Source organism: Panthera onca, chromosome E2 (genome assembly GCF_046562875.1).
Source record: "Panthera onca isolate mPanOnc1 chromosome E2, mPanOnc1 haplotype 2, whole genome shotgun sequence".
Classification (NCBI taxonomy): Eukaryota; Metazoa; Chordata; class Mammalia; order Carnivora; family Felidae; genus Panthera; species Panthera onca.
In genome coordinates, this window is record NC_138353.1 from 4900661 (window position 1) to 4972749 (window position 72089).

General features: G+C 40.2%; 1 protein-coding gene and 1 pseudogene across 1 annotated transcript; one reads left to right on the forward strand and one right to left on the reverse strand.

Annotated features, from left to right (window-relative positions):
• Positions 1-31783: 31783 nt before the first annotated feature.
• LOC132691104 (uncharacterized) lies at positions 31784-55474 on the reverse strand. The gene is made up of 5 exons (XM_060652434.3): positions 55363-55474; positions 48945-49082; positions 45653-45779; positions 45039-45131; positions 31784-35361 (listed from the first exon to the last, which is right to left on the reverse strand). Exons 2-5 carry the CDS (start codon positions 48957-48959, stop codon positions 33635-33637), a joined length of 1962 nt encoding a protein of 653 aa, XP_060508417.3. The 5' UTR covers positions 48960-49082; positions 55363-55474; the 3' UTR covers positions 31784-33634.
• Positions 53876-54650, forward strand: LOC132691228 (large ribosomal subunit protein eL42-like; annotated as a pseudogene).
• Positions 55475-72089: the final 16615 nt, after the last annotated feature.

Below are 72089 nucleotides of genomic sequence, written 5' to 3' on the forward strand. Positions count from 1 at the left end.
AATGAATAAGGAACCTCCTGAAATAGTGACAGAAACTGAACTCAAAAATAACAACTCCTCTAGAAGGACTTCGTACTGCTCCAGAATCTTTTTATTCTTGAAATGGGATGCCAGGAAATAAGGTATTAAAGTCAAATTCTCTGTCAGAGAACAAGAATTCTTGTTGCCTTAAAAGTCCTTCTAACTGGACTAGGAATCAAATTGACATAAGACAGATTGACAGGAGAAAATAAAATTTCATAGGTGTATGTACAAGAAATCCACACAAACATGGAAATTCCAAAGACTGTCTAGCAAGATAAGGTCCAAATATCATGGTGAACTAAGGAAAAAGGGGTAGGGCCTGGGGCTTCAGAAGAAAGCAATGCACTTCACAGGGCAATAAGAAGACAACATACTTGGTAATTAGATGTTTGTTCTACCTTATAGGTGAGTCAGTAGATAACTTTGGCTCTGTTAATAACTCTTTTTCTGGGAAGACTCTCCACCCCCAATTTAGACTCTTCTGTGTGGTGAAGGAAGGGGGGAAACGTGCTATTGAACCTGCAGGTTCTCAAATACCGTCATCTCAAATCATGTATAGGACAAAGTGGCCATTCTGGGTGTGAGGGAGCTGGAAAGGTTGTCCTTAACCCCTTCCTTTCCACCATATGAGACTTCCTTGGGAGCTTCACATATTAAATGTTGACTTGATAGACTTTTTCATGTCATTGACCCAGCATTTTAGTACTGATGATAGATCAGTTTAGTCAAACTCATTTTAGGAGGCCATGATGCAGGTATATTTTCAAAGTTAGCCCTGTGGTTCAAGTAATATTATTAAATGAGGCCTTTGTATGAAAACAAAAGAAGACAACTATGCTTAATGATTAAATCAACTGTTAAGCCAGTTTCTGACTTCTTAGGGCAGCCAGTGGCACAGACGTCTAGATGTCAGACCTGAATCATCTTTAGATGCAGTGAGGGCAGGTAGGGGCAACCTGACAGACCATCCTGGCTTATACTTCAAATGCCCCTGGTAATGTTTTTAGTGGCCTACACAGGCACAGCATTAAGATTGTCTATACATGAGCTATTATGATGATTTATTTACATCAAATCACTTACATTAAGTTTTTAGAGCTTCAGGGGGAAAAAAAGGCAGTTTTAGTTCTTACATGACACCAAATCAGAAAGGTAGGAGAAAAGTCAGATTGTTACTTTAGGGGCAGGGGCGCATGGGTGACAGTCCGTTAAGTGTGGGACTCTTGGTTTTGGCTTAGGTCATCATCCCACAGTTCTTAGGATTGAGCCCAGCTTTGGGCTTTCCCCTAACAGTGGGGATCTTGCTTGGGATTCTCCCTTGCCCTCTGTTTCTCCCCCTCCCTCACTTGTGCTCTCTCTCTCTCTCTCTCTCTAAAAATCAATGAACATTTAATAAAAATGTTACTCTCCAGAGTTCTAGCCAGGCATTAGAGAAACCAGGATCTGGTCCAGTTTATGATGATTAGTATTAAAATCCAGTATCTACAAATCTGTTATTGAAACATTTTTCTCTATAAACACTCACATTTTTACCAAGCAGAGCCAAATTAACACTAATTTAATTGCAAAGTGTGTTTTGAGAACAAAAACAAAAAAAAAAACAAAACAAAACAAAAAAAACAACCTGACTTGCTTATTTTCATGAGTGCAAAAAGAATACAGTTTTGATCAATAGACTCTTTAAAACCAAAAATTCCAGGGGCGCCTGGGTGGCTTGGTCAGTTAAGCGTCCGACTTTGGCTCAGGTCATGATCTCACGGTTCGTGAGTTCGAGCCCCGCGTCGGGCTCTGTGCTGACAGCTCAGAGCCTGGAGCCTGTTTCAGATTCTGTGTCTCCCTCTCTCTCTGCCCCTCCCCTGTTCATGCTCTGTCTCTCTCTGTCTCAAAAATAAATAAACGTTAAAAAAATTTTTTTTAAACCAAAAATTCCAGCTTTCCTGGAATTTTTCATAAGGAATCACTAGATTGAACTTTTAATAACCTCTCAAGGGCAGAAGCCAAGCCAAATGCTTGCCACAAGACTTTGTCTGCAATACCTATAGATTTGGGTGAATTCTTCTATATTTGAGGTCCCCAAAATGTCCCAGGGTTATTGCAGCTAGTGTGAAATGAAATTCTTGATTCACCTGGTAAGGCTTCTGGGAACTCTGTAAGCAAAGTATCATGGTCATACTTTCAAGGGGGCTTTATTGGCTCCATAACATCCATCTCAGATTCTTATAGCTGTCTCCTCATATCTGAGTCTATTCAGGTCTTTCTCAGCTGTTACATTCTAGCCAAAGCCTTGGTTATAGAACAGTGTTCCCAATTGTGTCTTGTCATAACAAGAACAGATTCTTATTGAAATTATGCAAATGCATATATTGGCATGTTTGAATACCCATTGGCTTTACATCTCTCTCATCTCAACTAAGCAGCTAGCGAGGACACTCTCATCACAACACAGGCTCAGAAGAATTTTTGTGATGCTTATGTAGCTGGAAAAAAATGAAGGAAAATAGAACTGGAGATATGGAGATAACTAGGAAATAAAACAAGTAGAAGTTATTTTTCCTTATTATTTTTTTAATGTTTATTTATTTTTGAGAGAGACAGAGAGTGAGTGGGGGTGGGACAGAGAAACAGAGGGGGACACAGAATCTGAAGCAGGTTACAGGCTCTGAGCTGTCAGCATAGAGCCTGACGTGGGACTTAAATCCACAAACTGTGAAATCATGACCCGAGCTGAAGTCGGATGCTTAACCGACTGAGCCACTCAGGCACCTCAGAAGTTATTTTTTTATATACATTCTCAGTTGTGCAACCTGAGACAGGTGTCTTCCTCCACATGTAGAATTAATTATGCTAATTCTTTACCTTGCATATTTTCTATGTCTTACCTGGGGCTACAATATCACTCTTACTGGAGTTTGTTTCTCCTACTTATGAGGTATCTATTACACACCCAGCACTAGAATATGTGCATGTTCACTTCATACAAACATCAAATGAAGCCTCCCCCTTATGACTGGGGGCACATAACCTGTATTACCTGCCATGGTGGAATGCTTTAGAGTCCCTGGCTAAGTCAAGATTGGGCAATTCAAACTAAAACAGGTTTAGGTAAGCTCTGTGCCTTCTTTAAGGGACACATGGGAGAAAGCATTTGGAGAAAGGAGACCTTGTTGCTCACAAGAGAGGATTGAAGATGTCTTTTCAGAAGTTACATTATCTTGTGATTCTGCAGGGGGTTGTCTAGGGAATACACTAGTGGGAGGGGTTGGTGTCATTCAAGGTTCTGCAAAACTCCTGGCTAGGAGCCACCTGGGTGGCTCAGTAGGTTAAGCATCTGACTCTTGATCTCATAGTTCATGGGTTCGAGCTCTGTGTTGGGCTGTATGCTGATAGCAGAAGCTGCTTAGGATTCTCTCCCACCTATTTCACCCCTCCCTCACTTGTGCTCTCTCTCTCTCTCAAAATAAATTAATAAACTTAAAAAAAGAGAAAAACTACTGGTTATGCAAAACGAATGCCAAATAGCAGTATCACTGAATACTTTAGCTAAAAGTTCAACAGTACCCCTGTAAGAATCTGTAATGTATCCACAATAATATCACAGTATTCACAAAGAAGAGAAAATGGTACAATGGATAAGCAAAGGGAAAAATAATGACACATTATGTAAATCCTAAGGCCACCGAGAAAATGGATTACTAGGCATGTGCTAGCATTGCATTACCAAGTAAGGGATAGATTCCATCAGTTACCTACAACCTTAGAGAAAAGCAGATAGGTTAACATTGCTGGTGGGATAACACTTCATTCATTACACATCCATGTTAACACATTAAAAATCATTATGTTGTATTACTTAAAATGTATTAGCACATAAATGAATTATGCATTTCAAATCCAATCTACTCAACAAGTCCCTGTTCACAATACAGAATATAAGTGTTAAAAAAAAGCATTCATGTGTTGACTTAATGATGTGGGAGTAGTGATTTCCATAAATTTCAGGCCTGAGGTAATTCGTGAGAGATGTGGATGTATAATTGTATGCCATTTGGGGGAAGAGTTAGCTAGGCTCTGGCTGCCATCTGTGAAGATGTCTTCATTGCAGCCACATCAACTCATGTACTCTATTGCTGTTATAAAGATCTATCAGTTCACTGGACTGCCACCTCTTTTGCCTTTAAGACCATTGAATAAAACATTTTATTTCTAATATTCAGGCAGTTATTTAGTATTAATACATGGAGAAGAATGGTGTTCTGAACACCTATTTCATGATAACTTATATCAATGTTAAAACCACAAGAGCATCTCCATTTAGATTTTCTTCATAGATTGTATATCACATTGTCCTTTATCTTCTGTGGAAAATTAGACATGCCTGAGTCCTGCCTAATGAAGGAGGGCATCTCATATTTTGTTTACAGCAAAAATCAGCCACATGGTTTCACACACCCACCGGGAATAAATGAATATTCTGAAGTGATCTGAGAGTAGAAACACATTAATATTTGTTAGTCACAAATCCCAAATAGGGTCAATGTAAAAAAAAAAAACACAAAAAACACATATTGAAATTAAATATACCTACGCAAAAATCCATCCACTAAATCTTTTGAAACATAATAGCATATCTGTTTTCTAAATGTTTAACTTTGTATGGTTCCTTATAAGTATTTTGATAAAATGTCTGAAAAGAGTGACTGGTGTACTGCTTTCTACCTTATTTCTGTAACATTTATTGACATTTGGTGTTCAATTAAATGCTTCTATAAGTATGTCTTTCCAGTTTGTTTCTTTTATGCACTGTCTGGTGTTTGCTAAATTGTATATTTAAAATTAAATTAAGGTTTTTCCTCATTCATTACATTTCTAGGGTTTGCATCTAGTGTGTATTTTGTTAGATTGAGCAACGACTAAACTCCAGGTAAAGGCGTGGCCACTTTACATTTCACACTTTGGCTCCTGTGTGATAATTAGAATGTTGAGTAAGTTTGTGACTTGCAGGAAGGGCTTGCACATTCTTTACATTTGTATGGTTACTGTCCAATAGGAATTTTCTGACTCGGAGTAAGGGTTGTTTAGTCCCTAAACATTTTCCCACATTCTTTAAATTGGTAAGGTTTGCTCCAGCATGAATTCTGTGATAATGAGTACAGGTTGAACCGTGATTAAAGGTCTGGTCACATTCCTTGCATTTGTAAGGTTTCTCTCCACTGTGCATTCTGTGATGGTAAGTGTTGAGAGGTGGCTAAAGGCCTCGCCACATTCCTTACATTGGTAAGGTTTTTCTCCAGTATGGATGCTGTGATGTCTAGGAAGGTAAGAGTGCCTGCTAAAGGCCTTGCCACATTGTTGACATTTGTCAAGTCTCTCTCTAATATGGATTTACCCATGTCTATTTAGTGATAAGCAGTCCTTAAAGCTTTTACCACATTCTTCACATTTGTATGATTTCTCTCCAGCATGCATTTGCTGATGTTGAGATAGTGCCGAGTGCCAATGAAAGACTATGCCACATTCCTTATAAGTGTACCTTTTCTCTCCAGTACCAATTGTCTCGTGTGTATTTAGTCTTGGTGACTGACTGAACACGCTTCCAGATTTATAACATGTGTATGGGTTTTTCCTCTCACAAATCGTCTGATGATCACCAACACTGGAGGACTCCTTCAGATCTTTCCCACATGCATTATATTTATAAGGATTCTCTCCCATATTTGTACTCTTTAGTATAACAAGTTTTGAGCTTTGATAGAAGATTTCCCTACAATCATTACATTCATAATGTTTCTCTGGAAAATGTGTTCATACGTTTGTTAACATTTGAGCCCTGGTTAAATTTTATCTCTGATTCACTGCAATGAGCAATTCTATTTCCATTAAACATACTCTGGTAATTTTGTTGGGTCAACTTCTTTGTGATGTATTCCTCAAACTGATACCCCTTTGGGTCAACTTCTTTGAGATGTATTCTTCAAACTGATACCACTTAACACTTTCTTCTTCATTTCTAAATCTCTGATTTTTCAGAAATATTTGACTGAAAGGTCAATGCAATCTTATTTTCAAATTGGTTCAAATGCTTATTTTCAACATGGATGAGTAACATTCCAGGTTTTCCAAATTTTCTTTAGACAAATATTTATGTTTGAATATTTGATTTGAGTTTTTGGTTACTGAAACACACTGCTTTACAGAAGTAGCTGACTTAAAAGGGGAGGTTTTGCAAAAACCTTTATATCCTTTACCATTTTGGGCAGTGAGACTCTTCTTATGGACAGTTGTCTCTGTTTGGATAGGTTCATCAGGATATGTTTGATGCCCTTCACTCTCCCCAATATTGGCCCAGTCTACCATTAAGTGCAAATTCTCAAAGGTACTATATGTATATGTATCCACTGACACTTATTAGATAAAAGGTTCTAAGCAAGGTTTTACAGGAAGCTCTGGGTGCCATGTGAAGATACAGCTGAAAGATATCAAATAACAGGAAAGTAAAATCATTCCACTTACTACTCTCAGATGAATATAATGACAACTTCTATTATACAACCTTAAAATCAATCAGGAAATGTCAGCAAGGAGGCACCTGGGTTACTCAGTCGGTTAAGTGTCTGACTTCGGCTCAGATCATAATCTCAGGGTTTGTGAGTTCGAGCCTCACATCTGGCTCTGTGCTGACAGCTCAGAGCCTGGAGCTTGCTTCAGATTCTGTGTCTCCCTCTCCTCCATGGACACATAAACTTGCACGCAATGAACTGATCATATACCCTAACAGATAATTCTGTAGTATTGCCATCCTAAAGCACAAATCATTTTCCTCTACCTCGAATAATCAGGAAAAGTACCATACGAGCCCAAAATTAACACAGAAGGAAACTTAAAGCCAAAATCAACAAAATAGGATACAGTAAAAATAAGACCATAACAACCATTGGAAGATTTGGCTTTCAAAAAAGATCAACGAAATTGATAGACCTTTAATCATGTCAGAATGAAAGAAAAAAGAGCAACTAAAATCCCAAGTGAAGTGAAAGTAAACACAGTATAACTGATACCATTGAAATAAAAATAATTATAAGAAGTGACAATGGATAATTACATGCCCACAAATTGATACCAATAGGTAAGTATAAATTCCAAAGAAAGGTATAACCTACCTGAACTATATCACGAAGAAATTTTTTTAAAAATCACTACTGCTGAACACTGTGTAAATTGACAGAATAATGAAAGAAAACTGAACAAGGAAAAGTCCTAAGTCTGATGAATTCACTGGATAATTCGAACAAACATTTCATGAGAAAGTACTTCAAAAGTCCTCAAGCATTTCCAAGGAATGATGATAAAGGAAAATATCAAAACAGTCTCTGTGGTATCAGCATTACCAGGTTACCAAAGCCAAAGGAATACACTACAAATAATGAAGGCTACAAACTACTAAAAAAATTATCTTTGTTCACAGATGACATGATATATAGAAAACCCTAAAGAATCCTTATTTTTCTTTTTTATTTTATTATTTTTGTCATCACTTGTATTGTTTATTTCTGTTAAGTTGACTACTAGACTTTTGATTTTCAAATTTTCTTATACTACAAATGTTTCATTTAAGAAAAACTTTGAAATAAACAACAGTATACCATAAGGAACTAGAAAAGGAAGACATTTAGCTGAAATTTAGTAGAGGAAGGAAATACCAAACAATATCTGAAATTATTTTACTTAGAAAGAAAAATTAGAAGTAAATTAAATAGAGATCAAACTAAAAAATATCATAACATTGAAAGTAATGCCCAGGTTACTAGAAAAATAACAAAATTGGCAATGCTTTAACTACATATACAATTATATATTTACAAATCAAATAACTTAGAAAAGAAATCCAGTTAATTCCCAAAAATGCACAAGTTACTGAGATTGAATTATGAACCTTAAACCCAAGAATTAAGAAATCTTTTTACACCCATAAGAAGAATGAAAGTTGAACTCAAAATAAAAAAGATCTCTCAGCACAGAAAAGCCCAAGATCACATGCCTTCGTTGGTCAATTCTGACTGACATTTAATAAAAATAATTAAAGACAATCTTTCTCAAAATCCTCCAAATAGCAGAATAGAGGGAACACATTCAAAAATATTCTATGAGGCCAGCATCACCCTGACACCAAAGCAGGATAAACACAATACAAGAACAAAAAAGTATGGTTTGTCTGATGTAAGTATTGCTACTCTGGCTTTGTTTTGACATCCAGTTGCATGACAAATGTTCCTCCATCACTGTCAATCTGTAGATGATTGTATTGTCTAAACTGAGTCTCTTGTAGTCAGCATATAGATTTTTTTTTCAAATCCATTCTGATACTCCTGGATCTGGATGTCTGTTTCCTTCCAGGATTACAGAAGATTTTTACTATCATATCTTGAAATAAATACTCTGTCCCCTTTTCTCTCTTCTTCTTCTTCTGGGACTTCTATGATATGAATATTATTACATTTGATAGAGTCTTTGAGTTCCCAAAGTCAATTATTTTGCATAATTCTTCTGTCTTTTGCTTAGATTCATTATTTTTCTTTAGTTTTTCTTTTAGCTTATAAAGTCATTCCTGTTTCTTACAACCTGCTGTTCACTGCATCAAGCCGATTTCCAATCTTTTTTTTTTCTTTACTTAAAAAACATAGTTTTTATTTTGAGAGACAGAGAGAGGGAGAAAATCCTCATCAGGCTCCATGAAGTCACTACAAGGCCCAAGTCAGTGCTCTGTCACACAAACTGTGACATCATGACCTGAGCCAAAATCAAAAATTGGGTGCTTGGGAATGCAAGCTTGTGCAGCCACTCTGGAGAACAGTATGGAGGTTCCTCAAAAACTAAAAATAGAACTACCCTACGACCCAGCAATTGCACTACTAGGCATTTATCCACGGGATACAGGTGTGCTGTTTCGAAGGGACACATGCACCCCCATGTTTATAGCAGCACTATCAACAATAGCCAAAGTATGGAAAGAGCCCAAATGTCCATTGATGGATGAATAGATAAAGAAGATGTGGTATATATACACAATGGAATATTACTTGGCAGTCAAAAAGGATGAAATCTTTCCATTTGCAACTACGTGGATGGAACTGGAGGGTATTATGCTAAGTGAAATTAGTCAGAGAAAGAAAAATCATATGACTTCACTCATATGAGGGCTTTAAGAGACAAAACAGATGAACATAAGGGAAGAGAAACAAAAATAATATAAAAACAGTGAGGGGGACAAAACAGAAGAGACTCATAAATATGGAGAACAAACTGAGGGTCACTGGAGGGATTGTGGGAGGGGGGATGGGCTAAATGGGTAAGGGGCACTGAGGAATCTACTCCCCAAATCATTGTTGCACTATATGTTAATTCTGATGTAAATTTAAAACAATAAAAATAAAATTTAAAAATGAAAAATAAATTAAAAAATGAGAAAATCTTCAATAAACTATCACTTTGGAGAGAAAAAAAAAAGTTAGGTGCTTAACTGAGTGACCCAGCCAGGTGTCCCTCAACCTTCTTCATTGCACTATTCATCTCTCTTGGATTTTTTTTTTTTTTTAACTGTGTCAGCTCTCTGGTAAGGTTCTCACTATTCTTTTCTCAACCCAGTGACTATCCTTATGAATATTGCCTTAAGTTCTCCATCAAGCATGTTTCTCATAACTGTTTCCCATATTTCTCTGGCCATGGCCATATCTTGTTCTTTTATTTTGGATAAATTCTCCCATCTTGGCATTTTGTCTAAGGCTCTACCCTCCTCTGTATATTAGAAAAGACAGTTATGTCTCCTGCTCTGTCTTTTAGGACAGTGGCCTGAAGATGCTCTCCTTGACTGGTACAGACAGTATAGGATCCCTGGCCTGAACATGGTAAGTCATAGCTGGGTGATCTGTTGTCTGCTTGTGAATATAGACCTGACATCAACTCCAACAAAATTGAGGCACAACAGAACTGTGTGGTCAGATGTAGTATAGGCAGCAGCTTGTGTAGGTCTCCTGGGACAGGGGCAGACCTTGCTGGGACTGAGGCAAGCTTGACAGAAAAGGGCAGTCCCACCAGAGCATGGAGGGGTATGGCTTGGTGTAAGCAAGGCAGACATCCAAAGTCCCTACTGAGCTACTTCCCTCAGGTGTCTCTGTGTTTATGCTGAGGGGCAGGGGAAAGTATTTCCAGCTAGGTCTTTAGTTCCAAAATATGCATCTCAATGAATGGTGCCTGTCAGTGAAGTGTCCCTACAGTAGTAAATAATTTCCCACCTTGTGTTCCCCAGGCATTCTTCAGATGGCTTTGTCCATGTTGATTGCCCCCAGGTGGTTTGTCTGCCTTCTTTCCAGAAGCAGCACAGTGCCCTTTTGGCTGTATCCCAGCCAAGTCTGCTGATCTTTAAAAGTCCAGGCTTTAAGATAGGCTAGCTTCAAGAGCTCACAAAATTCGGTCCTTCTCATTTTCCAAGTCAATGGTTTTGGGGAAATGTTCTCCTTACGCATTCCTGTGTGTGCTTCTGTCTCACGTGACCTTCACCTTGACCCAGGCTCCCTGCCCTCTGCAGCTCTGCAATCCTTTTCTCCTTAAATCAGGTCTCTGAACTTTCTACTATCTTCAATGTGGCCTTTTCTCTCCCTTAAGTTGGGGAGTTTGTTCTGTCAGTCTTAGGCCCATTTTTGAGTATTTAGAATGATTTGTCAGTTATCAAGTCATGTTTGTCAGCTGCAAGGAGTCTAGGGTCCTATTGCACTACCATTTTTCTCTCTTCTGAAGAATACCTATATATAAACTTATTAAAACTCACACAAATTTTACATAGTTGGAGAATACAAACTCAACACATAAAAATTAGTTGTGTTTCTACACAACAAAGAACAATTCCCAAAATAAAGATGTAATACATTTACAGTAGCACGTCCAAATATAAAATGCTTACAATTTAACATATAGAGGTCAAACCTGGTTTGATTAACACTATAAAATATTGTGCAGGAATGGAAAGAAGAAACAAATGAAAGCACATCCATATTATTGGATTCGAATACTTAATATTATTGAGCTGTCAGTAGTACTCAAAGGGCTTACTGATGTAATGCAATCTCTATCAAAATTCCCATGCCATTTTTGGCAGAAATATCAAAATCCATCCAAACTTTCACACGGATGTCACAGGGTAACATATATCCAGAATAATCCTGAAAATGAAGGACACCTTGGTGGCAATGCACTTCCTAATTTAAAGTATACTACAAAGCCATAGTTATCAACATAACATCCTACAGACATAAAGACAGGCATAGAATAATGGACAAGTGATGATGAGCTAGACGTATACTTCACCAATGTGAATGCATATGACAAAGAGCTGAAGATCATGTTAAATTCATATTCTGACTTGGATTTCAGGTTGGGGTCTGAGTTTCCACATTTCTCACAAGCTTGCATGTGATGCTAACATACTCAACAGATACACTTAAATTCCAAGAAAGAAGAAGAGGAAGAGGAAGAATTAGGAGAAGGAAAAGAATAAGAAGAAACAATAATAATCATGGATGACTTTGAACTTAAAGATAATTGTAGAAATTATAAGAACAGAAACAATTGTTCTTGAACATTTACTACACACTACTTAAAATTCTAACACATAAATTCACCCATGATCCACAGTAACTGATGAGAACATTAGCATTGTTTTTAATCTTTTAAAAGAATGTCCTGGCAAAACTTCACTAATAGCAGAGTCCTAGTTTTAGCCCAGATTGTCTGACTTTGAATTTGTCTAAGAGGAACACACAGACCACTATACAGAGGAAACGCTAAAAGAAGATTCAGGTTTCAAAATAACAATGATAATGCAAGCATGATTAAACCATAGAAATGATCAACCAAAAGAGGGGAGTAAGGATACAACACAAAATGTAAAAAGTACAAAACGAATAAAAATAATAAATGTGATAGAATGAAAATTTTTTGGTCATTAAAACTAAGAAAAGTTTTCAGGGACTTAAAACGTATAAATCTATTTGTGATGGAAGGTTTTTGTGTCCTGCAAACACACCACAGAGAAAAAAGACTCACATTGATATAACCAATGTAGCTATTGTTTGTGAATCCCCTAGGACATTGAAAGTTTTTTGTCTCATTTATCTTTTCAGCTGAGTTATATTTTACCATTTTAAGACAGTTGAGTATATATGAGGCATGTTTATTTCTACTAGAACAACAGAGAAGTGATAAGGAACAGTATATCTGTGACATGAGTATAAAATCAAATGGAAACTTTCAGAAGCAAGGTCTGATTTACAATTTCCTCTTCAAACACTAGTATCTCCAGCAAACGTAGGAGACAGCGTTCATGTTCTAAAGGAGACTAAAAGCAACGTGAAACAAAGAAGCGAATTTCCAGATTAAATGAGGTGAGGTAGGCACATCGTTCAGGAAATCCTCCCAAGGTATTTTGATATATGCAGAAAATATTAACCTTAATGTGGAGGGATACTACATAGAGTACAGAGAAGATAAAGCACACGGACCTGTAATGTTTCTCAGCAGTGTCAGGTGCCTAACATTCTTGAGAGGACACATAATAACTGCTGTGAAATAAATGTCCAGAGCAGTAGGTAAGTACATTGCAATCTAAAAGTAAACATGAAAACATCTATGTTATTCAAATATCAAGCCAAATAAAGTGCCCATACTCTGAAATGTGTAATAGTGCATTTCAGCTTTGTCTTTCATGTGTGATCAGAGGCTTCACAGGCTCATCTTTGTGTTCTCATCAGCTCAATCACAAAGTCTTGGTCCAGAGACTCTGACATGGGAGGTTAACTGATGTAGAGGAATTGTGGAACTCCAATCTCCCATATGTGTCCTTCCCTCACTTAATAATGTCCTCCGGGGTTCCTGAAACTCTGTGGGATTTCTCCAGTGCAACACAGATGGACTGGGAATATTAACAGAAGCCCTAGTGCTCATGCTAACTAAGGTTCCTGTCCAATTTTTTCTGTCTCCAGGATAATGTTCTTCTTTTATGACTGAGAGTGCCCAGAGCAAGGTATCTCTCCATGAAAACATTATTTATCCAGTAAGGTAGAAGAGGAACAGGCAGAATTCACTTAATGCCAGGGCTGAACCTATGGCTCCCTTACCTCATTTATCTCTCAGGTTTAATCAAAGAATGATAAAAATTGATTCCTTACTAGGTGGTAGAAAAATAGAAGGAAGAGGCAGGCACACCTTGAATGGGAAGCAAGAGATTTAATCGAGTCTGCATGGAATCCAGCTTGAGTTCAGTCTAAGGCACTAACTGTATTTAAAACATGAAACTAGGAAGACCTGGGAAGATGACTGTGTAGGAGGACACTGGGCTTACCTCGTCCTGCTGATGGCTTAGATTCCACCAACATCTGCCTAAATAACTCAGAAAACCACCAGAAGACTAGCAGAACAGACTCTCCAGAGCCAAACATAGACAAGAGGCCCACAGAAGAAGGGAGGAAGGGCAGATAGGTGGTGTGTATACACAGACTTGCAGGAGGGAGCCGGGGCGGTGGAGGGACAGCCTGCTGGGCAAGGCAGGGGCCCCGAAGTCTGGCTTGCAAAAGCAGAGGGGCCGGACTCTGTGAGTTCTGACAGCCAGCGGGACTTAACATCTGGAATGTTAAAAGTCAACAGCTCTACTCTTGGAGAGCAGGGAGGATGAAAGGACACCGGGAGGGAGAGTTGTTCAGCCCTGGAAGATAGACCTCAGCTCAGCGGGGGAACAAAGGCGTTAGCAAGCACCATTTCCCTCTCCCATCCCTGAGCCGAAATTCCAAAGGGAACCAGTTCCCATCACTGAACTTCCATGCACTGTGCAAACACCCAACGCTGTGCTTGTGTGGATCCATTCATCCTAGGGGCCTGCCTCCCTCCCGGTGCTGCAGGTCCCCTCTCGCAGGGGGCCACCCAAGGCAAAGCAAGCTAAGCCTACCTCTTCCACCCCTGTGAACCTTGTAGATCTACCCCAGTTAATATGCCCTTGGCCAGATCCCATTGAAGCAGCACCATAAGCCTGGCAGTGTGCAAGTAGCCCAGACAGGGGCCACACCACTCCACAGTGAGCCCTGCCCCTAGGAGAGGAGAAGACAAGGTACACACCAGTCTGACTGTGGCCCCAGTGATGGGGTGGTAGCAGACCTTGAGTCTGACTGTGGCCCCGCCCACCAACACAAATTACTCTGGACAGCACAGGGGAAGTGCCCTGCAGTTTGGAGCTACCACAGGGACTACCCAAAATGATGACATGGAAGAATTCTCTTCAAAACAAACTCCAGGAAGTAGCAACAGCTAATGAATTGATCAAAACCGATTTAAGCAATATAACAGAAGAAGAATTTAGAATAGGAGTCATAAAATTAATCACTGGGCTTGAAAAAAGCATAGAGGACAGCAGAGAATCTATTGCTACGGAGATCAAGGGACTAAGAAATAGTCATGAGGAATTTAAAAATGCTATAAATGTAGTGCAAAATACATGGAGGTGGCCATAGCACAGATTGAAGAGGCAGAGGAGAGAATAGGTGAATTAGAAGATAAAATTATGGAAAAAGAGGAAGCTGAGAAAAAGAGAGAGAAAAAAATCCGGGAGTATGAGGGGAGAATTAGAGAACAAAGTGATGCAGTCAAAGGGAACAATATCTGCATCATAGGAATTCCAGAAGAAGAAGAGAGAGAAAGGGGCTGAAGGTGTACTTGAAGAAATCATAGCTGAGAACTTCCCTGATCTGGGGAAGGAAAAAGGCATTGAAATCCAAGAGGCACAGAGAACTCCCTTCAGATGTAACTTGAATCGATCTTTTGCACGACATATCATAGTGAAACTGGCAAAATACAAGGATAAAGAGAAAATTCTGAAAGCAGCTAGAGATAAACATGCTCTAACTTATAAAGGGAGACCCATAAGACTAGTGGCAGACCTATCTACTGAAACTTGGCAGGTCAGAAAGGAATGGCAGGAAATCTTTAAAGTGATGAACAGGAAAAATTTGCAGCCTAGAATCCTTTACCCAGCAAGTCTGTCATTCCGAATAGAAGGAAAAATAAAGGTTTTCCCAAACAAAAGCTGAAGGAATTCATCACCACTAAACCAGCCCTACAAGAGATCCTAAGGGGGACTCTGTGAGTGAAATGTTGCAAGGACCACAAAGGACCAGAGATATCACTACAAGCATGAAACCTACAGACATCACAGTGACTCTAACCCATATCTTTCAATAATAACACTGAATTGTAAAGGGACGAAATGCTCCAACCAAAAGACATAAGGTATCAGAATGCATAAAAAACCCAAGACCCATCTAATTGCTGTTTACAAGAGACTCATTTTAGACCCAAGGACACCTTCAGATTGAAAATGAGGGGATGGAGAACTATCTATCATACTACTGGAAGTCAAAAGAAAGCCGGATACCCATACTTATATCAGACAAACTAGACTTTAAATGAAATGCTGTAACAAGAGATGAAGAAGGGCATTATATAATAATTACAGGGTCTACCCATCAGGAAGAGCTAACAATTATAAATGTCTATGAGCTGAATACAGGAGCCCCCAAATATATAAAACAAGTAATCACAAACATAAGCAACCTTATTGATAAGAATGTGGTAATTGCAGGGGACTTTAGTACTCCACTTACAACAATGGATAGGTCATCTAGACACAGGATCAATAAAGAAACAAGGGCTCTGAATGATATATTGGATCAGATGCACTTGACAGATATATTTAGAACTCTGCATCCCAAAGCAACAGAATATACTTTCTTCTCGAGTGTGCATGGAACATTCTGCAAAATAGATCACATACTGGGTCACAAAACAGTCCTTCATAAGTATAAAAGAGTTGAGATCATACCATGCACACTTTCAGACCACAATGCTATGAAACTTGAAATCAACCACAGGAAAAAGTCTGGAAAACCTCCAAAAGCATGGAGGTTAAAAAACACCCTACTCAAGAATGAATGGGTCAACCAGCCAATTAGAGAAGAAATTAAAAAATATATGGAAACAAATGAAAATGAAAATACAACAATCCAAATGCTTTGGGATGCAGCAAAGGGAGTCCTGAGAAGAAAATACATGGCAATCCAGCCCTATCTCAAGAAACAAGAAAAATCCCAAATATAAAATCTAACAGCACACCTAAAGGAACTAGAAGCAGGACAGCAAAGACACCCCAAACCCAGAAGAAGAAGACAAATAATAAAGATCAGAGAAGAAATAAACAATATAGAATCCAAAAAATAGTAGAACACATCAATGAAACCAAGAGGTTTTTTTTTTGTTTTGTTTTTTTTTTTTTGAAAAAATAGACAAAATTGATAAACGTCTAGCCAGGCTTCTCAAAAAGAAAAGGGAGATGACCCAAATAGATAAAATCATGAATGAAAATGGATTTATTACAACCAATCCCTCAGAAATACAAGCAATTATCAGGGAATACTATGAAAAATTATATGCCAACAAACTGGACAACCTGGAAGAAATGGACAAATTCCTAAGCACCCACACACTTCCAAAACTCAAACAGGAAGAAATAGAAAGCTTGAACAGACCCATAACCAGCAAAGAAATTGAATCAGTTATCAAAAATCTACCAACAAATATGAGTCCAGGACTAGATGGCTCCTCTGGGGAACTCAACCAGACATTGAAAGCAGAGATAATACCTATCCTTCTCAAGCTATTCCAAAAAATATAAAGGGAAAGAAAACTTCCATACTTATTCTATGAAGCCAGCATTACTTTGATTCCTAAACCAGACAGAGACCTAGCAAAAAAAGAGAACTCCAGGCCAATATCCCTGATGAATATGGATGCAAAAATTCTCAATAAGATACTAGCAAATCGAATTCAACACCATATAAAAAGAATTATTCACCATGATCAAGTGGGATTCATTCCTGGGCTACAGGCCTGGTTCAACATTTGCAAATCAATCAATGTGATACATCACATTAATAAAAGAAAAGATAAGAACCATATGATCCTGTCAATCGATGCAGAAAAAGCATTTGACAAAATTCAGCATCATTTTTTTAATAAAAGCCCTCGAAAAAGTCGGGATAGAAGGAACATACTTAAACATCATAAAAGCCATTTATGAAAAGCTTACAGCTAACATCATCCTCAATGGGGAAAAACTGAGAGCTTTTTCCCTGAGATCAGGAACACGACAGGGATGCCCACTCTTACCGCTGCTGTTTAACATAGTGTTGGAAGTGCTAACATCAGCAGACAACAAAAGGAAATCAAAGGCATCAAAAGTGGCAAAGATGAAGTCAAGCTTTCACTTTTTTCATATAATATGATATTATACATGGAAAACCCGACAGACTCCACCAAAAGTCTGCTAGAACTGATACATGAATTCAGCAAAGTCGCAGTATACAAAATTAATGTATAGAAATCAGTTGCGTTCTTATACACTAACAATGAAGCAAAAGAAAGACAAATAAAGAAACTGATCCCACTCAAAATTGCACCAAGAATCATAAAATACCTAGGAATAAACCTAACCAAAGATGTAAAAGACCCGTATGCTGAAAACTATAGAACTTATATTTGCTTGTGACTGGAGGGGCTGTTATCTAGTGAGTTTGCTATTGGGTGGAGCTAGAGTCACTTCAGAACCCCGCAGCCAGCCTGGTTATACAAAATGGATTCCAAGTCAGCAGTATCAAGAAATTATTCATCTACACTCTCAATAATCCTTCTTTGTCATCCTTCTTTTTTTTTTTTTTTTTTTTTTAATTTTTTTTTTCAATGTTTTTTATTTATTTTTGGGACAGAGAGAGACAGAGCATGAACGGGGGAGGGGCAGAGAGAGAGGGAGACACAGAATCGGAAACAGGCTCCAGGCTCCGAGCCATCAGCCCAGAACCTGACGCGGGGCTTGAACTCACGGACCGCGAGATCGTGACCTGGCTGAAGTCGGACGCCCAACCGACTGCGCCACCCAGGCGCCCCTGTCATCCTTCTTAATAACACCATAATGTCCCAGCAGTTACAAAAAGGAAGAAAAGATGTAATATATAAACTTTGGGAAAATTAAACTCAAATAATTTGTAGCTTAAGGCCACTGGGAAAAGAGATTATTAGTGATATCATCCCTTCGTTTTAACAAGTACAAGTGATCGTTGAATATTCTAAGAGTTCAGTGTATGCGCCACCCATGCAGTTGAAAATCTGTACAAATTTGACTTCCCAATACTTCATTTAAAAATTTTTTTTTAACGTTTATTTATTTTTGAGACAGAGAGAGACAGAGCATGAACAGGGGAGGGGCAGAGAGAGAGGGAGACACAGAATCTGAAACAGGCTCCAGGCTCTGAGCTGTCAGCACAGAGCCCGACACGGGGCTCGAACTCACGGACCGTGAGATCATGACCTGAGCCGAAGTCGGACGCTTTACCGACCAAGCCACCCAGGCGCCCCTCCAATACTTCATTTTAATAGTCTACTGTTGACAAGAAAACTTATCAAAAGTAGTCAATTAATATATATTTGATATATATAGGTGTTCAATACGTATTCTTATCAGAAAGGGCACTCAAGAATAGAAACTATTAAGAAAATCAAAAGGAAGAGAAAATACATTTACAGTACTGTACTAAAAATAAATCTGACTAGAAGTTGGACCTACACCACAGTTCAAACCCATGTTATACAAGGGTCAAGTGTACTTTGGGTTACTGTCTGTTTACCTGCAACCTTGATGAAGATGGGGCAGGCTAAGGTTGGTGTAGGATAACACTTCTTTCATTAAAAGTCAGTGTTAAGACATTAAAATCCATTCAGGGTTATTAATGAAAATATATGAATTTAAAATACACACTAAACAAACCACTGCAAAATCACTGTATGATCTTTGATCAAAATACCCATCACAATCTTTCAAGAACCATTCTTATTCCTCTGATATATAAGGATCTGTGAGTTATGCTTTCCGTGCTACTCAAACCGAGACTAATTACTGAGTAAAAGTAGATTTCCAAATTTTTACATACTTTTACAAAACAGTTATCTATACTTTCCTCAAATATCTTTGAAAATATCTTTATTTCAACAGTATAACTAATATTCTTGACTTGTAACAATTGCTATTATGAAGATACACTCAGATTTTTATGAACGGCCACCATATTCTTTCTATAGAGGAACTGCCAAAACTATTTAAATTCAGAATGTTTCTCTCTCTTACTTTAATGGAAAGAATAGTGGCCTAAACACTTACTTCTTGGTGACTGATATCACTCTCATATGTCAATTACAAATAACATCTCCATGTAGACTTTCTTCATACATTATACATGGCAGTGTCCTTAATCTTCCATGGAAAAGTAGGGAAGCATGAATTCCCCATCATCTAATAGCCCCTTATGTCTGTGAAACAGCAACAATCAAATCATTCTGCATGCACAGAAGCTATAAAACCATAGCACGAGCTAATTTAAGAGTAAAATGAGTAATATATGTCATGCAAAAATAAAAAAAAACTTGAATGTGGTCAAAAGAAAAAGAGAGACACACTGAGAATAATTATACCTCTCTAGACATCCATTCCCCCCTTGATCTTTTCAGACATATTAAAAAAACAGTTGACCATTTAATAACATGTGTCTAAACAGGACTGGTCACTTTATACACATTATTTTTTTATGAATATGATATACTACTGGAAATGTGTTTTCATCATAGTTTAGTTAATGTTTTCTTTTTTCAAGTTTACTAAATTATAACAGTACTATATATAACACAGACAACATACTAAGAATGGAATGATTGACTGTTAATGTTTAATGTAAGGCTTCAGGCCAAGAATAGGCTATTTCCATGGAAAAGTAGGTATGGTTTTAAGTTCTGGGGACTCAAAAGATACACAGATTTTCAATTGTGGAGGGGTTAGTGCCCCAATGTTTATAGCAGCACTATCAACAATAGCCAAATTATGGAAAGAGCTCAAATGTCTATCAACCGGTGAATGGATTATATATAGATGTGGTATATATACACAATGGAACACTAACTACTAGGAGATGAAAAAGAATGAAATATTGCCATTTGCAACAACATGGTTGGAACTGTAGGGTATTATGCTAAGCAAAATAAGTTAGTCAGAGAAGATATTACATGATTTCACTCGTGTGGTATTTGAGAAACTTAACACATGATCGTAGAGGGAGGATAAGAACAATAAGATAAAAACAGAGAGGGAGGCAAACTATAAGAGACTCTTAAATAAAGAGAAGAAACTGAGGGTTGATGGGGATGGAGGTGATGGTGGTGGGGGGGAATGGGTGATGGGAATTAAGACGGGCATTTGTTCAATGAGCACTGGGTGTTATATGTAAGTGATGAATCACTGGATTTTACTCCTGAAACCAAGACTACACTATATGTTAACTAAGTTGAGAAAAATAAAATAAAATAAAATAAAATAAAATAAAATAAAATAAAATAAAATAAAATAAAATAAAATAAAATAATAAATAAAATATAAAATAAAATAACCAGCTAAAGAATTGAGAATGGGAGAAGAAAAAAGTTTTCCTCTCCTACACATCCATTCTCTTGCTGAAAACGAACCTCAGTGCTTCAGAGCAATACAAGGAGAAGACAGAGTTTGGGGATAAACAACAGTAGGAGGGGAGGTTTCCTAAAAGAGAAAAAAAGGTTACTTGGTTTAATATCAAGCCTCACTGATGTTTTAATGTCACCCTTTTGATTTTTGTTCAACTTTGTGCTTTTAAGCAATTAAAAAAATTTACATTTATTTATTTTTAAGAGACAGAGTGAGACAGAGCACAAGTCAGGGAGGGGCAGAGGGAGAAGGAGACACAGAATCCGAAGCAGGCTCCAGGCTCTGAGCTGTCAGCACAGAGCCCTATGGGGGGCTCAAACCCACAAACCACGAGATCATGACCTGAGCTGAAGTCGGATGCTTAACTGACTGACTTACCCAGGCGCCCCTGCTTTTAAGCAATTTTAATTTGAGTCGCCAGGAAAACTGTAGTAAGACCACTTCATATTTACAGTAAGAAAACAGTATTTTCTGGAATAACTGAAATAAAAAAAGACAAGTACACCAAATATTGATGAAAATGTTGAAGGATTAGAATTTTTAAACATTTATTTATTTTTGTGTGTATGTGTGGAGGAGAGGCAGAGAGAAAATCTCAAGCAGCCTATAATTAAGTCTTAATTTTTTTTTGCTTTTTTATTATTATTATTTAATTTTTAATTAAATTATAGTTCATTAACATACAGCGAAGTGTTGGTTTCAGTAGAATTCAGTGACTCATCACTTATTTGCAACATCTAGAGCTCATCATAATAACTGCCCTTCTTAATAGCCATCACCCATCTAGACTATGCCCCTCCCACATCCCTCCATCACCCATAAGTTTATTCTCTATTGCTAAGAGTCTCTTATGGTTTGTTTCCCATCTCTCTTTCCCCTCCCCCATATGTTCATCTGTTATGTTTCTTAATTTCCACATATAAGTGAAATCATATGGTATCTGTCTTTCTCTGACTGACTTATTTCACTTAACATTGTACACTCTAGCTCCATCCACATCATTGCAAATGACAAGATTTAGTTCTTATGGTGACTGAGTACTATTTCATTGTACACACACACACCCCACGTCTTCCTTATCCATTCATCAGTCGGTGAACATTTGGGCTCTTTTCTAGTTTGGCTATTGTTGATAATGCTGCTATAAACATCATGGTGCATGTACCCCTTGAATCTGTAATTTTGTATCCTTTGGGTAAATACCTAGAAGTGCAATTGCTGGATAGTTGGGTAGTTCTATACTTAGCTTTTTGAAGAACCTCCATACTGTTTTCCAGAGTGGCTGCACCAGTTTGCATTCCCAACAGCAGTATGAGGGTTCCTTTTTCTCCAGATCCTTATCAACACATGTTGTTTCTTATGTTTTTTATTTTGATAGGTGTCACATGATATTTCAACATAGTTTTGATATGGATTTCTTCATTGGTAAGTGATGTTGAGCATCTTTGTTGTTTTCGTTACTACTTCCTGTTACTATGGAGTTTGGGCATTAACCTTTAGATAATATTTTTTTTTCAAAGTCTATAGTTATTTATTGTGCCTATTTGTTCAGTTGTGATATCCTTTTCTTCAGGCTTTGTACTTCTGTATATATGCTAAGAATGACGGCTTTGTCTCCTCTCTCACTCTACTTCTATTTCTATCTCTTCACACATACAGTTTTCTTAAACTATAAAAAATAAAACATTTTTTTTAACGTTTATTTATTTTTGAGACAGAGAGAGACAGAGCATGAACGGGGGAGGGTCACAGAGAGGGAGACACAGAATCCGAAACAGGCTTCAGGCTCTGAGCTGTCAGCACAGAGCCTGACGCGGGGCTTGAACTCACGGACCGTGAGATCATGACCTGAGCCGAAGTCGGCGCTCAACCGACTGAGCCACCCAGGCGCCCCAATAAAACATTTTTTTAAAAGACTAGTCTAGTCTACTCTCCGACCATGAAGGCTATTCCACGTGAAGGATTCTGAATGAAGCATTGATGGCCAAACAGAGGAGAGAATCCAAGAACAGTAGTTTTTCTGGAAGGGCATGTGAATTCCTGCTGTTGCTGTCAGTACCCAGGTTCAAATGTTGATTCTACCAGTAATTAGGTGATCACTAAACATTTTTTTAAACTAAATTGTTTTGGTCAGTTGTAAAGAAAAAAAAAACCCTATTGTTTCTATCCTATGAAGGAAAAAGGCCAGTTCTTCTCTACTGTGTTTCTCTCCTGCATGTCACTCTTACTATACACACAAAGCACTTATGACACTTCTAGTCACAAATATGAGGAATGTGCTTTCCATTCAACAACTAGCAAGTCTCCAACACCACCTGTACGTCTTGCAATTAAACTCAATTTGAACACTATTTACCTAGATATATTGTTAGGTATCACACATAAGGGTTCAATCTCACAAGACTGCCCCCTCCCCAACAATACACATACTTTCAGACACTATTCACAAGGTCAGGCTATTACTCATACTTGTGAATGACTGGGTATAGATTTTAGGTTCCAATAATCTCCTATTTGGGTTCAATTAATTTGCTAGTGTGGCTCGCAAACCTCAGGGAGACATTTATGTTTACCAGCTTATCAAAGGATATGATAAAGGGTACAGATGAGCAGCCAGATGAAGAGATACATAGTGTGAGGTCTGGAAGGGTCCTACACACAGGACCTTTTGTCCCTATGGAGTTAGGACGTGTCACCCTCCCTGTGTGGATGTGTTCACCAGCCTGGAAGCTGTCCAACTCCATACTATTGGGCTCTTATAGACCCCTTTTCATGCAGGCATGACCAGTCATTAACTCCATTTCCAGCCCTTTTTTCTTTTCTAGAGTAAGGGGATTGGGGAGATGAAGCTGAATGTCCCAAGTTTCTGATCATGGCTTGGTCTTTCTGGTGGTCAGCTCCCATCCAGAAGCCCACCCAGAGTCACTTCATTAGAACATGAAATGCTCCAAGTACTATCTATTATCACTTTGAAATTATTAGAGTTTTACGAGACTTGTGCCAAAACCAGGAAGAGAGAAAAATATGTATGTATTATATCATTTGACATCAGTGGGAAAAAAAAAAATTAGTCCAGAAGCATAAAGTCATCAATATTAAAATGATTGGAAGATAGCATTAGTAACAGTGGGCCATATACTATATAATTACTTTAGATGTTAATGAATATTGTAGATTTCATTTTTCATGGAAAAGGTGGTCCACAAATTATGTTTCCATGCTGGTTTCTCTGTTTGTGAACATAAATTTTGAACCCTGAAAAATGGCAACTGAGAATCTGACACTGGGAATGAACGTTCTGTTCAGATTTTCCATGGAAACCTGCAGGATTTCTACCTTTTATGTCATTATTTTCCTTTACTGAAGTGGAACCAGCACAAATCTGACAGATTTTTCACAGTCATCTGAATGTAGCCAAGTGTTGCTCATTCCTTCTAGGGCATCCTAGATATCTTGGCAGCTTTTGGTTTGAAACGTTTTCTCCATGATTTTGGACACAGACTTATATTCTAGTTTCAGACAGTGTTCAGAGGTGAGTCCATTGGCAACTCTGGTCCTTGAGTGTTTTCCAGGCCATCACCATCAGTCCCAGGAATTCCAGGTGGGCAAAGCATTAAGTAATTAAGTAACAGCCCCAGACTCAATAGGCCCCTCCAATATCATCTACAGGATCCTATCTGAACTGGTAAATATCACAGTTGCTATGGATGTGTGTGCCAAGAACAACAAATACATCACAAACACTGTAAGTATTGGAACCTGCTCTGCTATACTTTGTGGCAATCACGTAGACTTACTCAATGCAGCGTTCAGATGTACCCCCAGATACTGTGTGTTTAGGACTCATTATGGTTTTCATTCTGTGTATGCACAAGCAGAGGAGCCAATATATTCACAGGAACAAGCACACCTGGATCCTCCCATGAGATAACAGCTACACCAAGGATTCTTGTCCCGAGGAGCACTTTTGTAACTTTTCATACCATCTCTTCCACCATTGTAATTTTTTCTTCTTTTTCATTAGACTATGTGGAGGGAAGTGAACATCCAGGCCTTTATCAATGCATGTTTCTCAACTGCCAGTCCCTTTATTCTCTTAAGTGATGACCTCCCAGACAAACAAAAACTAAAGAAGTTTGTGACCACTAAACCAGCCCTGCAAAAAATTTTAAGGGGGATTCTTTGAGTAGAGAAAAGACAAAACAAAACAAAAAAGGCCAACAAAGACTAGAAAGGACCAGAGAATATCACCAGAAACACCAACTCTTTAGGCAACACAATGACACTAAATTCATAGCTTTCAGTACTCACTCTAAATGTCAATGGACTAAGTGCTCCAATCAAAAGTCATAGGGTATCAAAATGGATGAGAAAACAAGACCATATATTCTGCCTAAAAGAGACTCATTTTAGACCTAAAGACACCTGCAGATTGAAAGTAAGGGAGTGGAGAACCATCTATAATGCTAATGGTCATCAAAAGAAAGCTGGAGTAGCCAAACTTATATCAGACCAATTAGATGTTAAAATAAAGACTGTAACAAGAGATGAAGAAGGGAATTATATCATAATTATGGGGTCTATCCACCAAGAAGGTCTAACAATTATAAATATTTACACCCCCAAATGTGAAACACCCAAATATATAAATCAATTAATCACAAGTAATACCATAATAGTAGGGGACTTCAACACCCCACTTACATCAGTGGGCAGATCATCTAAGCAGAAAATCAGCAAGGTAACAATGGCTTTGAATGACACACTGGACTGGATGTGCTTAACAGATAAATTTAGAACATTTCATCCTAAAGCAGCAGAATACACATTCTTCTTGAGTGCACATGGAACATTCTCCAGAAGAGATCACATACTGGGTTGCAAATCAACCCTCAACAAGTACAAAAATATCAAGATCATACCATGCATATTTTCAGACCACAACCCTATGAAACTCAAAATCAACATAAGAAAAAAATGTGGAAGAACCATGAATACTTGGAGATTAAAGAACATCCTACTAAAGAATGAATGGGTTAACCAAGAAATTAAAGAGGAAATTTAAAAGTACATAGAAGCCAATGAAAATGAAAACACAACAGTCCATTCCCAAAACTCTGGGATTCAGCACAGGTGATCATAAGAGGGAAGTACATAGCAATCCAGGACTTACTAAAGAAGGAAGAAAGGTTTCAAGTACACAATATAACTTTACACCTCAAGGAGCTAAAAAAAGAAAAAAAAAAAGCACATAAAGCCCAAAAACAGCAGAAGAAGTGAAATACTAAAGATTAGAGAAGAAACCAATGATATCAAAATTTTAAAAAAATAGTAAAATGGATCAATGAAACCGGGAGCTGGTTCTTTGAACAAATTAACAAAATCGATAACCCCTAGCCAGATTGATCAGTAAGAAAAAGGAAAGGGTCCACGTAAATAAAATAATGAGTGAAAGAGGAGAGATCACAACCAACACCACAGAGATACAAATAATAATAAGAGAATATTATAATCAATTATATGCCAACAAATTGGGCAATCTGGAAGAAATAGACAAATTCCTAGAAACATATAAACTACCAAAACTGAAACAGGAAGAAATAGAAAATTTGAACAGACCCATAACCAGTAGAAAAAATTGAATCAGTGATCAAAACTTTCCCAATAATCAAGAGTCCTGGACCAGATGGATTTCCAGGGGATATACCAAATATTTAAAGAAGAGTTAACACTTATTATTTTGAAGTTGTTAAAAAAAAAAAAAAAAAAAAAAAAAAAAGGAAGGAAGGGAGGAAGGAAAGCTTCCAAACTCATTGTACAAGGCCAGCATTACCTTGATTCCAAAACCGGACTAAAATCTCACTAAAAAGGAGAAACACAGACCAATTTCTCTTGAATGATGACCACTGTGTGTATCTAGGTTCTTCTCTATATACTGGAGGAATTATAAAACTTCCTCATCTTATGAAAAAAACTTAATGTCGGTTTTTCTCCATGTCAGTCACTTATATATTCATGTCTCAGAGTGTATGTAGAATTATAAGGCATTCACATTGTAGGTAAAATTGTGACTAACATAGAGAATCTATTCTAGCAATAACTAATGAATTATAGCCATACAATGAATTATTTTATAATTATTCATAAAATTATGTTGTATTAATTTCCCAGTAGATAAGGTCAAAGTTCAATCAGGAATGAAATAGTTTTTCCTGAAAAAATGCAGGGATATTCAAATTATCTTTGAATGTGTATCTTTCACTATAAGATATTATATTTGCTTAAAATTTACCTGGGTGTGAGGTTTCGAAGACAGTTCCACAAAGATGGTTACCATGTTTGATGGTCATTCAAGTAACTGGCACTCCTAACGGTCACTACAGAATCTCTAAGTGGCATCAAGCATAGGCATTAAAACCTGTCACAAGGTCTGACCTTAATGCAACCTGAGAAGAAGAGATCTTTAACACTGCAAGGTTAAGACCACAAAATATCTAGAATTATGACCACAACTACAGCTATCTGTAACCTGTGTTAACTGAAGTAGAAGCTTCTTACTCCAGAGAGTCCTTTTCAGGGACAGGAAACATCACACCTGCATCAGGGATACTGCTCCATCAGGACAGGTTTCTGTTCTACCTGATGGCCCAGACTCAGCCTAAGGTTCTGGACCTGGATCCCTAAGGGGTCATCAGGTTAGTCTCACTAGGGACACTATCTTCAGAACCAGGGACTCTTTGGAATATTTGGGAATGTCCTACATAGACTGCAGTTAGACTGACAACAGAATATGAATCTGCTTTCATCTCAGAGAAAAAGGAGTCATCTAGGGTCTTCTTTCTCCATAGGAGGAAAATCCTTTGTGGTACCCATGTGGGACTCATTCCAATTCCTTTTGCATGTTAAAGGACACTAAGCAAGTATAGAGATGCAAATAGATAGAAACTGATTGTTTCATGGATTCTGGCCATTAGAAAAACAGATGAAGAGTCGTGATCCCCACCACACAGGAATTTTTAGACTACAGCAAATGCATAAATTGTTGAATTCAGGATTGTGGAGAGAATGAGAGGAAGAGGTTACATAAAGGGGACTCCAAACAGCATTTGGAGAAATAATTTTCTATATCCTTCTGTAATGTCATCTCTTCTCTACTTACCATAGTGCTGGATTTGAAATAGAAGATTCTCCAGCAAGAGTCTCTTTCTTTTGCTTATAAACAGGTCTTGCTGTCTCTAGACTTGATCTAGTCACCTTCTTTGGGGAAGTTAAGAGCCCTGGCACATGAAAAGAAAGAAGACAGTACCACACACCCAGGTAGGTGGGAATGAATGAAGCAGGTGGCACAGGTGAGGGCCAAAAGTCAAAGGAGAAAACCCAACCTTAAAATGTACTTTGGGAAGCTCTGCTTGAATGGACTGATATTGGAAGCCTAGGTTTATTTCTCTGGTGGTCACAGAAGGACATCTCCCTGTCTCACTCTTCCCATGCTCCTACATCCTCTAAGGACTTATGTTCTGTTCCAGTGGCTTCCCTGGCATCCACAGTAAAATTCAAAAGCCACCCCGTGGCCAGTGAGGGTGTGTGATCTGTTTGCTATGGGGACATGTGAAAAACGTTACATATAGGGAGTTTCTAAGTGGGGGTACCAATGTGATTTAGTCCTCTCCCATTTTGGGGTGCACTTATCTTCGGGAGACACACACAAGTTCTAGTACCATATCAGGGATGTGGGGTAGACTGACCCTCCCCTATCAAATGTAACACAGAGAAGGCCTCTCCATGGAGGCTTCCCCATTGACCAGACCTTGTACTTCATCTTCAGAAGTGAACCTGGGACCCTCTGTGTTTACATTGGCCTCACAGTGGAATAAGTTGAGCCATTTCATTAAGACCTACTTGATGCAAGACTCTATCAACAAGTGACAGAATCTCTGGGGTTCAGACACTGGAGATGGTAGTTCTAAAAACTATACAGGGGATCCCAATATGAAGCCAAGGCTAAAAACAGCTTTTCTAAACATTGCTTGCAAAGCTTTCATGTACACAGAAATCACTGTAGTGTGTGGAGGCACAAATATAGAGAGCAGAATGGGAGACAGAAAGAAGGTGGATTAGAAAGCTTTCATGTAAATCACAGAAAGCTTTCATGTACACAGAAATCACTGTAGTTTCCTACTAAGAACGGATTCTAGGGCCCTCCTCTCAGATATCATGACTCCCTAGGTCTGGATGAAGCTCATTAATTTGTATTTTTAACAACCAGTAAGATTGCTCTCCCCAGACTTCATCTCCAGTAGCACAAAGCAAGAGAAAACAGAAGAGCACACTTGACTGTCTTATGCCCAACCATCATCCTATCTCAACACAAATACTGCTGCTGCCAGTGGAAATTACTAACAGCTTCTGGAAAGATGACATTCTCTGCTCATCTCCCGCAAGCTGAGAAGGGACTAGATAAGGCTGTGGTGTCTGAGCAAGGCTGTATGGACTAAATAATATGTACACATTTATGAAAGGAATGTTTATTGGGTATCTACTATAGGCTCCAAGTGTATGAGAATTCACTGTGTCCAGGATGCTGGGCTGGGATTGTCACATTATGCAATTTAATCTTTCTAAAACCCTGGGAATTAGATACCATATGTTCATTTTTTTCTAGGAGGATTTAAATATTGGGTGAGCCTTCCTGGGAGCAAACATTCCTTCTCTTGTTTTTCATTATCAGTAATTTAAAAAATGATGTTGGGTGTGGAGGCACAAATATAGAGAGCAGAATGGGAGACAGAAAGAAGGTGGATTAGAAGCTCTGAGGGAAATTTAACGAGTCAATCATCTGCACTTATGTATTTGGTTAATTTTAATGGGTGGAAAGTCAATGGACATCCCAGGAATGGAAGGTGGGATGCTATGTGTTACCTTGGAGGCACTATTTGAACCAGAAAGGTGAAAGTGACTTCCCAAATTATAAGTCCTTTGCTCTCCTTTATCTGAGTCTGAGTCTGAGTGTCAGTGAAGTATGAATGCCAACTTGGGTCACCCAGGAGGTGAAGCTGCTAGGAACTCTGTTCTCTGAGCTGTCTGAGAAGGGAGGATCAGGGACTGGCAGTGGAGCTGTGGAGGGCAATTTCGTGGTCTAAGAGGTCATTTTCGACAAAATCTGAAGGGATAATTCTCTGTTAGGCTCTGCAGGCCCCATTTAGGCAAAGGGACTATTCCTGATGCAAATTCTGGGATAGCTGAGCTCTGTGCCCAGAATGTTAGCCCCGAAGTATGAAACAGGAACTGGGGCTGGGGGCAGGAGCATCAGAAGGTCTGCTGGAGGTGGAATTGATGGGTGTCTTATGTGTTTATATTACACAGGGTGATCCTGAATGACTAGTTCCTGTTCCCTGTCTGCTCAGGGTCCCCTGCATTGTGGACGGTGTCAGACTCAGGTCCCTAGTTGGGGTATAGGGCAGTGGGTTCACTTGCATTCTGCTTATGTGCATGTCTGAAGTTTGGTACTAGGAAAGGTAGAAATGGGAGAGAGCATTAAAAACTCTAGGTATGAATGAAAAGATGCTCAACGTCGCTCCTCATCAGGGAACTACAAATCAAAACCACACTCAGATATCACCTCACACAGTCAGAGTGACTAAAATGAACAAATCAGGAGACTATAAATGCTGGAGAGGATGTGGAGAAACGGGAACCCTCTTGCACTCTTGGTGGGAATGCAAACTGGTGCAGCCGCTCTGGAAAACAGTGTGTAGTTTCCTCAAAAAATTAAAAATAGACCTACCCTATGACCCAGCAATAGCACTACTAGGAATTTACCCAAGGGATACAGGAGTGCTGATGCATAGGGGCACTTGTACCCCAATGTTTATAGCAGCACTCTCAACAATAGCCAAATTATGGAAAGAGCCTAAATGTCCAGCAACTGATGAATGGATAAATTGTGGTTTATATACTCAATGGAATACTACGTGGCAATGAGAAAGAATGAAATATGGCCTTTTGTAGCAACGTGGATGGAACTGGAGAGTGTTATGCTAAGTGAAATAAGTCATACAGAGAAAGACAGATACCATATGTTTTCACTCTTATGTGGATGCTGAGAAACTTAACAGAAGTCCATGGGGGAGGGGAAGAGAAAAAAAAAAGAGGTTAGAGAGGGAGGAAGCCAAAGCATAAGAAACTCTTAAAAACTGAGAACAAACTGAGGGTTGGTGGGGGTAGGAGGAAGGGGAGGGTGGGTGATGGGTATTGAGGAGGGCACCTTTTGGGATGAGCACTGGATGTTGTATGGAAACCAATTTGACAATAAATTTCATATTAAAAAATAATAATAATAAACAATTCAAAAAACTCTGGGTGTGATAACATTGGTCTGAGAGAGGCCTGGTTCCAACTTGCCTGAACTGTGAACTCAGGTGTGTGGGTGGTTGAGCTAAGATTCAGGGCTGGTACTCTGAAAATCTGGGCAGGTTAAGGTAGGAGCACATGACTGAAGCCTTTGGCCCTGAGATGTGTGGTGTCCTCTGTGAGCATGTGCAGCACTTGAGGAGAAAACTCTTATCTGCGCATGCGCTCGGGGGAGCCGCTACTAACCATGAAGTCTTATAATGCGCATGTTGAAAAGTGAGCCAAGAGGGGCAAGTAAAGATGTCACCCTGACTCTTATGCCCACAATGCAAGTGGGCAAGATATTCATACCATGTGAGAAAAGTGATAAAAATAAAAGGTGATACTGTGTGGTGTTAAATAATGAACTGATGTACATTCAAATTTTCAAGAATTCATTGGACCAGTAAATTTGTCCATTCAAATGGTTAGGCATGTTCCTTCTGTAGGAGACAGTGATAAGGTTTGTCTAGAGATAATGTGGAAGCAAAGGAAGGACATAGATTGGATAAACCTTCAGTAGGTATCTTATTTTTAGAATGCAATTTTACACAAGGAAAATCTGCCCCAAAATTAAAATAATAAATCTTAGGACTTTGGGGGTATTATGGCAACATGCCTGAAAGGACAAGTGACTTATGGAGATTAGAATACCAGATAAAATGTAAATTAGATAACATGAGTGAAAAAAACACGTGTATAATAGAAAGAGGTTAGAAAACAGAGTACTGTAGAAAAGATTTATTAGCCTGTACAAGTTGGTTTTGATAAACTATTGGCTACTTGTTACAGTAAATTACAACTTTTATTCAACAGTATTTTCCCACACACATCGAATTCTGGAAACATTATTTTCATTGTTTTTTTGGCTGTTTTAGAATTATCTGCCCTTTCTTATTCATTTGCTCTTTACATTTGTGATTTGATGATTTCTATGGCGGTGTACTTCCATCCTTTTATCTTTTGTGTATCTACTACAGGTTTTCATTTTATGGTTACCATGAGGCTTAAAGAAAACATAATAGTCTACTTTCAGTTGTTAACAGCTTAATTTTGTGTACTAAACCTCTTCCAAACCTGAAGTTATTCTTAAAAAATGTGAATGTACAATCCTATGCCACTTTAGGAGAGTTAGCTATCCTCTTTGTGATATCTGTGAAGATTTCATTCCAACCACATTGATTCATATTCTCTATTTCTATTGTTATTATGAAATTTCATCAGTACTTTACTAGACTGCCACCTCTTTTTCCTTAGAGACCAATTAGTAAAATATTTTATTTCTAACACTGAGAACCATGGTTAGTTTTAATAAATGGAGAAGGATGATGCTTTGAACACCTCTTTCACGAAATTCCTTCAATGTTATAACCACAAATGGCATCTCCATTTAGATTTTCTACACATATTGCACATCATATTGTCCTTCATCTTCCATGGGAAATTAGATATGCGTGAGTCCCACCTAAGGAAGGGCATCTCATATCTTTGATGCAGCAACAATCAGCCACATACTTTTACACCTCCCTAAGAATAAATGAATTTTCTAGAGTGATATGAAACTAGAAATACACTAATATTTGCTAGTCACAAATCTTAAAGAAGGTCAATGTAAAACAAAAACATATTGAAATTATACCTATGCAAAAATCTATCTCTTCTATCTTTTGAAACAAAATAGCATATACATTTTCTAAGTGTTGAACTTTGCATTATTCCTTATAAATCTTTTGATGTAATGTCTGAATAGAGTGACTGATGTGCTGCTTTCTGTGAATTTGTGACATTTGATATTCAATTACATACATTTCTAAATATTTATATCTTCCAAGTTACTTTTTTTTTTTTTGATGTTTTCTAAAGTTTATATTTAAAATGAAGGTCTTTGCTAATTCACTACATTTGTAGGGATTGAACCAAGTGTTCATTTTGGGGTACTCATGAATAACGATCAAATGGCAATTAAAGGCTAGGCTACTGTCTTTACATTTTACAGTTTTTTCTTGTATCATAACTGTGATGTTAAGTACATTGTGAGTTTCAGCTAGAAGTTTGCCACATTCTTTGCATTTTGTGATGCTTCTCCTCGGAATGAACTCTGTGATGCTAAGTAAGGCTGAAGCAGTCCAAAAAATGTTACCACATTTTTCCTATTTATAGAGTTCCCCTCTAGTATGAATTCTCTGGTGTCAATTGAGACTTAAACATGGATTAAAGGGCGTGCCAAATATTTTATATTGTAAAATCATCTCTAGGACACATTCTGTGGTCAGGAATCAGGGTTTACACAGCTTAAGCATCTTATAACAGTCTTTACATGTGTATCATTAATCTCTAATATTAATTCTCTGATGTGGAGTAAGTGTTGAACATCCTTACAAATTCTCACAGTTTTAAAATCTGTAAGGTTTGCTCCAGTATGAATTCTGATAATGACTAAAGGTGGAACAGTGATTAAAGGCCTTCCCACATTTTTTTACATTGGTAAAGATTTTCCCACTTTGAATTCTGCGATAGTTGAGTAAAGGCTTGAGTCCTGGGTAAAGGCCTTGCCAGGTTCTTTCATTTTAAAGGTCTCTATATAATGTGAATTCTTTGATGTCGAATAAGATTTGAGTGCTGGTTAAAAGCCTTGCCACATTCTTTACAGTCGTAGGGTTTCTCTCCAGTATGGATTCTGTGATGTTGAGTAAGGTTTGATTGGTGTTTAAAGGCCTTGCCACATTTTTTACAGTCATAAGGTTTCTCTCCAGTATGGATTCTGTGATGTATAGTAAGTTGTGAATAACCATTAAAGACTTTGCCACATTCTTTACATTTGTAAGGTTTCTCTCCAGTATGGATTCTGTGATGTTGAATAAGATTTGAGTGCCTCTTAAAAGCCTTGCCACATTCTATACATTTGTAAGGTTTCTCTCCAGTATGAATTCTGTGATGTTGAGTAAGGTGTGAGTGCTGGTTAAAGGCCTTGCCACATTCTTTACATTGGTAAGGTTTCTCTCCAGTATGAATTCTGTGATGTTGAGTAAGGTTTGAATGCAGGTTAAAGGCCTTGCCACATTTTTTACATTTGTAAGGTTTTTCTCCAGTATGAATTCTGTGATGTTGAATAACTTTTGAGTACTGGTTAAAGGCCTTACCACATTCTTTACATCTATATGGTTTCTCTCCAGTATGAATTCTGTGATGTTGAGTAAGGCTTGAGCGATGGGTAAAGGCCTTGCCACATTCTTTACATTTGTAATGTTTTTCTCCAGTATGGATTCGCCTATGTCCATTTAGTGATGAGCCGTCCTTAAAGGCTTTACCACATTCTTCACATTTGTAAGGTTTCTCCCCAGTAAGTATTTGCTGATGTTGAGTTGGTTTTGAGTGTGAGTCAAAGGTTTTGCCACATTCCTTACAAATGTACCTATTCTCTCCAGTTTCAATTGTCTTATGTATAGTTAGTCTTGATGACTGACTAAACATGTTCCCAGGTTTATGACATCTGTATGTGTTTTTCCCCACATGAGTCCTCTGATGATCACCAACATTGGAGAACTGGTTAAGAGCTTTCTCATATTCATTATATTTATGAGGATTCTCTCTCATATACTTATTCTTATTATGTATAATAAGTTTTGAGCTTTGATAAAAATCTTCCCCACATTTATTATATTCAAAATACTTCTCTGGAAAATGACTCCTCAGATGTTTGTTAACATTTGAGGTGTGGTTAAATTTTTTCTCATATTGATTGCATTGAACAATTGTGTCTTCATTATAAGTGCTCTGGTAAGTTTGTGGGGTCAACTGTTCGGTAAAGGACCTCCCAAATTTATGCCACTTAGCACTTTTTTCTTCATCTTGAAATCTCTGACTTTCAGAAATGTTGGACTGAAAGGTCAATATAATTCTATTTTCAAAATAGTTCAAATAATTTTCAGCATTCACTAGGTAAGTTTCCACATCTTCCAAATTTTCATTCCATAAATATGTATGTTTCAATACTTGATTTGAGCTTTTGCTTACAGAAACACATGGCGCTGCTGAAGTGCTGGACTTAAAAAGGTTTTTCCAAAATGTTTTATATTCTTCACCATTTTGGGCACTGAGATTCTTATTATGGGCACTTGTCTCAGTTTGGATATGTCCTTCATGATATCCTTGATGCCCTTCACTTTCACCATCATTGTCCCAGCCTATCATTAGGTGTAAATTCTCAAGGGTGCTGTGTTTGTATCTCCCCATTGACTTGTTTTGAAAAGAAGCTTGTATGCAAGACTTTGGCAGGAAGCTCAGGGTGCCATGTGAAGATACAGCTGAAAGATATCAAATAACAGAAAAGTAAAATCTTTCCACTTCCTACTTGCAGATGAATGGGCTGATGACTTCTGTTATACAACCTTAATATCAGTCAGAGAAGGTCAGCAAGATGGCTGAGAAGTAATCATAAGGACTTCATTCCTCTGTGGACACATAACTTTGCACACAATGTACTGAGCACATGGCCTGATAGATAATTCTGTAGTATTGTCACGGTGTAGCACAAATCACTTTCCTATGCCTCATATGAGGCCAAAATTATTAGAAGGAAGACATTTAAATACAAAACACAAATGAACAAACTAGAATATAACAAACATAGGAGAATATCAATAGTAGGAATATTTGTTTTTCAGAACAAATCAACAAAATTGACAGACTTTTAACTAAATCAAGAATGAATGAAAGAGAGAAGACCAACTACAATCAGAAGTGAAGAAGTGAAGGCAGACACAGTATAACTAATAGCATGGAAATAAAAATAATTTTAAGAGGTGACAATGCATAATTATACGAGATTTTAAAAATCTCAACTGATCTACAACTAATAAGTAAATTGAAAAAGTTATTAAAACAAAACAAAAACTCTAAATAAAGACAAGTCCTGTACCAGATGAATTCTCTAAATAATTCATACAAACATTTAATGAGAAAGTACTTCATTCTCCTCAAACATTTCCAAGGAGTAAAGACAAGGGAGATTATGGAAAAACTCTCTGTAACACGAGCATTAAGAGGTTATCAACGCTAAAGGAAGATGCTACAAGTGAAGAAGACTACAAACTACTACCTGCGGGGAATAGTCATGCAAAGCCCATCAAAAAATAAAGCAAACTGGATCAAAAGTTCATTTTACCATTTTATAGCATAGTCAACTGTGAATTCTTCCTGGAATTCAAGGGTGTTTCAACATATGGAAAACTATCAGTTTAAGACTTCAAATTAACAGAATGAAGATCAAAAATGCTATGATCATATTAGTTACAGAACAGGAAGTGAGCATATTGAACACCATTTCATGATTAAAAACACTCAGTAAAGCAGGAATACCATGCAACAGCTGCAACCTATTAAAGGCCATGTATGTATGAAAAGCTGCTATCTCACATATTATTCAGTAGTATAAGACTGGAAGCTTCTCCTGTATGATCAGAAACAAGGTAATGAAGTGACTTCACCACTTCCATTCAAAATAGTACTGTATGTTTTAGTCAGAACAATTAGGAAAGAAAAGAAAAATTAAATAACTCTAAATTAGATGAGAAAAAATAAAATTATCTCTGTTCACAGATGATAATCTACAGAAATCCTAAAGAATCCTTATTTTTATATTTTAGTTGCGTTATCCTTTTGGTCATCACTTGCATTGTTTATTTCTAATAATTTTATCTACTGAACACTCCAATTTCAAATTTTGTATGCTATAAATGTTTAAATTGTTTGTTTCAACTTCAATAAATAAATTATTTATTTCAATAAATAAATAAATGTTTATTTATTCTTGAGAGACAGAACCCAAAGCAGCCTATGCACTGTCAGAGTGGAACCTGACATGTGGCTTGAACTCATGAACTCTGAGATGATGACCTGAGACAAAAATCAACAGTAGGACACTTAACCAACTGAGTCACCCAGGTGTCCCTCAACTTTATTTTCTTAACCTTACACCACAAGGAACTAGAAAAAAAGAACAAATATAGGTGAAATTTAGTAGAGGAAGAAAATAACAAGGAAAAATCAGAAATAAATAAAATAGGGGCGCCTGGGTGGCTCAGTCGGTTAAGCCTCCGACTTCAGCTCAGGTCATGATCTCGCGGTCCGTGAGTTTGAGCCCCGCGTCGGGCTCTGTGCTGACAGCTCACAGTCTGAGCCTGCTTTGGATTCTGTCTCTCTCTCTCTCTGCCCCTCCCCTGCTCACGCTCTGTCTCTCTCTCTCTCTCTCAAAAATAAAGTAAGGTTCATGTGATTCTTTTCTCAACCCAGTGAATGTCCTTATGATTAATGTCTTATATTCTCCATTTGGTTTGTTACTGATAAATGTTTTGCTTAGATCTCTGGCTGAAGCCACATCTTGTTCTTTCATTTGGGAAACATTCTTCCATCTTGGCACTTTGTCTAAATCTCTGCCTTCCTCTGGAAGTTAGAAAAGGCAGTTCTATCTTCTGTTATATCCTCTAGGCCAGTGATCCGCAGATGCTCTCCTTGCCTGCTGTGAACAGTGTTTGGTCCCTCGCCTGAATGTGGCGACTGTTCACTAGGTGTGGTCTGGTCTCTTTGTGAAATCAGACCTGATACCAACTCCACCAGAACTGAGGCCCTGCAGAACTATCTGGTCAGGAAATGTGGTGTGGGCAGCAGCTTGTGTATGTCTCCTAGAGAGGAGCTGACCTTTTTGAGCCTGAGGCAAGCTTGAATCAGGATGGTACTCCCACCACAGCATGGGGGTGGGGGTGGGGGGAGGTTGGTGTAACCAACTTAGACAACCAGTGTCCCCACTAAGCTGCTTCACTCAAGTGACTCTATGTTTATTCTGAGGAGTGGGGAGGGAAATGGTGTCACCCATCTCCTTTGCTCTCAAGCAGGCATCTCAGTGAATGTTGCCTCTGAGGGTAATGCTCCTAGAATAGTGAATAATCTCACCCCTGTGTGCTCCTAGTGTTCTTCAGATCATTGTTTCCAAGCTGTCTGCCCCCAAGTAGTGTACCTGCCTTCTCTCCAGGCGCAATGCAGTGGCTATTTGTCTCCACCTGACTGTTAAAACTCTAGGCTTTAAGCCATAATAGTTTTAAGAACTTATGAAGTATAGCCCCTCTCATTTGCCAAGCCATTGGCTTTGGTGAAGCATTCTCCTGAATTCCCCTGTGTGCTCTCCTTTCTCACATCCTTCTCCACAGCCACAGCTCCCTGCCCTCCACAGCACTGCGATCCATTTCCCTTAACTCTCCTGATGGAAACAAATGAGTGACCTGTATGTTCACAGCTTCTTTGCAGCTGTGTGAGGGACTTCTTTCTGTCATGGATTACATGGAAAATAGAGCATCCTCTGGACACAGTGTGGTGGCGACTCAGATAAAAGGTCAGCATTTGTTCAAACAACAGAAACTACAGAGCTGAAGACAAAGAGAGGAATAATCGTAACTACAACGTCTTAAACTGGGAAATAACAAAAACTCAGACATTACAAATGCCCAGATCATGTGTGAGAGGCACCAGAAATATCATTCTTTGTGTTCTTTTCTACAAAGCAAGTCCATAAGCCTGTGCCCAGAGGGTTTTTTTTTTAAATTCCTAAATCTCATGAAAAGATCACAAAATATACCAAGAAATGGAAAAATGCATTTAAATCAGAACAAAATAAACCTACAAAACTGGCCCTAAATTAATAAAGAACTAATAATTGCCCAACAAAGATTTCAAAAAATGATCATAAATGGGGCACCTGGCTGGCTCAGTTGGTGGAGCGTGTGACTCTTGATCTTGGGGTTGTGAGTTCTTGGCCTCACATGGGTGTAGAGATCACTTAAATATAAAATCTTAAAAAAAAAAAAAGGAAAAAAAAAACATCATAAAGGTGCTCATGGAGGAAGAATGGAAAACAACTAGATAACTAAATGATATCATAAAACTATGCATGATATTTTCAGACCACAATGCTATAAAATTAAAAATCAACCACAAGGGGGCGCCTGGGTGGCTCAGTCGGCTAAGCGTCCGACTTCGGCTCAGGTCATGATCTCGCGGTCCGTGAGTTCAAGCCCCCGTCGGGCTCTGGGCTGATGGCTCAGAGCCTGGAGCCTGCTTCCGATTCTGTGTCTCCCTCTCTCTCTGCCCCTCCCCCATTCATGCTCTGTCTCTGTCTCAAAAAAAAACAAAAAAACAAAAAAACAAAAAAAAAAGTTAAAAAAAAATAAAAATCAACCACAAGAAAAAATTTGGTAAGACCATGGATACTTGGAGATTAAAGATTATCCTACTAAAGAATTAATGTGTTAACCAAGAAATTAGAGAGGAAATTAAAAAGTACACGGAAGCCAATGAAAATGAAAATAGTTCATCCAAAAACCTCTGGGATGCAGTCAAGGCAGTAATAGGAAGTATATAGGGAACATAATACAGAACATAACCTTACACCCAAAGGAGCAGGGAAAAGAACAGCAAATAAAGCCCCAAACCAGAAAAAAGATTAGAGCAGAAATCAATGATATCGGGGGAAAAAAACAACAAACAAAAAAAAAGCAGTAGAACAGATCAATAGCAAACAAACCATGAGCTGGTTCTTTGAAAGAATTAACAAAATTGATAAATACCTAGCCAGATTGATCACAAAGAAAGAGCGAAGGACCCAAATAAATAAAATCACAAATCAGAGAGGAGAAATCACAACCAACACTGCGGAAACACAAACAATGAGAGAATATTATGAGCAGTTACATGCCAACAAATTGGGTAATCTGGAAGAAATACACAAAGTCTTAGAAACATGTAAACCACCAAAACTAAAACAGGAAGAAATAGAAAATTTGAGCAGACCAGTAAAGAAACTGAATTGGTAATCAAAAATCCCCCAACAAACAAGACTCCAGGGCCAGATGGCTCCCTAGGGGAACTCTACCAAAAATTCAAAGATTTAACACCTATTCTTTTGAGGCTGTTCCAAAAAATCGTAATGGAAGGGAAACTTCCAAACTAATTCTACAAGGCCAGCATTACCTTGATTCCCAAATCAGACAAATCCCCACTAAAATGGAGAACTACAAACCAATTTCCCTGATGAACATGGATACAAAATTTCTCAACAAGATACTAGCCAACCAGATCCAACAATACATTAGAAGAATTATTCACTAAAATCAAGTGAGGTTTATTCCTGGGATGCAGGGCTGGTTCAATATCCCTAATCAATCACCAAAGTACATCACATTAATAAAAGAAAAGATAAGAACCATATGATCCTCTCAATAGATGCATAAAAAGCATTTGACAAAGTACAGCATCCTTTCTTGATGAAAAACCTCAAGAAAGTAGGGATAGAAGGAACATACCTCAACATCATAAAGGCCATATACGAAAAATCCACAGCTAATATCATCCTCAATGGGGAAAACTGAGAGCTTTCCTCCTAAGGTCAGGAACATGACAAGGATGTCCACTGTCACCACTGTTATTCAACATAGTGTTGAAAGTCCTACCCTCATCAATCAGACAACAAAACGAAATAAAAGGCATCCAAATTGGCAAGGAGGAAGTCAAACTCTCACTCTTCACTGACAACATGAAAAACCCAAAAGACTCCACAAAAAAACTGTTAGAAGTGAATCCATGAATTCAGCAAAGTTGCAAGATATAAAATCAATGTACAGAAATCAGTTGCATTTCTATACACCAATAATGAAGCAGCAGAAAAATAAATCAAGGAATCAATCCCATTTACGATTGCAACAAAAACCATAAAATATCTAGGGATAAACCTAACCAAAGAGGTGAAAAATCTATACACTGAAAATTATAGAAAGCTTATGAAAGGAATTGAAGAAGACAAAGAAATGGAAAAACGTTCCATGCTCATGGATTGGAAGAACAAATATTGTTAAAATGTTGATACTACCCAAAGCAATCTACATATTCAATGTAATCCCTATCAAAGTAACACCAGCATTCTTCATAGAGCTAGAACAAACAATTCTAAAATTTGTGTGGAACCACAAAAGACCCAGAATAGCCAAAGTAATGTTGAAAAAGAAAACCAAAGCTGGAGGCATCACAATTCCAGACTTCAAGCTGTGTTAACAAAGCTTTAATCATCAAGACAGTATGGTACTGGCACAAAGACAGACACATGCATCACTTGAACAGAATAGAGAACCCAGAATTGGGTTCCCACAAATGTACAGCCAACTAATCTTTGACAAAGCAGGAAAGAATATCCAATGGAATAAAGACAGTCTCTTCAGCAAATTGTGTTGGGAAAACTGGACAGCGACATGCAGAAGAATTAACCTGGACCACTCTCTTACACCATACACAAAAATAAAATAGATGAAAGACCTAACCGTAAGACAGGGAGCTACCAAAATCCTAGAGGAGAAAACAGGCAACAACCTCTTTGACCTCAGCCGCATGAAATTCTTACTTGTCATGTCTCCAGAGGCAAGAGAAACAAAACCAAAAATGGGACTTCATCCAGATAAAAATCTTCTGCATAGGGAAGGAAACAAACAGCAAAACTAAAAAACAAACAGCAAAACAGACAGAATGGGAGAAGATATTTGCAAATTACATATCAGATAAAGGGTTAGTATCCAAAATCTAGTAAGAACTTATTAACCTCAACACCCAAAAAAAGCCAAATAATCCAGTGAAGAAATGGGCAAAAGACACAAATAGACACTTTTCCAAAGAAGACATCCAGATGGCTAATAGACACATGAAAAAATGTTCAACATCATTCATCATCAGGAAAATACAAATCAAAACCACAATGAGATACCACCTCACACCAGTCAGAATTGCTAAAATTAACAACTCAGACAATGACAGATGCTGGCAAGGATGCATAGAAAGAGAAACTCTTTTGCACTGCTGGTGGGAATGCAAACTGGTGCAGCCCCTCTGGAAAACAGTATGGAGTTTCCTCAAAAAAATAAAAATAGAACTACCCTATAACCCAGCCATTGCACTTATACAAAGGATACAGGAATGCTGATTGAAAGGGGCACATGCACCCCAATGTTTATAGCAGCACTATTGACAATAGCTTAAATATGGAAGGAGTCCAAATGTCCATCGACTAATGAATGGATAAAGAAGGTGTGGTATATATATAACAATGGAATATTACTCAGCGATCAAAAAGAATGAAATCTTGCCATTTGGAACAATATGGATGAAACTGAAGTGTATTATGCTAAGTGAAATAAGTCAGCCAGAGAAAGAAAAATATATGACTTCACTCATATTTAGACTTTAAGAAACAAAACAGATAATCACAGGGGGAGGGAAGCAAATGCAAGATAAAAAAAGAAAGGGAGAAAACCATAAGAGACTCTTAAATACAGAGAACAAACTGAGGGTTGTTGGTGGGGTGTTGGGTGGGGGATGGACTTGATCAAGCAGAAAAGAATCAGACAAGTTAAAGACACCTTGTTTTAAATTATCTAGTGGGACGAGACTAGAAAAATATGTAAAAGGATGGAGCCTACATGACTCAAGTGACACACAAAAAAGAGGTCCAAATGTAAATTAAGGGGATCCCATAAGAAGAGGAGAATGAAAGGGGGCAGAGAGCCTACATAAAAAACTAAAGGTTTGTACTTCTTACATATGTGGAAAAAAGAGACAATTTCAACAAGCTCAGTAAATTCACAGCAGGATAAATGTCAAAATATGAACACAGTGAAGCATGATTTAAAAAAAAAAACAACATGAACACAGTGACACATTATAAAACTAACCTCGAAAATTACAGAGAAAAGGAGAATTTTAAAACGCCATGACAAAAGCAGCTACCTAATGTTGTGGAAGGTCCCAACAAAAGGAAGCATATTACTATGGGATTGCAAAACCAGAATAACAAAATTTAAACCAAAAGTACTACACAAAAACAGATGAATTTTTAAAAGGAAACTTGCTATATAACTATAATTTTAAACTGTGACTGTGTACTCATGAAAAGTAATCATTTTGACTTATCGTAATGTCTCATTGACAATAAATAGTAAAGAATTTTCATTAAAATCAATCATAAACATGGGGTGCCTGGGTGGCTCAGTTGGTTAAGCGTCAGACTCTTGGTTTCGGCTCAGGTCACGATCTCGCGGTTTATGACTTTGAGTTCCACGTTGGGCTCCACTCTGGGAGCACAGAGCCTGCTTGGGATTCTCTCTCTCCCTCTCTCTCTGTGTCTCTCTTATAATAAATAAATAAACAAAAAACCAACCATAAAGAGCTCTCATGAAAAATTTCATGAGTAAACACTGAAAATACATTTAAAATGTTTTATGTTATGAATATATTCTTTCTCTTACTATGAATGCGAAGCTATAATCCATTCTTTAGTACCAAGCAGATGAACAAAACCCTTCACTTCTAAACACCATCAAAGTTGTAAAAGATAAGGGAAATCACTTTAGAAAAAATAAATATTTGGAATTAAGTTCAGAAAAACAGATACTTGGGATTAAGTTGAGAAAAAACCTAATGATTAATTCTTCCTAAATTTTATTTAAAGAAAACTACTTTTTTAATATGAAAATTTTATGAATTATCCACCTCACTTCTTTTTTGAAATTTTTTTATTATTAAAAAATTTTTTTAAATCTTTATTTTTAAGAGAGAGACAGAGTGTGAGCAGGGGAAGGGCAAAAAGAGAGAGGGAGACACAGAATCTGAAGCAGTGTCCAGACTCTGAGCTGTTGCAAAGAGCCCGATATGGGACTCAAACCCATGAACTGTGAGATCATGACCTGAGCTGAAGTCGGACACTTAACCAACTGAGCCACCCAGGTGACCCTACACCTCACTTCTTATAAAGCACATGCCCATATCATAATGTTTGAGCTAAAAAATCAGAGATGAATCTCATATATAACTAACCAGAAAGTGAAAACACATATAAAAAGGTAACAAGAACTTCATATAAGTCAAAATTATAAAATGATACAATTATTAATGAATGTTACAATTGAAACTTTTTTACACACTGCAAATTCTACATTCTAAATGTTCTAGGTCCCCTGTGACATTAATTTAAGCAAGAATTCTAGGATACGAATAGGTACCTTAAATTATTTTATCATGGGCACCTGGAAGGCTCAGTCAGTTAAGCGTCCAACTTCAGTTCAGGTCATGATCACAGCTCTTGAGTTTGAGCCCGGCATCAGGCTCTGTGCTGACAGCTCAGAGCCTGGAGCCTGCTTCAGATTCTGTCTCCCTCTTTCTCTGTCCCTTCTCTGCTCATGCTCTATCTCCTTCTCTCTCTCTCTTTTAAAAATAAATAAACATTAAAAACAAGTTAAAAAAATTACTTCATCACTGAGGAATGATCACATAGGACGGAATTTCAGCTTCAGTTAATACAAAGAAAAATGAATTTTTAAAGTGAACTAACGGATTAGACTTTCTTCTATTAGGGAGGTACTTTGTTACCTGATAAAATGACTGACTCTCAATTTTTCAGGATTAAGACTAAAGCCTCCATAATATTGGAAAGCATAAACCAGAAAATGTGTGATCACGGTCTCCAGTGTTCCAGGGATTTCTACACCAAAACCCAATATGGCCACCACTACTCTTAACACACTTGTAACAGGAGGCAAAACAGAATTTAGAAATGGCTTAGCATACAGTTCCTCAGAAATACCGAGATTTCTCTGGAGCCCTCAAAGCAAAGGAGAAGATCTCAGATTATGGAGGCCCTCACACTCCAAGGGGAATCTTCTGGCCCTCACAGTGGACATGATGGACCATCACTGGAGCTAAAGAAGAATCCTTAGGGAGTATAAAAGCATGATAATGTTGGGTAGCAGATGTCCCTCTGTAAGAGGAGAGAAATAAAACTAGGCTTCTTGACTAACTTCCATTCAAGGAGAGTCACTTGAACTACATTTTAAGGTCTATCTTCCTCCCTCTCATTTGGACCTCTCCTCTGTCATTTGCTTCATTCAGGTCCACCTACCTGGATGTGTGGCTACTGTCCCCTTTCCATTCACATCCCAAGCCTCCTTCTTTTGCTCCAAGAAGTTGACCAGGTCTGGTTTTGACACAAGACCTGTAAATTGGAAAAAAGGAATAGGAGTATTACTGGAGATTCTACCTTTCCATCCACTACTATGCTCAGTAGATGAAAGAGGACATTGTAGAATTCTAGAAAATGATTTCCCAAATGCTGTTGCCCAACAGCCCCTTTGAGAACACACAGAAGGGATTTCCAATGTTCACATCTTGACCTCCCACCTCCATGTACTAGACACAATAATAAGGAGTGAAAACTGGAGTTTAAGATGTGGGCAATACCTTGTTATGCCATTCAATGTTTAGAATGGCCACTAATCAACATAAATGATGATGGTACCTTAAGAGAAAGCTGAAGCTGAAAAGGAAATATCAGGAAGATATTTCTCTATCTAACATCAGGAAGAGATTTCTCTATCTTCAAACCCCTACTTCTTTCCCTTACTGCAGGAATCTGAATTCCAGTCATGGGAAGAGGAAGCTTCCAAGAGACAGTCTTCAAAGGAAGGAACAAAACCCCGAGTGTGGTTTGGGAAGTCTGGAAGGAGTTATCCTCACCCAAGAGGAGGAGGTGTCCATAGTTCTCTAACATCACATCTCTATAGAGCTCCCGCTGACTGTGGTTCAGGAAACCCCACTCTTCCTGAGAGAATTCTATGGCCACATCCTTGAAGGTCAGCAGTTCCTGCAATAAATACCACAGTTACCAAGTGGCCCAAGGTGGGGTTCATAATCGTACCTAAGATGAAAGACGGAGTTAATGTCACCAGCTAGACCCAAGACCTGAACTTTACTGCTTACCTGCTTGTGCCCGCTGACCTTAGTCCTCATTTTACTTAACCTCTTCTTTCCAACTTATCTTTTATTTCAGGCAAAACACCCCATGGGCACAGTCTCCTGTGATGGAAACAGAAAGTATCCAACAAAAGGCAATGACTGCCCGAAGAGCTTGGATTGGCCTAGTTTGAGCTGAACCCCTGACTCACACCTCTGCAGATGGACCAAGGAGTAACCCAGTCTCCTCGTGACTCATTACCATTACTCATTATAATACTAAAATCTCCACCCAAGTAGGAACACAAACCTCATTTATATAAGATACAAAGTATGTAAAGAACTGTTGTCGTAAGGAACATGTGTGATCTTATGCCCACATCTATATGACAAGGGCTCTCTTTCTAAATATCCACCCTAACCCTAAATAAAAGGAAACCATTCCCCTTCCCTCTGTGTGTCTCTGCTTTGGAAGTTATTGCCTGTGATCTCCTTACTGATGAAAAATCAAGTTTCCTTTCTGTGATGACTCCACCTGGTGTAGTTTCTATCTATGACTGTTATATTTCAGGATTTTAAGATACTTGAACATGTCAGTCATATGATTCTTGTTTTCATTTTATGAAAATACAAAGAAGTAAATAGAATGGTATTTCTGTGTCCTGATGTGGAATGAATTACAAACATAGAGGATGGGGGACACCTGGGTAGTTCAGTTGGTTGAGCATCTGACTTCAGCTCAGGTCATGATTTCAGGGTTTGTGAGTTCAAGTCCCATGTCGGATTCTGTGCTGACAGCTCAGAGGCCCGGAGACTGCTTCAGATTTTGTGTCTTCCTCTTCCTCTCTATCTGCCCCTTCCCCCTCACACTCTCTCAAAAATAAATAAACATTAAAAAAAAAAAAACATAGAGGGTGGAAGTCTGATTTAGAATCTCCACTCCCACAAGTCAATATCCTTACAACAGAAAGGTGAGCCCTTCATTGTCCAGTGAAAACTGATGTGATGAAGGACTGGAATTCAGGGTCAAGAAAGTATCTTTGAGGTGATTTTGGTGTAAAAAGTTGTTTTTAATAAAGCATGGGTAATGATCCATGGGCAGAGCAACCTACACTGTCATTTGGAGAAGCCATTGATTTTATACTTTTAAGTTGGGGGGTAGAGATAAGAAAGTTTCTAAAGAGATTTTCATATGTTAAAGAAGACCAATAGAGTCCTGCAAGTCTGGCTTCGGTCAAGCTAAAGTCCTTTTTTGCATCTAACAAAGCATTAAATTAAGGCTGTTGGGCATTCCTTGAACAATGTTATACTCTACCTATCCCAGGTATTTACAAATGCACTGCAAGTTCAAGGAAATTTAATTTTATCTACACTTCTTTTGTCTTTGTTTTCCTCATCAAAAGCTGCAAGCAAGGGAAGCTCAGAAAAAAAGTTTCCAGTTTAATTGTGATGGTTTCTGAACATCATTCCATAAACCCACCTAAGATCCTTGTGAATGATGAGAGGACAAATATGAACTTTGTAAGGGAGAAATCCGGCAAAGACACCAAGCCAAATAATAGAAGGTAGCATCAGCTTTAATGAGAAAAATGATATCAGTGCCTAAGGCACGCCAAAGGACCTATTATTAGTGGTGTGTTCTTGTGGCCACAAAAGAGTGAATCGGAATTAAAATCCAATTATGAAAATACAGTGCATTTATACAAAGTTCAATCACATATACTTTCCATGTTCTGTAATATCCAGTATATTTTAAACAGTATCTTCTTCACATTCTAAGGAGGAAGCCTCCCATTTTTTTCAAAAACTTTCCGAGTTATTCGGGCCTCATATCGATACATCCTGTGCATTTGTGCATTGTATTAATCCTGGTCTACACAGAGCTGATAACGCATCCAGATGGAACCTATGTAAGAAATTGATTGAAATCCCAAGAACAGAGCCGATCAACAATAGGAATCTTGGACTCAACACCTTCCCCTGTGAATCTGTCACAAGGGGAATATTTTCAATACATGCAGGACTTTACATCAAAGCGACAATTGTTGGTTCCCTATTGGAAGCCAGGTTGGCGAATAAGGAATAGTCTCTGGGAAATAGGGGAGGAGTGTTCGGTGGGAAGTAAGTTTAAGAAGTCTGTTGGTGGGGCGCCTGGGTGGCTCAGTCGGTTAAGCGTCCGACTTCAGCTCAGGTCATGATCTCACAGTTCGTGAGTTCGAGCCCCACGTAGGGCTCTGTGCTGACAGCTCAGAGCCTGGAGCCTGCTTCAGATCCTGGGTCTCCCTTTCTCTCTGCCCCTCCCCTGCTCACGCTCTGTCTCTCTCTGTCTCAAAAATAAATAAACATTAAAAAAAATAAAAAAAAAAAAAAAGAAGTCCGTTGGCTTGCACCAATGGGTTAACAAGGCTTAGGGCATAAAGCCTCCACAGGGTGAAAGCGCCCAAGGCCAGTCATTAAGTAAGACAAAGCATAGAGGCAGAAAGCTGCCAATGAACGAAAGCACCCAAGGTTAGCTAGTGAAAAGGGTGCCTTGTTAGCCTTGAGGCAGCATGCTCCAGAAATCTTAAACTTTGGAGATAACAGCTACTTGGCTGTACAGCCCACAAAGGCTGTATTGTCCATCTGTTGTCTGGTGCCAATATATATCATTGTGCTTTAATCTCAACTTCTAACGCCACTTGCTCCCCAAACCTTTTGCTTCTTACACCCACAAGTTAAAGGTCACTATCTTATTGTTTTCTTCTGCACATTCACCACATATGTAAATTCTTGAGAGCTCAATAAATACGGAGACAAAACCCGTGTTCAGGGCTCTTGTCCCCTTCTGGACATTAGCCTCTCATATTCAATTCTGCATCTGTTCTCTTGCTGGACAAGAGAGAACTCCAGACTCAAAGTCTGCAACAGTGTTCTAAAGATATAACCTTGAATATCATTTCTGAAAAGGTTTTAAAATCAGGTGAAAAAATGAGGCAGAAACATCAGAAGTAGAAGAATCAACATTTCCAATTTCTAAATGCATGGAATTTCAAGAGAAAAAGACAATACAGACTCTGACCTGGGATACCAGGCTTACCTGAGGACTGGCCATTTCTTCTTTCACCTCGTTCTCTAGATTTCTTTCTCAGAAGATATTTGTGGAGAAATCACTGCTGCATCAGGGGAAAATGCCTTATACACACTGGAAGAGCCTCTTCAAAAGTAAACTGCTCACCTGCAGGCAGGACATTGTAATGCAAAAAAGGCGAAACTTCCTAGTCTTTTGCATCCTGATATTTGGAAACTATGAGCTCCTACTTGCAGACCAATCAGTGACTGACTGTTCCTTCTCTTCTTTCAGGGGCTTCTCCTCCTACCCATTCTGCTACAGCATAGGAACAATGTGCTGCATGGGCCTGACCCACACAGACTCCTGTAGGGGAGATCTAGTTACCTCTCCTTGATCCAAACCCTGCCCTCCACTCTCTTAAATTAATGGGAAGCCTTCGTGCTTAACCCTGGCCTCACTTAGAATCACCTGGAGGACTTAAAACAACACTGTTGTTCCCACTTACACCGACTGATGGAATCTGAGGGGGAAGGCATCAGATATGACTGTTGTTTGAAACTCCAAGTGTGATCTATGGTGAAGCATTTGGGGAGGTGACCAAGCAAAAAAAAAAAAAAAACAAAACAAAACATTAACCAAGGCTATGATTGTTATCCACATTTAAATCCATTCCTTCTTCACTGATCAGAGTTTCTGGAGAATTACACATTCTCTCTCCTTTGGCTTCATGGAGGGAGACACCCTTACAAATGGAACTTTCCCTGATATATGCACATGTATCGGACATGCAAATGTCTCTTACAAAGGAAACTTGTACTGGGTTTAAAGGTTTTCCTTTGCTGTTTCTTTAAAATAACAACCTATAATAATTCTTAGGACAAAGATACATTTTGGGGTGAGAAAATGCCCCTCTTCAGTAGGAAAATGTTTATTTTCATAAGTAACTGCCACACACAGTTTTCTGAAGTGAATGTATTTTTTACACTTCCATCAGCAATATATGAGAATTGTAATTCCTCAACATTTAAATGGAAATTTGGTGTTATCCTTTTTCTTTATTTTAGCCATTCTAGAAAATATTGAGTGGTTTTTCACTGTAAAATATGAAGTGGTCTTACTACAGTTGTCCTGATGACTCAAACTGAAACCACTTAAAAACATAAAGTTGAACAAAAATCAAAACGGCTACATCAAAACATCAATGAGGGTTGACATTAAACTAACCTTTTTTTTTTTTTCTCCTTTGGGAAACTTTCAGTCTTTCCTTCTTAGCTTTTTTTTTTTTTTTTTTTTTTTTGCCTTTACAGAACCGGTACTGCACTGAAAATATGATGAACAAGGCTGGCAGCAAAGATAATTCCTGTCTAACCAAGATAGGTCCCACATTTCCCTACAAAACCCTCCAGCCCCTTCCTCTGGGTGGGCTTACAGTTCTGAAGGCTCTAACCTGCTGCAGCCACCTTTGCCTGGCAAAACAATAAAGCTATTTTTCCTCTTTTTCCCAGTCTCTGTCTTCTGGTTATATTGGCTCTGGAGGACTGAGGTCAGTTTTCAATAACAGAATGAATATGTAGGAGATGAAAACTTTCTTCTTCCATTCTCAATTCTTTGGTTGTTATAATGGTTAAACTGACATAAGACAAAAATCACAAGAGGAAAAAAAAAAACTTAATTATGAGAACCTTAAGGGTCCAAGGCCTCAAAGTCCTCCTGACATACTGGATGATAGTTGCTCATTATTCTATGGGGACAACAGGACCCCATGGACATATGATTATTTGAACAGTTGGAAAATGGGATGGATTCCCCAACAACTTCATAACTCAACTATCACCTTGATCAATTCTTTGTGGCTAGAATGACAAAATTGCTCTTTAAAAGCCAGAGTGTACCCCAGTCCAGGGTTAACTATGGACTTGTGGACATAATGCATGACCCCACTTTCCTTACGGTTAGATTGGATAATGCACTTAGGAATGCCCTTATCTCCTGAGACAAGTCTTCTCCCACTTGCCAGTGATTCCTCATAATTAGGATATTAGTAAGGCTAGACCTCAAACAAAGAGGGTTTCTTGGTGGTTTTATTCCTTAGTCTTATTTGTCCCAGGAACCACCTCTATTGATGTACAATTCCAAATAGAGGCTTTATACAAGCACACAACAGCCCTCCCAGTAAAGAAACCTCAAAACTTGCTATGGGGTAGTCTCTGATAGAAATGACTCCACATCAGGTCCAGAGTGTCTTAGAGACCAAAGGCCCAGTGGGTGATGGGAGGCTGACTTATTAAATACCAGGTTATGCTCTTAAATATACCTTAAATACTTAACACCTGTCCAATTTTAAATCCAGCTACCCCTATGTCTGGGCCTGACTATCGTACATCTGTGTTACAACATGACTGCTCAGAGATTATTGATCTCATTTAGTCTAGCCAATCAGATTTAAGACTCCCCTTATTGAAAATGCTGATGACAGTTGGCTTATTGATAGCAGTAGTTTCATGGAAAGGGGGATAAGAAAAGCTCAGTAGGCTACAGTCAGTCTGACTCAGACTGCTGAGGCCAAAGCCCTCCCAGCAAATACATCTGCCTAAGAAGCAGAGTCACTCATGCTTTACAACTGGCAAAGGGTCTCAAAATTAAGATGTATACTGACTCTAAATATGACTTCCTAATTCTACATCCCCACGGAACAATTTGGAAGGAAAGGGGATTATAATCAAGCCCATAATAACTCCCCAATCAAATATGGGCCCTAAATGATTACTCTTCTTGAGGTTGTACACCTACCCAAGGAAGTAGCTGTAATTCACTTCAAAGGACAGTAAAAAGATATGATCTTAGGATCTAAAGGAAACAATTTAGCAGGCTGTGCAGCCAAGCAGGCAGCACAAAATAAACAAATATGAAGTCTTACACTAGTCTATACACTAGCATTAATAATGAGAGGAAAATATTTATTATCCCCCCCTCACCCCAAATAATCAATGGAAGGTAATATAGGGTTTGCACAAGGCTACTTGAGTAAAAAGGCTACTGAGGTGACAAAATCCTTGCTAAAAGAAATTATCCCTAGATTTGGACTGCCTTCATCCCCACAAAGTGACAACGGACTGTCTTTTATTGCACAAATAATTCAGGAAATAGCTTGGGCCTTAAAGAAATTAATTACTATTTACATTTAGTCTGGTGTCCACAGTGCTCTGGAAAGGTAACCCTCCAAAACCAAACGACCCTTGATATCCTGACTGAAGTTCAAGGAGGCCCGGAATTAGATGACGACTCCTGAGGGGACTGGATGGCTATGTGGGTCTAACTTGTGTCCATGGCTTAGCCCAGGCTGGATAGGCCACTGTACTTTGGGTTTTGCCTGGATACATGGATGCATTATTAAAACCATTACCAACCCAGCCAAACTTCCAAATTTAAAGCAATGATGGACAGGTTCTGTGTCTTATCGGTATGACCACCTAGCATCCATCTTTGTTCCCTCCTGGGACTGGAGGATGTTGCTTGGCACATGGAAGCTCTATAAATACACAGTCAAAGCCCTAAATGACACTCGAAATAGCATTTCCCTATTAAACACTGAAGGAATACAAATGCATAAAGCAATTTTAAAAATAAAATGGCATTAGACATTTTACCTGCTGCACAAGGTGTAACATGTGCTATCATTAAGTACAGAATGCCGTGTATACGTTCCAGGTCACCATAAAAATGTTTCTGGGTTTCTAACTGATATAAATACTCACATTGCTGCTCTAAAAGATCCCTCCCTTTCCTTTAATGACTGGTTAAACTCCTGGACTGGAAGAGGATTTTTGTCAACTACCAAAGGACTCTTATTTCAGCTTCATTTTCGTTTTGTTATTCTAATCATGTTTTGTTGTTTTCTCCCATGTCTCTCTACCTGGTGCCTAGACTCCTTCACCGCCGTAACTTCAAGCTGACAGATGATCCTTTGCACTCAGGAAGATCCATACATGAGATCTCCCTTGGACTCAGCTGTCCTATATATATAAGTCCCCAACTGATCAATATTGACCCATAGGTAGGGACATCTCTATGCCCCTCATTCAGTAGGAAGAAGTTACAGAAGATGAGACCTTCCACCCTCAGCAGCCGTAAAGATTTAAGGGTCAAAATTATTCAGGGGGAAATGATGTGGGAAACAAAGGCACACGAAAATAAATTTCCATACTGCCTATAGCCCATTCACAAGTCCTTGAAACACAGAGAGTGACATTTCCTCTAGGAATTTAGCTGCCTGGATGATGACTGTTCACTAAGGACAAAAGGCAATCTTAACCCAACCCTCCAGGATCCTGTAAGTCTATTTTAACATATAAAAATTCCTGTGGAAACTTTTTTTATCTCTACCCCCTCCCCACCCATCCCAAGATATATGTTGGCAATCATCTTCCAAGCATCTGGCCCACTGATATACATCTGAAGGGTCTTGTGACTGAGTTTTTACCAAACAGTAATAAATGACCTTTTCTTAACAATATATAGTCCCCTCAGGATCCTGGAAACCTGCTTCCAAAATTCCTTAGACTTACACTATCCCTAACCGCCTCCCAACTTGAAGGTACATAATTAGTCACCTGTCATAACCCCAGTGCAGCCCTCTCTCCCTATGGTCCCTGTGCTTTAATAAAACCACCTTTTGCACCAAAGACATCTAAAGAATTCTTTCTTGGCCATGGGCTCCAAACCCCAAATTTTCCACATCTCTGAGGTGGGGATTATTTTAGGTACCCGGAGGCCAGAAATACAAGGAAACAACGTCCCCATCCTTGAAATGCCTTCCAGGCACTAGCTGCTGAACATTTCAACCTCTTCACTATGTAAATGTGGTTTTCATGGTTGCTAGAATTTACAAATGTCAGAGGGGGAAAAAAAAATCTGACTCACACTTCCCAAAAACAGGCTTGCCTCTATTCAAAACAGTTCGCCCAACTCACAGATTGATTGATTGATTGATTGATTGATTTCACAGGTATAAGCACATAGCAAGCTTTCTGGGCTTCTAGACAAGCGTGGGAAGTAAATGTTAAACTACAGAGTTTCCTTTGGGCACTGGACAGAGGAAGCTGCCCTGAAGCAACTGACTGTCATCGTTAGTCAGGGCTCACCGTCAATCAGAACCTTCCAGCTCTTTCTTTCCCTGCTGATAGTGCTCTCGCAACCATGGTGAACCTTCCTAAAACCCACCAGACTTTCTCCAAGAAGTGTGGCAAGCACCAATCCTGCAAAGTGACACAGCACAAGAAAGGCAAAGATTCTCTTTATGCCCAGGGAAAGTGGTGTTATGACAGGAAGCAGAGTGGCTATGGTGGGCAAACGAAACTGACTTTCTGGAAAAAGGCTAAAACTACAAAGAAGATTGTTCTGAGGCTTGAATGTGTTGGTACCAACTGCAGATAAGAGAATGCTGGCTATTATGAGATGCAAGCATTTTGAACTGGGAGGAGATAAGAAAAGAAAGGGCCAAGTGATCCAGTTCTAAGCTTCATATTTTATTACATTATGAAGATAATAAGATCTTGAGGTTATGTTCCAAACAAGAAAAGGCAGGGGGCGGGGAGGGGGCGGGGGGGGGGGAGGGGAGGGGGCGCCTGGGTGGCTCAGTAGGTTAAGCATCTGACTCTTGATTTCAGCTCAGGTCATGATCTCATGGTTTGTGGGATTCTCTTTCTGCCTCTCCCCTCTTACACGCATGGGTGCCCTCTCTCTCTAAAAATAAGTTAAAAAAACAAAAAACAAAAACAAAAACTCAGACCCTTCCAGGAACTGATTCTTGGGGCCAAGAATAGGTGGAAGCTCTTCACAGGGTGGTGTATGTTGACCCATGGACAGGTACCCTGCTTCATAGCTCTGTGGGACAGAGGGAGTCAGCACCCTGACTGGCTGCAGGAACAGGGCTGGGAAGCTAGCATCTGGGTCCCACGACTGGATCTGTGTTGTGCATGACTCTGGGCAAGTGGTTTCTTTTCCCAGGTTCAGTTTTCTCCCGCGTGAGGTGGGCGGGTTGGGAAGCTGGTCTTTGCCAGTTCTGCCATCCAACAGGTGCTGAGCGTTGCTGGGAATCCAGGGCGAGGCTCAGGAGCAAGATCTCAGAAGGGGATTCCATGGCAGGATCTCTCCTACTCGGGATCAGGGCCATAAATTGGCTCTTCCATAGCAGACACATTTCTTCAGCATCCCCTCCACTCAGACTTTCTCCTTCTAGGTGGCCTTCAACAGCCTTCCCTGCAGGATAGGAGCCTTCCTCCACACCTCCCTCTTTCCCGACCTCCTTTGCAAGCTCCCAGCAGGCCTGCGGCTCCTCCTCTTCCTCCCCGGAAGCAACGTGCCCTGCGTGCGCCCACCTTCCGGCCCAGCGGGAGCTCCAGCGGGCGCCCCTCCCCCCACCGTACGGACCCACACCTTCCCATACCTTAGTTACCTGGACAGATGCCTGCAAGCGTAGTCAGGAATCCTGCCCCTGACGTCGGCCTCCAGCTCTCAGCGGAGGGCGTGGCGACGGCGGGGAGGCAGGAGGGGGAAAGGCACCAGCCAGCAGCCGTGCCAGCGCTGCTCAAGTTTCACTTTTAGTCTATGGGTCTGCTCCCCCGCCCCGCGCCAGCTTTCCCGGGATAAGTAGCGTTAGCGGGCAGGGAAGAGCTCGGCGCTGCACGGTAAGAGCAGGCTGCACGGTAAGGGCAGGCTGCGCGGGGCGGGGCGGGGCGAGGGGCGGGGCCTGTCCGGGGCCGGGGCCCTCCTTCGCCTCTGCCTCCGCCTCCAGCTGCCACCGCCTCCGCCTCGGCCGCCTCCTCCCCGAGGTGTTGTTGCAAATCCTTCTTCCTTCCCCACCACCTTCCGCTGGGGGGCGCCCGGGGAACCACCGGCCCTTCTCCGGCGAGAGGGCTTCCGGGGAGGCAGGAGCGCGGAGCTTGGAGCGCGCGCATAGCCCCGGCCCACGGTGCGCAAGTGCCGGCCGCGGCGCAAGCACTGGATGCACGCACGGCAGAGGGGACCCCGAGCTTTCCGGAAGTCTGGGTCTGGGCGGGGTTGGAACCCTTCCCTGAGTGCCCCTGCACACCCCGCCTTGGGTTTCCTGTGCGTCCTGGGGGCGGGCCACACACAGCCACTTGGAGCTCTCCTGGTACAAAGAGCCTGGGAAGCTAGTCGTTCGAGCCCCGGAGAGGAGGAGGGCCTCCCCGGAGTCACTTACTAGAGGCCGAGCCATAATTGACATAGATGGTTTCCAAGTGCTGTTTCCTTTTCTCCAAGCATTTCTCTAGTACCAACTGTGTGCCAAGCGCTGTGCTGGGTGTGGGGTCAGAGAGGCCGGTGGGGCCCAGTCCCAGCCCTTAAGGACCGCTCAGTCAACTGAGGTGCTTAACCTGATCCAAGATAAATCGGGGGAACGAATTGGATAAAGGTGTTTTGGCTTTGTTTGTTTTGTTTTGGTTTGGTTTTTTTATTATTTTTGAGAGAGAAGGGTGATCTCAAGCGGGGCTCTGCGCTGACAGTAGCAAGCCCAATGTGGGGCTTGAACTCACCTGAGCCGAACTCCCATGCTCAACTGACTGAGCCATTCAGGTGCCCCTTTTCCTTCCCTCTTAAAGCCCCCCATCTCACAGAAGTCATTAGTATTGCATTGCCTTCATAGCACTTTTTTATGTGGTAGGTGAATTTTACAATTGTTTTTATTACTTAGCTCTCAGTTGCTGTGGGAGAGATGGGTCACAAGAATTAGGCTTGTTTTGCAGAATGTGGGCAAGAGTTCAGGGGTGAAGAGCTTTCCCATGAGGTGCTCGGCTTTAACTGACAGAATGAGAATCAGATTCCCATCTCCAAAGCTCCTCTCGTGCTCCTTGACTCATGCAGGTTAAGCATGAGAAATTGACGGGAAAGTCCTTAGCAGGTCCTATACACTGGCAAGAAACTTAGTATTATTTCACTGTGTAGGTAGTGCAAGAAATGAGCGTAAGTCTAGGCCCATGGTAGTGACTCAACAAACACCCACCGTTTTTGTTAGAGGAGATGCTATGTGCTCAAGAAATTTTGGTTCAATGAACTCCTTTTTTTTTTTTAAGTCTTTTTTTTTTTTAAGTCTTTTTTTTTTTTTTTTTTTTTTTATTGAGAGATCACAAGCAGCGGAGTGATAGAGAGAGAGTCCCAAGCAGGCCTCCCACCCAGAGCCTGGGTGTCTCAGTCGGTTAAGAGTCTGACTCTTGGTTTCTGCTCAGGTCATGATCTCACAGTTCGTGAATTCGAGCCCTGAGTAGGGACCTGCACTGACAATGTGGAGCTTCCTTTGGATTCTCTCTCTCTCTCCTCTCTCAGTGCCCCTCCCCCACTCATGAGCGCGTGCGCGTGTGCTTGCGCGCGCGCTCTCTCTCTCAAAAATAAACTTGAAAAAAAAAGGAAGAAGGTTCTGCCATGAGAGTGGTACAGTACAGCACTAAGTTGTGTATGCACTGGAACTCATATGGGAGTTTGTTGGAAGGGCCAGGTCTTAGGTTAGACGTTGAAGTTAAGTCTAAATTAGACACAGACAGGTCCTGTTGACTCCCTTCAGTCTGCAAACACCATTTCCCCCCCTCCCATCCCTAAGGACCTTTGGTTTTCCCATGGCTTTCATTTTCTGATTTGTCATCTTCATTTTCTTCTGGCTGACACCTGACTTGGGCAATGGAGAGGGGAAGGACATAGGGAGTCATGGTGTTATGAGAACTTCTGGCTTCGGGCTTAGCTGAGGAGCTTCTGTGCTATTCTGTTCTATTTTGTTCCATTCTGCAAGAGTTACTGACCACCTTTTTTTTTTTTTTTTTTTTTTTAAGTTTATTTATTTTGAGAGAGAGAGAACATGAGCAGGGGAGGGCCAGAGAGAGACTGGGGGACAGGAGGTCTGAAGCAGGCTCTGTGCTGACAGCCGAGAGCCTGATACTGGGCTCGAGTTCACAAACTGTGAGATCATGACCTGAGTCGAAGTCAGGTGCTCAACTGACTGAGCCACCAAGGTGCCCCACTGAGCACCTTCTTCGTCTAAGACATCCTTTTAAACACTTAGGAAGATCTGGAGAAAGTTGTGTTGACATATTTGGCTTTATTTTCTCATCATGGAAATGAGATGATTGGGTTTAGTGCATTCATTTACCACATATTTATTGGCCTGCAGTTTATAAAGCACTTTGCTGTGTCTCAGGGGTGCCATGATGATTTGGAAAAGGTCCTTGCTATTTATTTGTCTGTTTGTTTGTTTAGAGAGTGTGGGGGAGGGGCAGAGACAGAGGGAGAGAGAATCCCAAGCAGGTATTTGATATCAGGGATTCAGCCTGAGATCACAGCCTGAGTCAAAATCAAGAGTCTGACACTCAACTGACTGAGCCACCCAGGTGCCCCAAGGTCCTTGCCCTTTTTTTTTTTTTTTTTTTTTTAATGTTTACTCATTTTTGGCAAAGAGTGCAAGCAGGGGTGGGGCAGAGAGACAGGGAGACACAGAATCCAAAGCAGGCTCCAGGCTCTGAGCTGTTAGCACAGAGCCCGATGCAGCACTTGAACTCACGAACCATGAATTCATAACTTGGGCCAAAGTAGGACACTTAACTGACTGAGCCACCCCAGGCTCCTTGCTTTTAAACAAGACACACAGTCCGGTAAGAGAGGTGCAATAGAATATATATTGGGCAAGATGTGATGTCCCTTAGAATGCTGTGATTATTTGGGGTCCTATTCCCCAGAGTATTATGACTATTCTGTTAGAAAAAGGTCCTGTAGCCAACTAAGTGTGGTAAAGTCCAAGTGCAACAAAATTAAATGGGTATTTTTATCATGGGACTCTCTGAGCCTTTAGTAACCTAATGCACACTGTGACCTCCCAAGAGGTTTGTTTCTCAAAGTTATTTGATCAGAGAGTCCCCACCCTCCTCCTTTTTTTTTTTTTTTTCTTAATCCCCCTAAGACATTCCTTAGGCTTAGAGTTCCAGTGTGCTTTGGGAAAAGCTGCTGTGAGCCATAGATCCAGTCTGTAGCATCTGAGCATAGGAGGGGTACTCAGGCATGCACTGTAATCACAGAAACAGGGTTGAAAGTTCTACAAATGCAAGGAGTGCTCACACACTAGGTGATTTCAGACACAAGGACATGTGACTAGGGTTGAGGGTGTGAAATCAGAACAGGAGGGCTGAGCTTGTGAAGGAGTTGTATAAGCAGAGGGGCTGGAAGATTGTCAAGAGTCATCAGGAACAGGGGTTGAGTGTCCGACTCTTGATCTCAGCTCAGGTCATGATCTCACAGGTGGTGAATTTGAGCCCTAAGTCAGCATGGAGCCTGCTTAAGATTCTTTCTCTGTCCCTTCCCTGCTCATGTGCCTTTCTCTCTCTCTCTCTCTCTCTCTCTCTCAAAAAAAAAAAAAAAAAAAAAAAAAAAAAAAAAAAGAGAGCCACTTGGAAGCAGAGATGCAGATTCCCTCCTCTGAGCCAACCCCTCGCCACCTGCACTGCAGTTTTTCCAGCATTTCATCTCTCCTTCCTCTTCTGCTGATTCCATCTGGAGTCATTTTAGACCAGATATGCTCCAGACTGGATTTACTGGTTCACTTTACTGATCAAACACTTGTCAGGACCTTCTGATCACAAGTAAGCTTACAAATTAAATTGAGCATTCAACCCTCCTTCCCCCTCTACAGTGTTCTCCTGAAAGTCTGGTTTTATTCTGGGTTTTTCTGCCTGGTGTCAGTTCTGTGAATAACTAGTGCAAAACTACATTCCCAGGGGGATTCCTGCCCAAGGGAGTCAGGGAATTGGGGCCAAGAGTGAGGATAGTTTTAGGGCTCATCTGCCATTAGAACTGTGCTCTAGATTCTTGGTGACCTCTTCAGGTACGTCTTCCCCACATAACACCCCCTCCTTCTTCTGAATTAACAGACTGACTTCATAAATGTCATTGCATTCTAGAAGGCCCATTCCTCAGGTCAATGTAAAGTCTTTCAACCCAGTCACTTCCTTGTTTGGGCTGGAGATGCCATATTCCTGTAACAGGATATCCTGTGGGACAGTTAAGACTCCACTTCTTTTGGGGTTAATTGTCTACTCTGAGTAAGGAATTCTGTCCTATGTGGGTCCATGTTCTTCAAGTACCAGAGGAGAGAACAGACTTCTCCATATATGGAAATTCTTACCCACCACACTCATCTATTGGAAGGGTAGGAGGTGATTCAGGGTTTAGGAGAAGCAGGATTTGAATTCTAGTTTCCAGGAACAAAGTCATGCCCCTCCCCCCCTCGTCCTGCCCCCTCCATTCCTTTGCCCCTCATTCTGGAAACAGAGGAGAGAATGTCTCAGTGCTGTTTCCCTTAGGTCTTAGGACCACCTCCCTGCAGTGGGGCTCCGGGTGTGTGAGAGGAGGGCCAGCTGCCTGTGGGGCCTGACTCTGGTGAGAACATCATTATTGATGGAGCAAATGGCATTTCTGCTCGCAGACCTGGGGCTTGCAGCCGTGTGGAGTTGCACAGTGACAGGATATGTTGCTGGAAGTGCTGGCCACTTTGATTTGGCATGTGGACAGCTCCTTTTCCAGGGGAGCTCTTCTCACAGTGGGATTTAGAGATAGACTGCCTGATGGAAAATTCCATTTAAAAAAATTAAGTTTATTTATTTTTTAAAGCAAGAGAGACACAGCATGAGTAGAGAAGGGGCAGAGAGACAGAGGGAGACACAGAATCCAAAGTGGGCTCCAGGCTCTGAGCTGTCAGCACAGAGCCCTATGTGGAGCTCAAACTCACAGACTATGAGATCATGACCCGAGCTAAAGTTGGCGGCTTAACCGACTGAACCACCAGGCGCCCCCAGGAAAATTCTATTTTTATATAAAAACAGAGAGAGAGAGAGACAGACAGACAGACAGATTTCCTCCCACTTGAGGCATAGCCAGAATTGGGTACAAAGGCAATTGAGGAGTGTTGTCTGATTGCTAGGGTTAGAGCAATGAGCCACAGGGACTTTTCTACACACTTGAGTAAAGAATCGTTTTAGCTAAAAAACAAAATTATGGTTGGCTTTAAGCAGATAAAATGTTGCCATATATGCAGCATTTGCATGGCATCCATAGTCTGGGATCAATACCCAGCATTGCAGGATGGCATGTGGTTGATGGACTATCAGCATTGGAAGGAGTCTTAGAGATTATTCGTTTGGTCCACCTCATTTTGCCACAGGATGGTAGGCGGTAGAAGCCTGGGGAGCCCAGCTAACTCACCCTGCCATCGGGCACCGGGCTGATTGGGTGGGATTAGAACCCAGATCTTTTGGCTCTCAGATCGTTCCTCCTTCCAGTACACTCTGCAGGCAGAGGCGGAGAAGGACATGCCCATGTTGCAGGTAAGGAAATTGGGACTCTGGGTACCAGAGTTGCCCACACTTACTGATCCGATTGGTGACACTGAGAACCAGTACCCAGTTATTTCAGACCTCTTTGTACCACGTTACATGGGCTCAGATGCCTGAATTTGTTGTTTTTAGATTTTTTTTCCTTTTTTTTTTTTTTCTCTCTTTCTTTTTTTGGTGTCTACTTACTCTGCTTTTGGTCATTTGAATGTTACTTGAATGTGAGCTGCTGCCTTCTGATTCTGCTCTGCTGTCTGTATCTTTTTCTTTCCTGAAAGGGATACTGGCTTGTCCACAGTGCAGAACTGAATAGTGGAGACTTTTATTTCCATTTCTCCCAGGGTGGAAATTACGGATGGGCCTTGGAAAGGAATGAGCATGGCTTCCCATCTTAGCTCCTACCACTATCCTGGAAGCTGCCAGAATTCTGGAGTGTATTTCCCATCGAAAGGTGAGCCTCTGAATGGATTTTATACACACACACACCAATACACACATTCATAGACACACAGACACACAGATACGCATACACGCCAGCTCACAGACATACATACAGACACACGCATACTCATAGACACATACACTCAGACATGCACACAGATACATACACAGGGAGACACATATACACAGCACACACATAGACACAAAGACACAGACACACAGACATATACTCTTAGACACATGCACAGACATACATACAGACACAGATACAGGCACACACACACACACACAGATACGCATACACTTATACATGTACACAGACATACATACAGTAGATGCACACAGACACACACAGACATACATACAGTAGACACACACAGACACACACTTCTTTGCCTTCTTTGATATCAGGACAGCTTTCGAGAGAGACTTAGAGGGCACCACCCTCTCTCACAGCCGCCAGATGTTACATGGCCTTGGGTAGTTTTTTGTACTCAGTACAATTTTGCCACTGTTTTCCATGATATTCACAGTGAATTCCAAAAGCCTCCCCATGTACAGTGAGGGTGTATGTGACCTGAGTACTATTCCATTGCTTTCGGGGGGATGTGAAATTTTGTACACACAGAGAACTTTTAACTGGAGGCCCCAATGTGATTCAATCCTCTCCAATTTTGGGGTACACTTGTCTCCTGGAGACACACACAGACTCTGGTACAACATCAGAAATGTGGGGCAGGATGATGCTCCCCTATCAAATCTTATACAGAGCAGCCCTCCCCATTAACAAAACCTGGTACTCTTTCCTCAGAAATGTACTGGGAGCCTCACTGCTTACATTGGACTCACAGTGGAATAATTGGGCCACTTCATTAAGACCTAATTGATGCTAGGCCTCATCAGGGACTAAGGACTATAGGGTTGAGACACAGGAGATTGTAGTTTTAGAACTACACAGTGGATCCCAGTGTGAAACCAATGCTGAGAACGACTTTTCTAAACATGCGTTGTCAAACTTTCATGTATATACGAATCACTTGAGGTTCCCTTTATTTTATTTTATTTATTTATTTTTTTAAACGTTTATTTATTTTTGAGACAGAAAGAGACAGAGCATGAACGGGGGAGGGGCAGAGAGAGAGGGAGACACAGAATCGGAAGCAGGCTCCAGGCTCTGAGCCATCAGCCCAGAGCCCAACGTGGGGCTCACACTCACAGACCGCGAGATCGTGACCTGAGTTGAAGTTGGACGCTTAACCGACTGAGGCACCCAGGCGCCCCTTGAGGTTCCCTTTAAAAACAGATTCTGGGTCCCCATACTCAGACATCATTACTCTTTAGATCTGGATGAAGCCGATTAATTTGTGTTTTTAACAAGCATTGAGGTTACTGTCCCCAAGCTTCATCTCCAGTAGCACTAAGTTAGAGAAAGCTGAAGACCACACCCGAGTCCCTTACACCCAACTGTCCTATCTCAACACAAACACTGCTATTCCCAGTGTGAAAACTACTAACAGCTTCTGGGAAGATGTCATTCTCTGCAAATCCCCTGCAAATTGGAAAGGGACTAAATAAGGCAGTGGTGTCTGAGCGAGGCTGTTTGCCGTAAATAAGATGTACTCATTCATCAAAGGGATGTTTATTGAGTATCTACTACATGCCCCAGGTGTATGAGGACACACTGTGTCCAGAACACTGTGCTGGGAATCTTACATACAAGATGTGAGTTAATCTTTCTAAAGTCGGGGGAATCAGGTGGTATGTGTTCATTTTTCCAGGAGGATTGGTTTCTGTGTATGCCTTCCTGGGAGTAGAGAGTCCTTCTCTTCTTTCTCATTATCAGTAATTTTAAAAATAATGTTGGATGTGAGGGCACAAATATAGAAAGCAGACTGGGGGACAGAATGGAAGGGTAGATTAGGGGCTCTGAGGGAAACCTGATGTATTTATGTATTTGCATTTATGTATTTGGTTTATTTTAATGTGTGAAAAATCAATGGACACCCCAGGAATGGAAGATGGTTTGCAGACGTGTTACCTTGGAGGTACTGTTTGAACCAGAAAGGTGAAAGTGACTTCCCAAATTGTAAATCCTTTGCTCTCCTTTATCTGAGTCTGAGTGTCAGCAAAGTATGAATGCCAACTTGGGTCATCCAGGAGGTGGAGCTGCCAGGAACTCTGTTCTCCGAGCTGTTCTGAGAAGGGAGGATCAGGGACTGGCAGTGGAGCTGTGGAGGGCAATTTGTGGTCTAAGAGGTCATCTGCGACAAAATCTGAACAGATAATTCTCTGTTAGGCTCTGCAGGCCCCATTTAGGCAAAGGGACTATTCCTGATGCAAATTCTGGGATAGCTGAGCTCTGTGCCCAGAATGTTAGCCCCGAAGTATGAAACAGGAACTGGGGCTGGGGGCAGGAGCATCAGAAGGTCTGCTGGAGGTGGGATTGATGGGCGCCTTATGTGTTCATATTACACAGGGTGATCCTGGATGGCCAGTCGCTGCTCGCGGTCTGCTCCGTGGTCCCCTGCGTTGTGGGAAGTGCCGGATTCAGTTCCTTGGGTGGCGGTGGCGATGGAGGGATGGGTCACCTGTGTTCTGTTTGTGCGCATGTGTGATGTTTTGGCAGAAAGAAAAGGAGAAACATGAGAGGGCATCAAAACCTCTGGGTGCAATAACAACATGGGTCAGAGGGAGGATTGATCTGTCCATGGACTGTGCCCCCAGGTTGCCTGAACTATGAACTCAGGTGTGTGGGCTTGGTTGAGCTGGAATTTAATGCTGACGCTCTGGAGACCTGGGCTGATGAAGGGAGGAGCACACTACTGCAGGTTTTGGCCCCAAGAAGCGTCGTGTGTGCCGGAAGTCCTCTGTGCGCATGTGCAGCACTTCTCTGGAAACTGAATCTGCACAGGCACTAAGCGGAGCTATTACCAAGAGTGAAGTCTGGGCAAGTGAAGGTGTTTCATTGGTGTCTTAAGCACGCATGTGCAAAAGTGGGCCAAGACGGGCAGGAAAAGATGTCACAGTGACTCTTAAGCCCACAATATGAGCAAGGTATTCAGGGCATGTAAAAAAAGTGGTCAAAATGGAAGGTGATGCTGTGTGGTGTTCAATGACGATCTGATGTATGTTCAGATTTTCAAGAGTTCACTGGACCAGTTGTTTATTCAGATGGTTGGGCATTCTCCACCTGTAGAAGGTAGTGGTAAGGTTTTTAAAGAGGATGTGGAAGCAAAGCAAGGAAATTGTTTGATTGGATATACCTTAAACAGTTGCCTTATTTTTGAAGACCTAGTTGACTGTAATTTTTTTCAGTTCATTTTCTTCCGTCCAGTACAGTGACCGTGAATTACATTGTGGTTTCTTTACAGAGACTATCAAGGTATTAGAGCCACCTCAGGCTATAGCTTCCATAGAGAAGTTATTTAACATCTGAGTTCTTTAACAGTGAAACCATAGTTGGTAATATATTACAGGTTTGTTTGTTTGTTTTTTAATCCACTAACATGGCAATTTAGAAATTGTCCACTCATGGTAAGAACGCACAGTCATGATGGTGCAACAGTCTCTTATCTCAGAACCACCCAGTTAAGTCATATGTGTACAAATCAAAGATGCACATTTCATGATGTGTGTGACACCAGGAGACAGATACATTCAATTATGTAAATGTATAAATTAGAGTGTTCCAATGAGGAGGTTTAATTAACAGTTATCTTGGGATATGAAGCAGATCCATTTCTACTGGTGTGAAAATATCACCTTCGTATATTATTGGTTAAGGAAAGTAATTTGATTGGCAGTAAGTTTGATATGACAATATTTATGTAAACATTGAACCCAGGAGAAAATATTTTACTGCTGGTGTATGTTATACAATTTCAAATGCAATTGCACATACACTCTGAGTTTGCACAAGAGGGAGGATCCACCTCAACTTGACAAACTGTTATGTCTGCAGATCAAACTTTTCTCGAATGGTGGTAACGTTTTTTTTTTTTTCTCTTTTTACTTTATTTAAGTATTTTACTTAAAGTATAGTTTGCTTTATTTTATAAGTTTACACTATATAATTTTCATTTTACAATTAATGATATGCCTACATTTAGTTGGTAAAATCAAGTTTCATGAGGCAATGAATTTTCTCGGGAACCTCTAGATTTGGTCACTTCCACGACCATACAAATTGTGGGCATAACCCATTTTCTTCTCGTGGTTTCCACGTGGTCTCCTCCATGGTCACACTTTGTGCATGGTATCCCCACAGTAGAGAGAAAATAATGAGTCTCACTGTTCACTCAAAATTCCACCCGTTTTCCTTTACCGTCTATATAATTGAAAGGATTACTGGGTATTTTATAGAAGTAAGGTTATTACCTCATGGACTGAAATTCGAAACTGTTGACAATTGTGAATAAAGTCCAAATGAAAATATTAATGAGTAGGAGAATGAATTAAGGACCTCCAAATGTACACATGACATTTTCATTACCCCAACCTTCATTTTCCTCCTCACCCCTCGCTATCACCATTGTTACCTCAATTTCTGCACCCCTAGGGCCTTTAGATTTCCATGAAACCTAACTCTTTCCCCACAAATGACCCTCCTAGTTCTCTTCATTGCTCACCTAAGTTCATCAGGTGCATTTTAGACCACCATACCAATAAACTCTGTTTTATCTGATCCCAGAACCCTCAGCCCAATCTTCTTTCTCTGCCATGGCCCTCAACTCCTCCATCCTCCATTTTTTTCCTCCTCTTCCATTGCCATTTATATTGCCTCTCTGGCCCCCATTTCAATGACTTCAGCCCATCTATGCTGTCTTTTATGTCTACCACCCTCAATGTCCCAGCTATCACTTATCATGAGTCCTTAGTTTCCTCGTGATCTTGCACCCATGACTCCTAACCCTACACTCCCTGATTTTTTCTCATGGGCCTTTAGACTTCTGGTACCCACTTTTCTCCCAGCTCTGATGATCTGCCTCCACCCACATTAACTCACTGTACCCATTATGTTCCTCAGGCATCGTCTTTTCTTCCTACCCTTTATTTCTGGTTAGAGCACTGAATACTCTCTAAGGACTCCATTCACCAGTAACTATCTCCCTTCCATCCCTATGTTCTATAACCCTTCATAAGCAGTAAGGTTTGTATGCCTTTTACTCATCCTTGCCTCCTAACTCCCTTTTGCCAATCATTTCCTCATCCATTATCCACTTCCTTCCCATGATTTCCTTTACCCTCTTACTTCCTCAATACACATATCCCTCATCTCTTTAATGTCCTTGCATACACTCCACCCCCAACCTCAAAATCTGTAGTGTACTTTAACCTCTCAGTGACACTTAACTACCTAGTGCCTATTGTGGCTTACATAGTGTGCCTCAAATAAATATGCTCAAGTCCTAACCCTGTAATTGTAACCTTACTGGGCAGTAAGATCTTTGCAGATGTAATCAAGTTAAAATAAGGTCATCCTGGATTTGGGTCAATTCTAACTCATTGACTGATATCCTTATAAGAGGAAAATTTAGACACACACAGAACGGTGTGTGCTGATAAAGGCAGAGACTCAGTGATGCATCCACAAGCCAGGCCAGGCTAAGGATAGCTGACAGTCCTCAGAAGTTAGAAAGAGGAAAGACTCAATTCTTGAAGTAAAGTGTGGCTCTGCCAACAGCTCAACTTCAGACTTCTAAGGACCTCCGGAACTTTGAGACAGTAATTTCTCAGTGTGTTTAGACACTCAGGTGTGGAATGTATGACTGCAGCCCTAGGAAACTAACACAGATCCCGTCCTGTCTTCCCCTGTGGCTCTGTGACCTCAAGCATCCAGGCTCTCTGCAGCTCCATTTGTCCCTGTGCCCTCTTTCTTACTCAACTATATCACTCCACGTCTTCATGCCACACATCTTGCCCTAAAGTGGCAATGCCCCTTACTCTTGAGTTACACACATTGTATCATTCTTGATTATACTATTAAATGTGTCCATCCTACCATAATTCTGACTTTGTATCTTTTGTGGAAGAGATGGTATATATTCTCATACAGTTAGTCACAATATTTATAAGATTATGTTTAACTGTTTTTAAAAAGTCATTTGCATTATTCCAACTTAAATCCATTTATATAAAAGTTTTACCCAAATAAACCCGTATGACTCATTAGACACTCCATTCTAGAGAATATAGTAATTGCCTGTATTTTCCAGAGGTTCTTTTTCCCACTCACCTATGTGTGTCTCCACACTGCCTTCTGATTCTCAAGCTTCAATATCAGCTCTTCCTTGGGTCTCCAGCCTACTCGCCTTCTTTATAGACTTAACACTTGCCAGGACTCACAATAGAGTTAGCCAACTCATTAAAGAAATATTCCTGTCTATCTATGGAAAGAGAGGGAAAGAGAGGGAGGGAGGGAGAGAGAGAGAGAGGTATCTATTTCTATATATAATAAACCTTTATCTATTTCTAGATCTTTAGATATAAAAAAAAAACACAAAAATAGATGTATAGATATCCATTCCATTGATTCTCTTTGGAGACACCTCATACAGATTTTACTATCTGTACATTTTCTTCATTCATCATCAAACTGTTGAACTTATTTCACACTGATAATTATGTCTTATTTGACAAAACTTATGTGCTTCTTTTCAAGATTGTTTTTTGTATTATCACACAAAATAAAATGGAGGAGAAAGTTAAATCCTAACTTCCATTGGAAGCTTACCTATGTGTATGTGTGAATTTAATTAAAACTTGAATTTATGCAGTCTTTGATACTTGTTAGTAATACTAGGCCTTCTTATGTAGGAATTTCTTATTTTGTTCTTTTTAAAAATTTTTTAAATGTTTTTATTTATTTTTGAGACAGAGAGAGACAGAGCATGAGCAGGGGAGGGGCAGAGAGAAAGGGAGACACAGAATCTGAAGCAGGCTCCAGACTCTGAGCTGTCAGCACAGAGCCCAATGTGGGGCTCAAACTCATGGACTGTGAGATCATGACCTGAGCTGAAGTCAGACACTTAACCAACTGAGCCACCCAGGTGCCCCTTGGGTTCTTTTTAAACAACTTTTTTTGGATATAATATACATGCTGCATATTTATTTCACCCATTTAATGCATAAAATTGATAGGTTTTTAACCAATTCATATGTAGGTAGAAGCAAACCATTATCCATCATAGAATATTTCATCACCTCATAAAGAAACCTCCATACTCTTTATCTATCCCTACCCTCATCCTCTTATCCTCATGCCTAAGATTCTACTAATCTGCTTATTTAACTTGTTTCCAGTTTTACGGAGATACTGGCATATGACATTATAGTAGTTGAAGGTGTACATCTTAATGATTTGATAAATGTATACATTGCAAAACATTTACCACAGTAAGTTTAGTTACACCCACCACCTCACAGTTACCAAGGTTTCATGTGTGACAAGAAATTTTAAGAGCTGCTCTCTTGGGGGCGCCTGGGTGGCTCAGTCACTTAAGTGTCTGACTTCGACTCAGGTCATGATTACTTACTGCTCCTCCATCACCTGGGTTATGAGAGATTCGCTGACATGCTGTTTTAATGTGACCGATGATTCTCACAAAGTCTTAGAACTGATAGATGGCATTCAGGCATAATTGAACAAAGTCAGTGTCTCTCCTGGATTGTTTGATTGGTTTGGGAACTGGGGACATTATCTTAAGATGCCATCTTGTTGGTCAGTATAATCTTTACTTTGTGTTTTTCTCTTTGTGTCTGCCAATGTTTATGCCACCTCATGCCTGCCAGCCTTCCTGTAGAACCATACCGTGGGCCACTCAACCGACCCTTGGGTAAGCTCTAACTGCTGTACCCCCACACCGTCCCTTATCAGCTTGAAGAAGCCAGTAAGGTCATCATCCCTGTTCCCTAATGGCAGGTAGGGGCCCTATTCCAGGGGGAGGAATAAATAGGGAAAAGGTTAGCATTAGGTAGGGAGAGATAAGAGACCTTCAGGAAGGCAGACTGCAGATGCAAATGGGAAGCTGAAGAAGCAGACAGATTTCTCCCCTTATGAAATCGTTATGGGCTCCTTCGCCCTCCCTGCTCCCCATTATCAAGGGCATAAGTGGGGATCTAAATGAGGTAGGAAATATAACCTTAAAGCAACAGATGCACGTCTTTGGCTTTACCCTAACCACCTTACACCACTGGGTTAGGGAGCAATTACTTGTGAATTCTGGCCACAGACGCTCACCCCTTTAAACCAGGAGATGCTTTCTGGGTGAAGGATTGGAATGTCCAAACCCTAAAACCCCTCTGGAGGGGCCTGTTCACTGTCATATTGTCCATGCCTCCTGCAGTAAAGGTGGCCGACGTGGGTCCCTAGATTCACCACAGCAGAGTGAAGCCAGCATCTCAAAACTGGGAGTTCATTCCTGGTCTTTCAAGGCTGTGCAAGCTGACTGTACAGAAGAAGCAATCTGCAACTCCAGAGGCTCTAGGAGACTGCAGCCCTGCTTTAGTTACTCTGGAAGCTGACGAATCCACGCATGGCAAAAGCCTGAGGAGTTGATGGTCCGGTGGAACAAATAGACTGTCTGTATTTTCTGTATCTGTTCCTTATTGTGATGCGCTGTCACCCTGTGTCTCTCGCCGTTATTGTGATCCTTGCTCTACTTTTCACCATAGGATTGGCAGAGGCCACCCTGGCCAGCTGGAAGTGTGGTGAGAGGTTTCTGACACCTTCCCTTTGTGGATAGGATGCTTCGTTGGTACCAACACGAAGAATCTAGCCACCCTGGCCCTGGGAGGCTAGAGAATTAGTTCCCTGCAAACCTTACAGTGGAGCAGAATACCCCAGTCCTATTACTGGGGTTTGGCTTCACAAAAGCTCAATTATTGGGAAAAACTGTCTTGCCCAGTGGGGGAGAAAGTCTGCCATCTCTGTTAGAAACTTAACGTGCCTTGAGCAAAGATTTTATAATTCAACCACCTGGGAAACCCAATGGTGGGGGTCCCCAGAGCATCTTGAGCCAGATCCCCACCCCCTGCCTATCTTCTCTCATCTCCGAGAGGCCTGAGACAATGTCCACACAGCTATCAAATGGCAGGCCACAGGTGGACTATACTATATATGTGGAAAGACAGCCTGTCCACTACTTCCTTCAGGCTGATCAGGGTCATGTGTGCTGGGAACTATTCATCCATCTTTCTTCCTGCTCTCACTTGCCAGAGGGGAACATTTGGGAGTCTAAGTGTATGGGGACAGGGAGACTCAAAGGAAATGACAGGCCCTATAGCAGTGCTAGGAATTTACCCAAGGGATACAAGAGTGCTGATGCATAGAGGCACATGTACCCCAATGTTTATGGCAGCACTTTCAACAACAGCCAAATTACGGAAAGAGCCTAAATGTCCATCAACTGACGAATGGATAAAGAAGATGTGGTTTATATATGCAATGGAATACTACTTGACAATGAGAAAGAATAAAATCTGGCCATTTGCAGCAACATGGATGGAACTGGAAGGTATTATACTAAGTGAAATAAGTCAGTCAGAGAAAGACAGATATCCTATGTTTTCACTCATAGGTGAACCTTGAGAAACTTAGCAGAAGATCATTGGGGACGAGAAGAGGGAAAAAAAGTTACAGAGAGGGAGGGAGGCAAACCATAAAAGACTCTTGGATACTGAGAACAAACTGAGGGTTGATGGGCGGTGGGGGAGAGGGGAAAGTGGGTGATGGGCATTAAAGAGGGCACTTGTTGGGATGAGCACCGGGTATTGTATAGAAACCAATTTGTCAATAAATTGTATTTAAAAAAAGAGAAAAACAAGAAAAAAGTAACAAAAGCACAATGATAAGTGTACTTGGAAGAGGCACAAGAGCCAAGTGAAAGAGCCCCCCAATGGCCCAAACTAGAACAATTTGAATAAAATATTAAATAATATAGTATATTGTATTATAACTGAAAGTATAAAATATATACCATGAACTGATACTGATATAAATAACTGAATAAATTTTCTTTTTTTTTTAAATTTTTTTTTAACCTTTATTTATTTTTGAGACAGAGAGAGACAGAGCATGAACGGGGGAGGGTCAGAGAGAGGGAGACACAGAATCTGAAACAGGCTCCAGGCTCTGAGCTGTCAGCACAGAGCCTGACGCGGGGCTCGAACTCACGGACTGCGAGATCACAACCTGAGCCGAAGTCGGACGCTAACCAACTGAGCCACCCAGGTGCCCCCTGAATAAGTTTTAAAATGGGAGAGCATAGAAAAATCTCTTGTGCAGAATTCCAAATAATTTACATAGACACCCCCCTCTCAGGAAGGTGGAGAATAACTCTTCAGTTTGTAA

Excerpts from the sequence above, each read along its gene's own strand:
- LOC132691104 (XM_060652434.3), bottom strand. Across the intron at positions 45,132-45,652 it reads TGGACACCTCCTCCTCTTGG|GTCTTGTGTCAAAACCAGAC; the intron begins GTGAGGATAACT and ends TCCAATTTACAG. Across the intron at positions 35,362-45,038 it reads GACAGTAGCCACACATCCAG|CTGTATCTTCACATGGCACC; the intron begins GTAGGTGGACCT and ends GATATCTTTCAG.